Consider the following 72089-nt stretch of genomic DNA (forward strand, 5'->3'; position numbering starts at 1 on the left):
CAACTAAAAAGGAAAAATATCAAATTTAACTATATTGTCTAAACACTTAACAAATATGATCATATGATATGATAGTGGTCAAATTAAATTAAAATGATGATCATAAAAAATTATTTTCTTATTGCTTTTAAATTTTTAGGTTTCAATCTATATCAACTTAATAAAAACATAACAAATTTTATTAAACTGCTTAAACAAATTTCATATATTCCTCACACACTTTTTTATTGTAACATTTTCTGTAAATTATGTCAATAGCGATAGAATAATATTACCTAATCATATATTTCAAACAAACTTGAGTACGTAAATAAAATAATATTTCCAAAGAATATTTTTTCAAATTAAAATATTCAAAAATAATAATTTCTTTGTTAAAATAAATGTCGAAATTAATAATTAATTAATGGTTATGAAAATATTTGAATATGAATTAAACCATTAAATTCCCTAAAATATTATTTAATCATATGTTAATAAGCCTTACTTAAAAGAATGCTTTAAGAAGAAATTAGGAGTAGAACTATGATCCTTGAAATAAGATGCACACCCTTTTATCATTACATCTAAATGTTCATTTGAATATTTGATGCAAACATAGTATTAATATACGTTTTAAATTTTATTTTTTTTAATTTATTATACTTTTTATAAGCTTATATATTATCTTTTAAAATATAATATATCCGATTAAATTCTATTTTCACATGGATTAGAATATATATACTAATATAAGCTTTATTTTTATTTTATATATTATATTTTTATAATCTTATATATTTTTATCACATTATTCAAAATTTATTTTATAAAGCAAATATATAATATAAATTTTATCTTTAATGTATATTTTTTTATATAAATTATAATTTCATAAAATGATAGTATTTTATTATCTTTTTAATATTTATATATGTGATCTAATAATGGTATTTTTTTACCTATATTAAGATATTTTTTTATTTATTATAATAGTATTTTTTATTCATATTTAACTTTACTTAATCACGTACGAAATTTTTTTAAAAGAATTAAATTATAAAAAAAAATATTATCACTAAATCACAAGTATTATTTTAAAAGATAAATATAATATATAAGATAAAAATAAAACTTGTATAAATATACATATTCTAATTTATGTGAAAATAGAATTTAATCTTATATATTATATTTTAAAAGATAATATATAAGATTATAAAAATATAATAAATTAAAAAAGAATAAAATTTGAATTTTGAACTATTTCCGCATAAAACTTATATCAACACTAGATTTTACACTAAATATCCAAATGAGCACTTAGGTGTAGTGGTAAAAGAGTGTTCTTCTTACTTTAAGGATGATAGTTCTAGTTCCTCCTAAAGCATTTTTTAATATTAATCAATTTTCTTGTATAAACGTTCAAAATGCAATTAGGCCTAAGTATAAATTAAATGTTACAATTTAAATTAAGTGATACAAATAAAAAACAAATATTTTGTAAAAATATACCCTATTAAAAATCTTATTGTTAATTTAGTTATTATTGATGTTCTTGATCATTTATCTCCTATGATTAATAAAATTAATTAATACCATTAATTTATTATTAATTAGTAATTAAATAAATATTATATTATATATTTAAGTCTACGTAATTTTATGCTATAAATTACTGAATTCATATATTAATCAGTTATGTTAGTAAAAAAAATTTAAAATCATTGATTTAAATAATTAGTAAAATGTTGAGGCTAGGTATTATGACAGCCTCGATAAGGCAACGATTTATATTGAAAGGAAGGTGGAGCTCAAAGATTACGAGTTCCCTAAAGAGTAGGAAAATTTTGAAACTAGAGGGTGGAACCAATGGAAGAACCCCAAGTGTTTGCAATGGAACCAACTATGTTTTGTAATTATTTTCTTTATCCTTTATTGGATTTTGTGTTGCTTTGGGATAATCAGTTGTCTAAGTTTAGGGTATTTTGATTTTAATAATTGTTTTTCACACTTTATTTTGTGAGCAGTCTATCTTAGGTTTTTTTAGGATTTTTGTTCATAATTGTAGTTTTTGTTAATAAATTGTATAAAATGGTCTTGAGAACTTAAAAAGATTGTTTTTAGTATTTTTGTGCATATTTTCATATTATAGGGACAATCTGGTCATAAACAGAAGTTTTTGTAGTCTTAGTTCACTGTAGAGGAATCAACTTTTGCCACAACGAGAAAGTGTTACTTTAAGAACACAAACTCAAGGTCAAACAAATCAAATGAAGCAATGAAGGCTTGCTATAGCAAGTGTTGTCCTCAATTGAGCAACTATTCTGCAGAGATCAAAATGCATAAATAGGATTCTTGTGACAGTTTAGATAGCCTTTGGCTCATTAATTCAGTTTTTGAATCTTTGGTCCAATTTTCTATTTTCTTTATTTTTGGAGAAGCTCTGAGGGTGATTTTCTCTCCCTCATCTTCTCCATTATAGGTTAGAATCTTGTAACTTTCTTACTTTCACGTTGGATTCCTCCATGGATCTTTGTAAATATATTTTTGTTCTTGATCTAAATGAAGTGGATCTCCAATATTTGTGATTCATTTTCGGTTCAAATTTCAATTTATGAAATCCTTTCAACTCATCTTTTAGGGATTTGAATTGTGTGGAAACAAATTCAAATCTCATATCTGGAGTAGAATGTGTATGAATTTATTGCTAGGAATAGAGTAGGTTTATGCATTGTTGCAAATTTTGATTATATTCCAATTTCTAGAATGAGATATCCTAAGTAATTAGGGATTTATTCTAGAAATTAAGGATCTCTTACCTAAGGAATTAGGATTAGATTGCTTTAGTTAAATATCGATTATGTTGAAATTGGAAGTTTGATCGGGAATCAAGGTTGCATATGAAGGATATCATTGAATTAAGATAGCAACACCTTCTCCACCTTGTTTTCATTTTCAATTCGAAAGAAAACAAAACATATTATATCATTCACTGTAGCAAATTGACATCTCGCTATAGCAAATGTATGTTGGTATTGATTAGCTAATTTCGCCACAGTGAATTGACAACTTGATGTAGCGAAATTGGTCTCTGTTGTTGTATTTCTTTTTACTTAGATAACAAAAATATTTTTAATTTCTTTGGTGTTACACATAGTTTTTGTGAATATGATAACTCCATAATATTTTTTGTTTCTTGCTACAGTTTAGACTAAGTACACTTGCCCTATATGTGTTAAGATTTTGTAAAGTAAATAAAATTCAAATAAACACTAAACACAAAATTTCACAACATTTACAAGTTTTAATTTTGTTGTGGTTTATGTCCTTAGTTTTAATTTTTCCTTATTATTGTTAATAAATTATCCACAGCAAGGAACACTAGATTCAAAGAATGAATAAGTGTCATTTCACTATAACAAATTCACTAGATGAAAATTCATAAAAACATACAAAGTCTCGCCATAGCAAACCCCATTATCAGAAAAATATAAATTTTAACTTTAAGAATTAAAAGGAAATAAAATGGATGGTTGCTAGTGAAATAACACAAATCACACTAGAAGGAGGGTTGAATAGTGTGCTAGTCAAAATATAAAATCTTTCAGAAATGAAAGATGTTGAAATAACAGTTTGTAAAAACCCTCGTCTAGTGACAAAGGTGGATTGTTGTCTAGTGAGTTAAATGATTAATGGAAAACCTTATGTGTAAGTTGTGACAATGATGGACAATAAAATATTGTTAGTAAGCTAATGAAGGACACTAAAAATACTTCATTTTATATTGGTTCACTCAACCTAAGCTACATCCAGTTCTCTTTTACCAACCAGTAAAGAGTTTCACTAATCAATCTTGATTACAACTAATATTCTTTCCTTCCACTTCTATCTTATAAGTATTCTCGATGTCACTCCTAGCACATTCCTTAGACTCCCCATTAATTTAAGAACACTCAAGTATTACTTTGTCACTAAGTCACTTATGGCTTTCATAAACAAATGTTTGAGGTAGAATCAAAGATTCTTTTACGACACTCAAAGAGTGAATTTACAATAATGTACTTATCTCTCACTGATATTTTATATACACAAAGGCTAAACTTTCTTAAGCTCAGTGTGTCTTTCAACTATTGCTCTTCTCTTGTTTCTTAAATCGCAGTTTTTTTTCTTTCTTTGTGCATTCGTCAGCGTTCTTCAATCCTTGACGTTATATGTATAAGTAGAGAGACACTTGTAATTCTAAATAAGATCTTGGGAATTGAATGTTATGGCTATTGTGGTGATTGATCCTTGTTTCCTGAATCAAGCGGATGATGCACATTCCTGTTTGATACTATCATAACTTTCCATTTTTTTCATTCATAACTCAATATGAACATTAATCAAATAAAAGGAAATAAAGGACGATATCACAAATACGTTCCTTTTAAAAAAAAGATCATATGAGGTGGAATAAATATACTATTCAAATAAATGCTTGCTCCACTCGTTGTTTGGATGCATTGGACGAGTATTTCATGCTTCCATTTGGCAAGTTATCCATTTAAGGATAGGTCTCTTCTGATGTCATTTCCAATTATCAATCCCATTGGCTTTACACGCAACAAAGTAGTTAACATAAATTTATATCGTTGTTTTCATCAAAATCATAAGAGATGTCTGGATCATCTAGTGATGGATTGTCCAGTATCTAACAGTTAGTCCCTTTGATTGGTTTAAAGTGATTGAGGACATCACAATACATGGTGAGTTGATGATTGTGCTAATTCCATAGGGGCTTATGCATGTGCGAACTTGGATGAATTCAATTGATTAATGCATATGGATGACATTGGTTGTGTGACATGCTTTGGTGCATATGGATGACATATGAGGTGTGAGGTGTGAACCTACATAATGAGTGAATGTGTGTGTTGACGGTAAATTTTGCACTTGTTTTTGTCAACAAGCATAATCCCATAGAAATTCGAGAAAGGGAACAATTCTTCCTTTAGAGATCCTATATCCTCTTGATAAGGTCATTTACCATGGGCCAATGCGTTAAACTATTAATGTTCAGTTTGATTTAAAATATAGATTGCAAGTATAATTGAACAAACTAATAATATGCATTAAATAAAAGATGTTATAGGAAGAAGAATTTGCTCTATTAAAGAAAAAAGAAATAGTTAAGAACATTACACTAACTCGTTGATCCATGAGGGTGTTTACAAGTTTCAACCCTTATTACAAAATACAAGTTCAATATTTATAGAATACAAATCCTAACTACTTGTAACGACTACAAACTTCCCTAAATCTTTACCATCGATTGCTTTGGTCTTCAATCTCCACTATCGATTGCTTTGGTTTTTTATCTCTACCATTGATAACTTTGTTTTCAATATTTGTTGTTGATGTTAGATCTTCATCTTTTGATAATCATCAAAGGACTATTTTTCGATACAAACGAAAAATGGTGGTGTTAATAGTGTGTCACCATTGTTTTGTGTATCATTGATTTTTTTTATTCCTATGTAATTAGGATGTCACATGAAGCATGAAAATGGTCTAGACACTTTTTTTTTTAGTATTTTAGCCTCTTAGCCAAAAAAACCAACAAAAAGTATTTTAATTTTAACCCTTGAACCATTTTCGAGCCAAAAATACAAAAATATTGTCTTTTGAAACCTTTCAATAAAATCCCAATGCAAAATGTGACACCCTCTACCCCGACATATATATAAATAAACAAAATATATAAAAATATTGGTAACCAAATTCACACTGGTAAAAGGTTCACATTCACTTCACTATTATCAATTAAAATTTATTAAAACATATTTGGCTCAAAATAAGGCCATCAAAATTTACATAGATATTTTATTAAATCAGTGAAATAAAATAAAATAGACTAACATCATGCAACTAATATAAAAACTTATGTCTCACTGTCACATTCTATCAGAGCGTTGTGTCTCGACGTCCTTCAGCATAATGTTCCTTAAAGCAATTCACCTAGTCGTCTGCTCCCCCGAACACAAAGTTCAAGATCATCACAAGATCCAAACACAAACAACACACGGGGAGTGAGTTATCACATTCCTGACTAATAGAGAAACAAGACAACTAGATATGCATATCATATAAACTAAATAAAATTTACTTACACGTAATTCACGTAATTCCACCACTTTGTCATTCAAAGTTCACTTTTCATCCATCAATCACACTTTTCAATCATCAATCACATTACACAAAAATCACATTCTCTGATCAAGATATAATAACACATCAATTTCATAATAAACAATTAGCAAGCATATGCAATAGTTATGCTAAGACTCAATCCTATATGCAATGTGGTACCATGTCAGTGAAAAACCACCCTGGGGCGCTTAGGAGTACATAACAAGACACACCACACCATGGGTTTGTCAGGTCACTCTCACTAAGTAAGATCATAGGGAGACCAGTCAGGGTCACGATGTTTTGCGAGAATGCTCCAACCATATGAGATCAGCATAGGCTTAAAGGAGCACTCAAACCCGGTGACCCCCAAGACCTACACTCCAAAGAGTCCATCAGGGCCTCTCCCTCCTGATTCAGGTCCAACCCCTAAAATAATTTTTGCATGCAGACACTGCTCATGAATTATACAACACCCACGACCTTACACTCGTGTTTTAAACACGTTCAACACAATTGCGCTACGATTTAACACTGGTTCCTAAATAGGAAACCTACATTTTCTCTTTAACATTGCACATCAACGCTTTTCTCAAGATAACACTGGTCGGGTTATTGTACAATTCATAGCTTACAACACAAGTAATTTTACATCAAGTGTTAACTACACACTTATCCACAACTAGAACTCATTCACAATTTCACATCTCATAGTGTGACAATCCATCATCACATGTTTACACGTATCTCACAAATTAACACATGTTCAACTTTACACTTATACTCAACCTCAATAACAATATTATAATCTCAAAGCAACATGTTATTCTAGAATTCATCACATACTCACAATTTGAATCATCATTTCATATCCTCAATATAACAATTTATATAAAAGACCATCACAACATGAGGACTAAAACCCCTCAAATAATATTACACAATTATATCAAAATCATAGGTCGAAACATACAAATATCAAGAGCACAATTTATCAAGCAATCTTCATTAGGACATCAATATTTTATTTATAATCATAAAGGAAAAAATTGTAATTTAACAAACATCCCAAAATAAAACCCCAATTTAATCCTCTAAGGATCCCTACACATGTTCTCACTAATCCCCAATTGTGAATAACTCATCCCTTATCTCTGAGTGGACTCACGTTTCTTCAGCCAGCGATAGCAACATCTCTAGCGGTTCCCTGAAATTCTTTCAATTATTCCTCTGACTGCTCCGATAGAATTCCCAAACGTCAGAGAGACGGAGAAGAGATTGAAACCTCCATTTGTACTGTCTTCATGCGATTCCTTTTTCTTCCTCCAAGAATATTGTCTCACAAATCCCAACGGTGAAAGCGTGCGGAATTGAATTTCGAACAACATATCCAAATTTCATGAAAATCCAACGGCTAACGAAACCGGGATTGTAGTTTTACCGAGACAGTTTTGGGTTTCTGCGAGAAATTAAAATACTACAATGCAAAGGACTTTTCTCTAAGCTCACATATGATTTTGAAATTCCCAACGGTGAGAATGTTCGGAATTTGATTGCGAACATGATACTCAAATTTCACGACGATCCAACGGTGAACGAGTTTGCGATCGTCATTTTACTGAGACAGGTTTGGTGGGCTGTGGGAAGAAGAAAGAGTTTTGAGAGGAGAAGAGGAAAAACGAAAATGAGACCAAAAGGAGGCAGCTGACTTAACATAACTATTTATACCTAGGGTACTCAGCCTATTATTTGCTCTATATTTATTTATTTGTTTATTTTTACTAAAAAGCTTTTTAAATTTATTTACGAAAAATTGGGATGTTACACAAAAAACCATTACTTCCTTCATCCTAGTGATAAGAGAGCAATCTTTCAAGATTAAAGTTTTCACATAAGTTTGGGATGGTTTACCACATGGAAATGTTATGATAAAATCAAAAATGGCAAGGATACATAAAAATAGAGAGACCAAATTTCTCTAAAAAAAAAAGCAAAAACAAAAGACAAAGTCTCCAAAAAAAGAAAGCAAAAGACAAAAGTTAAAATAAAAGATCAAAAAGAGAAACTTGGTTGGAAAAAGGAATTGGAAATGGTAGGTGAGTGTTTGTATCAAAACTTGCACATTTATTGTTCTCCTTGATCCTTGGATGATTTTATTGTCTAGAAAAACAAAAAATTGTTGTAAGCCCAGCCAAGTTAGAAGCCTAAAAGAGCTTAGTGATTTGTGCTTTATGTGTTTTTTTTTTATGAAAATGGGATGAAAAACATAGTTGAGTTGAGGCATTTCAATGTGTGAATGAGTAGAAGTGATAATCTTAACAAATCATGCCTTAAGTAAAACACTTAACTTATGAGGGGTCATGCAAAGTAGTGAATTCTCAATCATAAGATGTTATTCTTCTCAATCTCAAAGATTTGCTTTCATGATTTTGATGAATCCTTGTAAACATTCTTGCACATGTAATTCCCTTGGTCATGCATGATTTGATATTACATTGTGATATGCATGTGCTTGATAATTTTGACCATTGTTGTGTTGTGTAAACAATTTTCTTCATCCTTTGTTGGATTTTATGTTGCGTGAGGACAAGCAACTGTCTAAATTTAGGGTATTTTGATAATTGTTTTTCACACATTATTTTGTGAGCAATTATCTTTGCTTTTCTTTAGAATTGTTGTGTTTTGTCAATAAATTGTATAACTGGTTTTAGAAACTAAAAAAAAAATATGTATACACTTGCAATGGCCTAGTTCATAAAGATAATGGGCAAAATAAAAAAATTAAAACAAAAAGAAAAGTAATCTGAAATGGAAAAGAAAAACAAGAGAAGAAAAGAAAATAAAATATAATTTTTTTTTATAGCATGGTCATGCTAAATCTAGCATGGTTGTACTTGAAAATGATGAGGATACTGCCAAAAAGAAAAAATTGAGCACAGACCATGTTGGATGAACATGGCCAATGTTGGATAACAAAAAGGCATAAAATTTAAGAAAAGAACAAACAACGAAAAGAAACAATAGAAGCTTAAAGTAAGGATACAAGTGGGTTTTTTAAATACCCACATAACCCACAGGTTGCCTTCTGGGAGTGCTTGTTTAACATCTCGAGTCTGACGTATGAAAAAGGGAAGAAAATCTACCATCCCAAAACAAGGTGATTTTCCCTTTTTGCATTGATCCTCTAGTACAATCATTCACTCCATAGCCAAGAGCTTGAATGGTGATGCCATCTCTGTTTTTCTTACTCTATCCAGGGTATTTTGGACTGACTTTGTTCCTCAAAAGGTCTTTCTTTCCCATACTTGGGTAAGGCCAAGCCACAATGACTTCCATCTTGTTAGTGACTTGCATAAAATGGCAGGAAGGGGGAAAAGAAAGAGCTTTTTGTAGTTCCAAACACCTTAAACACTTCCTCCTTATCACCTAGACGCTAAGTCAATTTCCCTTCCCTAACATCATCAAGGCCCCTCCTGTGTTGAGAAAGTTGTCCCAAAATAATTGATATTTCTTTATCCTCCTCTATATCCAAAATCACAAAGTCCGCAAAGAAAATGAACTTACCAATCTTAACCATTAAGTCTTTTGCTTTACGAGCTGAATAGAAATGTTAATAGGTTGAGGTTCTTGCAACCCCAACTTCTTATAAACAGAATAAGACATTAGAATAATGCTAGCACCTAAATCACACAATGCTCTATCAAAGGAAAATTTGCCAATGAAACAAGGGATTGAAAAACTTCTTGGGTCATTAAGCTTAGGAGACAATTTCTTTAAAACAATAACAGAGCATTCCTTGTTGAGGCCAATTAATGCAATGTCTTCCAATTTTAGTTTTTTGAAATAATTTCCTTTAAAAACTTGGCATACTTTGGCATTTCAATAATTTCTTCAACAAAAGGAATGTTTACTTGCAATTTCTTAAACATTTCAACAAACTTAGAAAACAACCTATTTTTTTACTCATCTCTCACTCTTTGAGGAAAAGGAACACTTACCTGAGGAGGCGCCAATACCTCTTTTCACCCACTTTTTGTTGTCTCATTACTCTCCTTATTGAGAGCCTTTTTCTGGTGTTAAAGTGACTTTCTCTTTCTTCTTCGGTTCTGCCATAGACTTTCCACTCTTGGTGCTCACAACATTCACCCCCCTCTTTCTTAGGATTAGCCTCAGTTTGAGAAGGAAGAGTGCAAAGAGCTCTTTGAGACATAAGAGTGATGAGGTTTGATACTATTGATTCTAAGGATTTAAACCTCTCATTACTCTTAGTCTTATGCTTCATTATCATCTCCTGCATGGTTGGTTTCTTCTCCTCTTTTATTATCCTCTAATCATGATACTAAGGGCCTTTATAAGTGTTCTAATTTTGATTTTGTAGGTGAGGAGGCCTATACACATTCTAGTTCTGACTTTGGCCTTGCCTTTGATCTCTCTGCTCTTTCCAAGAAATGTTTAGGGGGTCTTTCCACCCCTGTTTGTATGTGTTGGAATAAGGATCATAACCAATATTCTTTCCACCCATATAGTTTACCCCCTTCAAAGCTCGAGTAAATGGGAAGTCTACAACCATATGTCATGTCTCCTCACGCTCATAAAAAACAAGGGATGAAGTAGTGGGTGTCATCATTTGTATCTTAGCCTTCATCAAAATCTCCATTTGCTTGGTTAAAACATCCATCTTTTGTTCAAGAGAATAACCAAATGAATTAACCTCCATCTGTGAACTCCAGCAGGCCTCTTGAGAAACCTTCTATTGCCAGTACCATTGTAAGAATTTGAAGCCATGACCTCAATAATCTTTATTGCTGCATTGGTCAATTTGTGCATGAGGTTTCCCCATGCAACAACATCTAGGTAAGATCGGTTGTGCTGTGATAGTCCTCCATAGAAGATGTGAACTAATCTCTATGGTGCATAACCATGGTGTGGAAAAATTCTTTGCAATCCCTTAAATCGCTCTCAAACTTCAGATTGAGATTCTTGCTCAAACTAAGCAAAGTTCCCAATTTTTTTGATCAACTGCTCAGAGTTCACCACTGAAAGACTTTCTTTAGGAATCTCAATGAGCACTAATCCCAGGTGGTAATGCTCCTATTTGGCAAGTCACTAAGGCAGTCTTTCTCCTTTCTCGTAATGAGAATGGGAAGACAACTAATTTGATATAGTCGGGAGCATTGGTAGGACTCTTCAGTGTGTCTGAGTCTCACAAACTTCTTTAGATGGACTACAAGATCTTTTGATGGTAGGTCATCGAATTGTATCCTCTCAATCATATTGATCATCACTCAATCCCTCAGTTTGCAAGTTTGGTCTCTCAAATTAGGAAGTTGTATAACTGTAGTGATTCCCACACTAAGGGTGAGGTAATCCTACAAGGTGTGCTCTTGTTGTCCACCAGCATCTATCTTCCTTCTCCTTGTTTCAATGTTGTTCCTGTGAGAGGCTTTTTTTATCTCAGGGTTATACTTAGCAAGATCATGTGAACATAAACTATCAACACACAAAAAAGGATTAAAACACAATAGGCCATGGAGCAGAATTTCAGTGAGAGTGGAGAAAAAATAATTAATAAAATTTAAAGACAATAAATAAAAAAAATTATGAACAAAAATTATTTAATTAATGCAAATTAAAATTACTCAAGAACTCCACAACTAGTCTGTGGCAACAATGCTAGAATGATACGCAAAATATGTACTAACACGAAGACAAGTTATCATAAACTCAAAAGTTTGAATATCATACCCAAGAGACAAGTTATGTTCTAGAATAATTTAATTTGCATAAACCAAATTATTTTTTTAGGGGGGGGGGGGGTTATCTTGAGTTGGAGATTGTTTGTAATTACATTAAAGAAACAAAACTAAGGACAAAAAACAATTTCAAGAGAAAGATATGTATGAATAGAGATAACCTAGATTATGTATGAGTTCACATGTCCTGTTTCCCCCTGATTCCTATTATAATCTAGAACCCTCAATTATCAATTAATTATCTAATTCCTCCTAATTTAATTATCAAACTATAGTAAAGGTATAAGAATACTCTTCTCCCTAAATTAATCTTGCATTGGTTATTTGAGATTTAATTTACGGTTAATTATTACTGAGAGGTATGTAAAAAGGGGGGTGTTTATGCCACTAGTTTGGTAATGCGAGTTTTATGAACCCTATTATTCTACATGTCAATCAATTATGAGTAGCTAACATCCAACACTACTAAAAAAGCTACAATTTACGACGTTGATTCTAAATCGGTTCTAGAGAACCGTCTTAAAAAGGTTCGTGGTGGCATTTTTGTAATAAAATGAAACATAACAACGACGTTTGTGAAGAACCGGCTTTGATGAGGTATGCGAAATGGCGAAATGGTAATTTTGTATTCTGGTACAAAGACGGTTTTGTCCAAAAAACCGTCTTTGTTAGGTTAATATCTCGTTCATATATATTGGATAGTACTCAGTACTATTGCTAACCCGAGAAACCCTAGCTAGCTGCCGCGCGTGCTCCCGCTCTGCCTTTGGTTCCGTTTCCTCCGCGCAGGAAGGCCAGCTCTGTGGCGGTTCTCGTAAGTTGCTGCTTCAACTGCTTCCCGATGAAATCTTCCTTCGTCGACCTCTCCATGGAGAACAAATCGACGTCTCCCTCGGAACGAGAACGAACGAGAACTAAATGAAGAGAGGAGTACATGCCCTGTTTTTTTGTGTTCCGAAATAGAGGAATATGAAGGTGGAACAGTAACCGGCAAGGAAGTAGTTAAAAACAGGGATTGGGAGATGAATGAAAGTGCCCGTCGATTGAATTTTTCATTTTCGTTTTTGTTTGGTTTGATGCTGATTTTTTTTTATTTGTGGTTGCGTTTCTATTTGGGATTCGTTGATTATACTAAGTATTTTTATAGAATGGTTAGGTAGAGATTTTCCTTCGTTGATATTATTGTGATTAATTGTGCTTGGAAGGTTGTGCAGATCTAATTCCAAAGCTGGAAGGTTGTGCCATGTGCACTTGTGCAGTTTTGATTTGATCCTAGCATGTTATACATGGATAGGGACGATTCTGCAATACCCCTTAATACCTCAATTAGATACTCATATTTTCAGGTGATGTTGACATAAATATGATCAAATTAGTTACCAATTTACAGTTCTAAAGTATTGTAACAATTACATAACTGATCTAGCATTTGCTTTATATTTATCTCTCATAACATAAAGTTATCATGCACTTTGGTAATTAACAAAGGAAAATGGTAAACGTACAGTCTTGCATTTGCTTTATATTTATTTTCTTTTTGAGAAATCTTCCTACTTCAATTGTGTTGATGCTGAGATCTTTCAATTGATTGTAGTTTCTTTTACATTTACAATTTATTTTTTTTCTCTCTTATTTCTATGTTAAATTTATTAGGTTACATCCACGCACTATACCATAGAGGCCCAAAAGGAGCATTACAAATTCAAGAAACTGGAGAATTATATGGTAAATATATCATAAAAGTTTTAGCAGATTTTTTAGTTCATTATATTTCTCTTTTAGTATGTTGGTGAAAATTTGTTAGATGGTTGGAAGAAGCTTGAAATTTAGACTTGCTACCTATTTTGTAATAATGATAAATGTTGTTGCTTAGCTCTTGTTTCAAACTTTGTTTGCTCGCTCAGGTTTTGCCAAATATGGCTTCAATAAAAGATACCAATGCCATTTCATACAATCTTTGTGGTTTGGTTAGGATGGCTAGTGGTGATCTGAAAGTGAAGGTATGCATCTCTTCTTCATGTAATTATTTTAGTAACAATTTCATGTTAAAATTAAAGTTGGTCTTTTCTATCTTTTGGTCACAAGCTTTGAGAGTGAAGTTCTGAACCTGTGAACTAAAAAAATTTGTGATATATTTTTATGGTTGTCAACAATAGATTTTTTTATCAACTGAATTTGAGATCCCAAAATGCATTAACCATGTATTAGCAAAAATCGGATAATATAAATGGGATAGCCAGATAAAAAATTACTATTGATTTTGTAGGCAAATACTCATGAGCTTTAATGTAAATAGTATGTATATATATATATATATATATATATATATATATATATATATAGTAAAAGAATTTTAATTTGTTAAAAATAACTATGAATATATTTTTAGTTTACTTTTAAAAGTGTTTGTCCAACGATAATATATATGGGTGGGTTTGTTTAAATTTAGTTCTTGAAATGGACCCATTTTGGACTTATAATTCATTTTAAATGGACCCATCTTGGACTTATAAATGAACTTGGGTGTGTACGTACAGATATGGTGAGTATTGGAGTGGAGGATTGCACACTTGTTGGAAAATTGATGAAGATAAAATGTGCTTAGCTAAGAACATATTGTCAACCGAGTTAAAAAAATGCTCTTTTATTAAATAAAAATTATAAAAAAATTACAAAATTATAAATAAGATTTATTAAATAAAGAGTAAGACTTGTACACTTTTATAATTTTTAATAAATTTTAGTGAAGGAATAAGATCATGCGTGTAGGTTATGTTTTCTAAAATAAAAATTGTGTATGTTATTTTAAATTGAAACTATCATTAATTAAGTTGAACCTTTCAAGATTCAAATTAATAAAGTTCCTTGCTTCCCCCTAATTAACCTCACTTCTCAACCTTCAATTTCTCTCTCTAATTGCAGTGTGAACTTCGATTTGGTTCAATTTCACTTGCTAGCTTTTTAATTGCTTCGGTTTCACTTTCACTTTAGAACTTCGATTTTACTTACGGACTTTTGAATTGCTTTGGTTTAACTTGCGACCTTTTGAATTGCTTCGATTTGGCTTGCGAACTTTTGAACTGCGTGGATTTATTTCACTTGTGAACTTCTAATTGCTTCGATTTCAGAGTTTCTCCGCCGTGGTGGGACCTAACGGGAGCGGGAAGAGCAACGTCATCGATGCGATGCTGTTTGTGTTCGGGAAGCGAGCCAAGCAGGTGTGATTGTAGAATGTTCTAGAAACTAATGAGTGTTTTGGAATTGGAGTGTTCTTTTTAATTTTTTTAAATGTTTTTTTTTTAAAATTTGGAAACTGATGTGGTTGTTGCAGATGCGGCTGAACAAAGTTTCGGAGTTAATACACAATTCCACCAATCACCAGAATTTGGATAGTGCAGGGGTTTCAGTTCATTTTCAAGAGATTGTGGATTCGGTAGCTTTTCTTATTATTATTAATCTTATTTTTCAATATAGATGTATTGGCTATATGGTGAAATCAAGTTTACAAGTGCAATTTAAACTTGATTTAAAAAAGAATCATAACCTAAGTAGGTTGAAATAGAAGAAATGCGTCATTCCCTTCCAGTTCATAGTTGTTAATCATGAATGACTAAGCTAGCAAATACAGGGTGAAACACATGTACAAACTCACTTTTCCAAAACAGGGAACCAGGTAAACTTGGGAACCACACGAGATCAAATTATGTCCGAGAGAAAAAGGAGACAGCTAATGGCTGAGAGATTCATAGCGTTTTCATCTATTATACCTGGCTTGAAGGTCAGTGCTTAAATCTCTGCATCACTTTGTAGTATTATTTTATCGTTAAACACTTCAAAATACAATATTTCTATGGAAAATGTTTCCAATTTTTTGCCTGTGATCCAAGGTAGAAGGATGACAAATAGAGAGGTAAAAATAAAAGAATGAGGGGAAATTGTTGGTTGATGGATATGTAGTGAAAAAAAAATAAGGTTAGAAATAATTTGTAAGAGAAGTTGCTGGGTGAATAAAATAGTGTAGAGAGATTGAGAGACGGATAAAAAAAATAAAAGAGATCCAGAGTAATAGATACCGAAAGTATATGCTTAGTAATAATTGAGCTAGGTTAGGCTAAGTTTGACTAGTTTAACACCTAAGTGAAAGTTATTGGTTTTAACTTTCTATAGTTTCTCAATTGGCCTTAAGCATTATTTGTTAGCGGACATTTTTAACCAAATTAACAAATTAATATTTGATAATAAAAAGAAATAAAACTTGCATATCTTTAATTTACAATCACACACTGCATTCCTATGTATAAAATAATTTTTTAATGAAAAAATAGAATTTTTAATGCAATGATAACTTTTTAAGACAAAAATGGCTTAATAAGCAAAATTTGGACAAATTTTCTGTATTTTGCTCGTTTGTAATAATTTTTTTAGAGTTATCTTATGAGATATATAAGTATATTTGGCAGGTTTGTGAAAAAACTTATTAAAATAGGTAGTTTAACGTTTGTTTATAATTTATTTTCAATTTAATTAAGTTTAAATAAACTTTCTAATATAAGTGAAAAATAGTTCCTAACTTATAAGCTTAGTTACAATTTTTTGTCTCAAAATTTGAATCAATCAATTAAATATCAATACAAAATTAAATGGGGTTAGGTGGGGAATGATTTAAATATTCTTAATGGAACTCTTATTAAACAATAATGATGGTATTATATCCGATTAATGTTCTTATCTTTGCATTGCATATATATATAGTCGTAATTAATCATATTGCAACATTCAGGTACTGTCATCTAAATTTCAAGTCTGCATTGTATTAGATGTGTTGTTGTTGCTGGATGTATTGGTTACATATTAGTGTTATCTATAAATTGAATGATTTTATATGTCTACAAATTGTATGTTTATTATGTAATTAAATCATTTTATAATTGTTTAAATTTTGTTACACTATGTAATTAAAAGTAACAGCTTTTAAAGCTACCAGCCAACACAAAAAAAAAAGTTATCTAAGACGGTTCTAACAGAACCGTCGTAGTATATCTTAAAAACTAAGGCGGTCGTATGAATAGCCATCATAGAATTTCAACAGCAAAAATGCTATTCTACGACGGTTCTTTTAAAACCGTTTTAGAATGTTAAACTTTTTAAGACGATTGTTGAATAACCGTCTTAGAATCCGCATGTTAAATATGTCATTTTAAGACGGGTGTAGAACGTAAACCGTCTTTGTATCTATTATATTTTAAGACGGTTATTGAATAACCGTCTTAGAAAATGCTACTTTCTATGACGGTTTATAAACCGTCGTTGTAAATGCATTACGATATTACGACGCTGGCTTCTATGACGGTTCAAAACCGTCGTCAAAGGGCTTGAATAACCGACTTAAAATACCGTTATTATAGTAGTGCAATTAACTATGAATTAAAGTGATCAATTCCAATATAGAAGAGAAAGTGGTAGAACAACACAATCAATTGAATAAATTGGAGAACTTTAATAAAATAAGAAACTAGAGTACATGGGTACAACTACATCATAATCAGACCTTTAAGGGTTTAGCCAACCATGGTCACAATATATGCAAACAACATACAATTTTGCATTAAGAATGAAAGAGATCGAAAACATTTACAGATTAAGACCCCAATTGTCCCCAACGCAACTCTCTTGCTCAAAAACCCTTGTCGTGCGAAAATAGAATAAAAGCTAACCTAAAGAATGCCTTCCCTTTTCTATTTATACTACTGAAATAAAAACTGCAACATGGAGGGCAGCACAGGTTGTGCTAAGTCAACTCGGGTCGTGTTTGGTCAACATGGCCTTCTACGAGAACTTGTGACGTTGATTCCCAATATTGGCTCATGTGCAGCACGGGTCGTGTTAGGTTAGCATGGTTGTGCTTGGATGTGTCACGCTGATTGAGAAGATTCTTGAGAAATCAACATGGGTCATGCTGGAATAGCATGACCTGTAGGTCTAGCACATGCCATGCCCATTGAAAAAACTCATAATTCTCCTTTTCTCCTCTCTTTTGGCTCTTTTTATCACTTTATCCACTTTCTTGCTCAACTGTTCACTTAACACATACCCATAAGCTATACTAACAAAATGAAGTAAAAAAAAAGTCAAAAAGGAACAAAAATTGGGGTTCAAATACAATCAAATAATGAATTATCATTGTGTTGTGTAAATAATTGCCTTCACCCTTTGTTGGATTTTGTATTGTTTGAGTACAGACAACTGTCTAAATTTGGGGTATTTTGATAAATATTTTTTCACATATTATTTTATGAGCAATTATCTTAAATTTTCATTAAAAATTTTGTACATAATTATTGTTTTTGTCAATAAATTGTATAAACTGTTTAAGAAACTAAAAAAAAGATAGTTTTTAATGTTTTTTTTTTGTAAATTTTGATGTTGCAAGAACAAATTTTGATCATCAAAGAATGAAGACCTACAGACATGGATAAAATACTTGCATTTGTAGATATTGATTGATCTAGCTCTAAGTTTCTAGGTCTAAATCACCTAAGGAATTGATTTGACTTGAAACTCAAGCATTAATCACTAAGGAATTAAGATTAGTCATTGTAGTTTGGATCTTAGTTATATTGAACTAGGAGATTGATGAGGAATGAGTTTCAAATGAAAAATTTTGTTGTTGATCATTGATATTTTATTTTAGTCCTTGATAAATTAGCAAATTTTGTGTTTGTTTTCTAATAAAAAGGGGTGTTCACAAGTTGGGTTAGGTCGGATTTGGCTAAACCCATTGTCCAATCTAGTCAAAATTTTCCAGGTTGGGTTAGGTTAATCGGGTCTCAATATTTAAATTTTTCTTTTATTTTGTAAAAATTAAACTTTTTAAAAATAATAATTTATTTTTGCCTAAAGCTTTGAAAGTATATAATGACTAAATACACTCAAAAGGGACCAAATTGTGACAATATTTGACTAATAGCATTAATGGTTTCAATGCTAATACGATATTTTTATTTTATATAGAAATATAGTATTGTATTAGCATGAGAAAACATAAATAAAATTAAGACAAAGATTAAAACAACTTAAAAAAGAAAAAATACAGATAATTTAATTTAATAAATTATGTGAGCTAATAATTAATGTTTTTTTGTATTGAATAATTAGTTTATATATAATAATAAATTTAATTATATGATATAAGTTGGATCGGGTTGGGTTAAAAAAATATAACTTGTTATCCAACCCGTATATGATTAGGTCTTAATTGGGTTGGGTCGAATTCAACTCAATCCGAATACTTAAAAAATCCAACTCATTATAATTGAGTTGGGTTAGACCACATGTTCACTTAGACATGTGAACACCACTATTAATTAATTAGTGAATAAATGTCAATGACCCAAAATAAAATTGTTATTTTATTAGAGACTAATACAAAATAAAAATTTATTAGAAAACAAACACAAAAATTTAATTTTTATTATAGATAAAAAAATATATTTAAGCCAATAATAAATAACATTTTTATTCCAAAATATTTCAATCCATTCCATTTGTTTTTGTATGCCCACCAATACACACATAACGTGATGAAATCATAAAAATAAGGGTTAAAATATAATTTTTGTTCTCCTATTTTCCTAAATCTATGATTTTAGTATCCTATTTTTTAATTGAAACATTTTATCTTTTTTTTAAATAAAAATTTACAATTTTAGTCGTCCTATTTTTTAATTGAGACATTCCCTCTTCCACTTTTAAAAAATCTATAACTTTAATCTCTTTGGTCAATTTGAGACTTCTGAACTATTTACTTTTTTTTTAATTTTTCTTAATAAATTAAGTTTGTTAACAATTAATTAATTTTAAAAAAATTATCATGTGTACAATAAACAAACAATTGTCAGTTAACATTTACAGAGTACATATATTAATATTTGAAATTGACCCTAAAAAACTAAAATTATTGATTTTTAAAAAGTGGGAAATGAAATATCTTAATTAAAAAATGAAAAGATCAAAAATACAAATTTGAGAAAATAAGGGATAAAAATTATATTTTAATCTAAAAATAAGTCAAATAACCATGATTTTCAAAATTGGACTGGATTGACCGATTTGGTCGGGAAGGGCCTTCAAACCAATCAGTAATCAAATGGTTAAAAAAATTGGTGAACCGGTCTAAAATCGGACAAAACCGGTTGTTTATTTGTTTGATCGGTTTAAAAAAATGTTTCCATGAAGTATTGTACTTGTGAATGCACTTCTTTTGAAGTGGATGCACTCTTAACGAAAAAGCTAAACCATCAAAGATAACTTTTTAGAGCTAAATCACGTGACATAAACGAGCTATCAACAACTTCCAAACGCAATAATCTAAGTTTATATAGGTACTATTATAGTTTTTAGGCTTAAAATTTAAAAATAATCTTCATATTAATAATTTAATTCATTAATTGAGTCTTTCATTTTTTTTTTCAATCTAATTATTTAAGTACTCGATCTCAAAATTAGATATTGACTATTAATGAGTAATAATGACGGCCACATGTCATCCTATTATGACACACAAACAATAACAGTTAATAGATAATACTACATCTGTTATAATTCTTTTAGTTAACTGTCAACGTCCAATTTTAAAATTGAAGACTCAAATAATCAAATTGAAAAAGAAAAAAATAGAAAACTCAATTAGTGAATTAAATTATAGAAACCAATTTAGTGAGTTAGGATAAATAAATGGATTATTTTTACAATTAAGCCTATTTTTTACTTTTCTATTATTAGTTAGATATCTGTACCGTAACAATTGAAGTTTATATACATACTGTTATATTTTTTACTTTTATATTATTAAAGTTCAGTATTATATGATTTAGTGTACTATACAAATCTTTTGAATATAAAACAGTTAAATATTATATATTTATTATATGATATTATAAGATGCATTCCGTCTCAACTTTATTTTCTACTTTTGTATTATTTTATGTTATTAAAGCTTAATATTATAAGATATATGATTTGATTTTATGTGTAGTTTTGGATGTTACATGGTATAAATAATGATATTTTTAGAGAAAGTTTAATTTTATGGTTATAAAATTATAATTAGTATATTATTTTTATTTAAGACTATTGAATATATTATATTAAAAGTAAAAATATTAATTTATTATTACCTAATTAATCATAATTTAACTACAATTGAATCATTTAATTTTAAACCGGTATCTTTATCGTTTCAGTGACCAGTGCACTTTTAAAAACCCTGCAAATAACAAAAGCCAAACAAATGGGCACATTTAGTTAAGAAAATATTTTTTATTTTTATTTGATTATTTTATGTTTTCATTTTTCATTTATGAAATTCAGGAAATAGAAAGTTGAAAAAAAATGTTAAAACAAAAGATCCCTAAATTTTTAAAATTTTACGGGATCAAATTTCATATATAATTTTGAGAATTGATCATATCCAATTTAAAGTGATCATATCTAATTTTCCGAAAATACTTCGAACTCCATTTTTCTGTGAAAAAAATTCTTAAAACTAGAAACTAAAAAGATTAAATTTGTAGTATGCCCACAAAGGCCAAAATTTCAGCGACATTTGCACAAATGAAAATCATAGAAGGGCAAAGTTATGTTCTTCCTTCTTCTGTTTTATGCTAGCTCGGGACCAGAAGGTAGTGCCTCATAACCATCATGGTGCGTTGTAATACCTCCTCTTTCAACTGGAATGCACTTGAGTATGACAGATATAGGCATGCTAAATGCTCCTATTACAACGCTGAGCACCCAGAATTGCCAGCTTAGAGGCACTGTGCTGGCAAATGTTCCCAGGAACTCAACTATGAGTACTTGAAACACCACTGTGGAGAATATCACCGTGAAAAATATCCAGCTCTCAAACATGCCTTTGAATATGTTTATCTTTTCGATTTCTCGGCTGTTTATCTCATTGAAAACCTTGCAAAAGAAAGAGTGGCGAAGGTGAAACAGCACACAAAATAAGCACAACGCAATGGAACTCGATCATTTTATACATCATCTTGAATGGTTTACCATAGTATTAAAGCCAAATTGAGGAATCATAGGGGGAATAGCAAAGGTATTAACATGTTAAAACTGAGTTTTATAGTCAATTAAGCATGCACTGTCGCAATCACCGTTACTATGACTTTTGAGTTTGTGATATATCTTATTTTTCAGTTGTCAGTTCATGTATTATTTATTTTAGAACTTTTCAGTAAATCATCAATACACCCAAAAAGAGGGAGTTTCCGCTATTCACATTTTCATATATCTTATTTTCACATAAAGGTCAAGTATAACAGTAACAATAATATGTAATTCAAATTACAGAATTCATAACAAATGAAGATTATTATATGACACATTCTTCTGTCCAAGCTTTATTATATCTTTTAATCATGCTCAACTTTTCTTCCACTTTTTATCAACTATTTGGATTAAAACATCATGTGGTTTCTTTAAAAAGTCTAACCATCTATTTGCCAATTACAATCATCACGGTGTTAGAGAGGATGCATGTGATACTTTACCTGGCAAAATACAAAGGAGTTGAATATCAAAGTGTTGAGCACTATAGTCGCATCTGGACCATTAATTCTCAGTAGCCTCTTCCCATCAAAAGTGAGGACCGCAAGGACAATTAGTTGATATAAACTTTGACCAAAAATATTCCTCCACATGGGTTTGGTGATAAAATTTGTTGTCCTTCCAACTGGGGGTCTTAGCATAAGTCCATCATTGGGAGGTTCAGTGGCCAAAGCCAATGCACCCAGAGTGTCCATAATCAAGTTGACCCAAAGCAACTGAACAGCTGTGAGGGGAGCAGATCCTGAAAATAAGGAAGAAAACTTAATCGGCTGTTCATTGAAACAGATTCAACAACACTGCAGTGGAAACAAAATTTTTATGAATCAACAAACCTGTGATGCATGCAGAAACAAAGTTAATAATCAGAGCAACAATATTGACTGTTAACTGAAACTGCACAAATTTTTGAATGTTTATGTATATGGCCCGTCCCCATCTGGCCACATTGACAATAGTAGTGAAGTTATCATCCATTATAATGACATCAGCATTTTCTTTGGCAACCTGTAAAAGGTATAATTTTAAAAAAGGAAAAATAGTATTGGTGATAACGTCAACCAGACAATAATATAAAATAGACATCGAAACAAATATGACAAGAATTTTGAAAATAAAAAAGGCACAACACATAAAATAGGAGATTGTCCTTTGAAGGCATCAATGTTTATGGCTATGGTAATAAGGATTTCGAAAAACTGCAGTTTTCTTTTACTATACTGCTTCCTGAATATAGATAATAACAGACTTGTTTAATAGTCAGTCTCATCTATCAAGGATCTAGTCTGGCTCCACCACTCTAAACAGAAAGTGAAGTATGGACAAGAGGGAAATGGAAAATGTATAACATCAATTAAGAAATATATAATGTAACTAGAACAGAAGATAATAGTTTGTCTTAAACAAGATGCCAAGCAACTAAGCAAAAACAGTACAATGAACTGCTACACGTAATACCGTCAGATACACCATAGTAAATCAATCATGGGCACAAACCTCTGTTCCAGCTATGCCCATAGCAAGCCCAATGTCTGACTCATGCAGTGCAGGAGCATCATTGGTTCCATCACCAGTAACAGCTACAACCTCACCAAACATATTCCTCAAACGGGTTACCAAGGTATGCTTGTCAAGAGGTAAGGATCGCGCCATAACCTGAAACCATGTTAAGCACATAAGAAAGACAGGCATCGTGAATGAGTAATGAAAATCACAGAACTTACAATGAGATTACAACCTGAATTCTTGGTATAATACTCTTCATTTGCTCTGTAGACAAGTCCCGAAAGTGGGGTCCTTCTATGGCCACACCATCCTCTGTAAGAATGCCACATTCTCTAGCTATAGCCCTAGCCGTATTTATGTTATCACCAGTTACCATGCGGACAGTTATTCCAGCAGCTAAACAAGTTTTAACAGCTTCCCTAACCCCAGGGCGCACAGGATCCTTGATTCCCACAATGGCTATCAGAGTATAGCTATCTTCAGGGATGCTGCTTTCTCCTTGGGTTCCATTTACATCTTTGAGAGCTAAACAAAGAGTTCTCAAAGCTTCATTGGCAAATCCATTTATAATGTCAGAGACTTTCTTTGCCTGCTCATCAGAAAGATCAACAGCTGTTCCATTTGGATCAATAACTTTGTTACACAATTTTAATACTATTTCTGATGCACCTTTGCAGAAAGCTTGGACACCTCCATCAGGAAGACCTACTAGCACAGACATCTTCTTCCGGACTGAATTGAAAGGCACAACCTTAAGTATCTTATATGTTCCACGCTGCGCTTCAAAATCACCACCTGCAAGCAAGCCAAATTCCAATAATGCTGATTCTGTTGGTGTTCCTAGTATTGTCGTTTTTCCATCTTTGTCCTTAACAACTTCGGAAGAAGTATTTTGAAATATAGACCGCAAAAGGATGCTTAAAACTTCTTCAGATATCTCTGTCTTCAGTTTGTCAATACTCTCATTGCCTTTAATCTCATTGATCTTTCCACATATCCAAATTTTATTAACCACCATATGGTTAGTGGTCAATGTTCCTGTTTTATCTGTGCAGATGCAGGTCGCCGAGCCCATAGTCTCGCAGGCAGAAAGATGTCTCACAAGTGCTTTATCCTTCATTAACTTTTTCATCGCAAAAGCAAGACTTAGTGTCACAGCTAATGGCAATCCTTCAGGAATTGCAACAACTATTATGGTTACCGCAATAGCAAAGTAGTCCAGCAGCTTCAATGCATCATTTGAAGACCAACTAGCAAACTCCCCACGAACTGCTTTTTCAACAACAAACCTTATTGTCAACACCACAAATGTCAGCACAGAAAAAGTCAAACCAATTTTACCAATAACTGTAGCAACTCCATTCAATTTCACCTGCAGTGGAGTCTCATCCTCTCCTCCCTCACTTAGAGTTTCCATCAACTTTCCCCATTCGGTCCTCATGCCAACAGTTGTAACTATCATCTTCCCCTGACCATCTTGTACTTTGGTTCCTGAAAGAAGAAAAGGTCTTTCTTCATCTATATTTACGGGCTCGCTCTCACCTGTCAAACTTGACTCATCAATTACCAAAGAATACCCTGATATATAAATTCCATCAGCTGGAACTTGATCACCGGTTGACAAATGAACAATATCTCCCACAACCAAATCATAAATTGAGACCTTCTGTCTTTTTCTGTCTCTCGTGACCTGAACAAAGATCTTTTTCTTTTCTTTGTCTAAATCCCTGAACTGCAGGGATTGCTGGTAGTCACTGATGGCAGTAACAATGACCACCAAGAATATACTAAGTATGATTCCCAGACCATCATAAACACCTTTTGGCCACCCTTCAGTGGGAAGCCCTATAGCTATAGAAACTATAGCACAAACCATGAGAATCATTAGTGTTAAGTCATGCAGTGCTTCCCAAACAAACATCAGGAAGCTTTTAGAAGGTTTCTCAGTATAACGGTTGACTCCATAAATATCTTGCCTGGTATCTATACTGTCTTGACCAACACCGTCATCGGCTGAGGCACTGAGTTTCTCTATAATCCCTTCAACTTGACCAATTTTTTTATAGTAATTGTAGTCATGGCCTCGAACAACTGATGCAATATCATCTGGTTCAATACTAAAACCAGCTTCTCTCGTCTTTTCTGACACTTTGTATTCAGCTGGAGGAAGAACTGGAAAATCACATGAATCAAGATAGCCCACACATAAAGAAAAGTGATTAGTTCTAAAGCAATCATAACATCATGAGTTTTAATTTTAATTATAAAAATTGGAGCAGCTTACCGCTGATAAATTGATCTGCTGCCCTTCTAACAGTGAGAGCGGTCCGAATCGTGCTCTGATGGAGTAAATAAACATAATATTGTCAAACTAGATAACAAATTAACAATGTATAACAAAAAAAAAATTTAATAGGGGAATAACGGTAATTGCATCTGGTAGAGGTCATTGTCATGCATTTAGCACATACAATGACACATCCTTACTATAAAATATAAATCAAAATACATTATCCTGTATCATATCTTGCATACAGGTATTCTATAAAATACTTGCTAAAATTGAACTTTGTGAATATTTATTTGAACTCTTTCTAGCAAAATGGGTTGAATTTTAGGATCAAATAAAGTTTGTTGTGGTATCCACTTGTAGAATTCTGAACACGTAGCAAGCTAGCTAGCAACAAGAGAAAATGTTGTAGGATAGCCTCTAGCTTCATTTTTCATATGAATTTGTAATAGCAAAGATTGTTTGTGATGCAAGAGAATTGTGGTTCACACTACTATAGGAGCAATTTACCGTTATAATATACAGATCTAAAATAGAAACTGTAGCTGTTACAAAATATAATTAAAATAAATAAATAAATGTTTCCTGAGTAGTGTTGAGACCCTATACTTTATCTCCTTTTCTTTTTATCCAAATTATCAAGGGTGTGTTTGGTTTAAGGGGATGAATTTGAGATGCAATTGAATTGAGGTGTTTTAGGTACGAAAGTTGTGAAATGGATGTTTGTTAGGGGTGAATGTGGGCTGCAATTTTTAAAAAATTGTGGGTCCTATGGGATAAAGTAAAACTTTCACCCCAAAATGAGATGAAAGGGAGTGAATTTTGAGGAAAAAAAGACGCGTCCTTCCAAAATTATCTCGGAGAACCTCGTGATCCTTGTGGATGACTACATAATTGATTATCATGTTAGCATAATCGATTATGTATCCACTAAATTATTCAAAAATTGAATAGAGCTGGCGGTTTGCAACATAATCAATTATGCTTATAGCATAGCCGATCATGTGGTAAGATGAAATTGCATAATTGATTATACAATTTTCATAATCAACTAATAGTGTAGTTGTCAAAAAAATCCGTCACGGGTAGAAAACCTGCATGGATAATAGGATAAAATGGAAATTTGGTCCATATCTATTTTATAAAAAAAATTATTATTATTTATTTACTACTTTAATTCAAAATTTTTAATTCTTTTACACTCTCTTCCATCTCAATCAAACAACTTCACTTTCTACTCTATTTCATCTCTTTCCATTTCTTTTCATTCATCACACTTTCATCCCATTTCATCCTATGAAATATATGATTTGATATGTTTTAAGTATGAGATTATTTCACTTATTACTCATTATATAGTTTCCTTATTAACTAGTAATTGATTGATCAACACTAATTCCCTTTTCCATATTATAAATAGCATGAGGTGTGGTCTACATTGACACAACATCATATAGTAAAACACTATTACATGGTATCAGAACTTAGCTTATTCTTGACTGAGGAATAACAAAAGTCGTTCTCCGTCAAGTACCTAGTGTCCCGGGTAGACCTTTCTCTGCCTTTCTCTAAGGTTACATTTCTTCTCTTCACAAACGTGTGTGTAGTACTGCACACCTTTGCTAATGTTTGGCAGTCGTCTTGACATCCTTTTGCGGACGACCACCAACGACCATTGTTGCCTCTCCCTTCATGGATACCGAGATTTCTTTGGACTTCGCTTCTGCAAGGAAATTTACCAATGTCCCTCGCACAAATTCATTTTGTGCGCAACTTTCTTTGTGGGTGAACAGTACCACGCTCACTGTTGGGCCTGTTTGGCAGCCAGTGCGCCACCATCTTGTCGGTTTGCATCAACAACCTTTCAAGAATGTCATGCTGTCCACGTGCACAGCCAACTCAACACACCACCGCAACAACCCCACGCAAGGCCCTTTTTCCAGCAAGAGAAGTTCACGCACACAATGCGTGACACATCTCAAATGAGTGTCACACTGGAATCGTCTCCTTTTGTCTAAGGGCGCGCTTTGCTTTATTAATTGTAATCACTTGTTGCAACTACGAGCCTTCGTTGGTTGATGCCAAGGTTCTTTTGGCATAACCACATGACTGAAACTGTCTTTATTTTCATCATATTATGGCTATGTTGCAATCTTTTTTAGTAACTTCTCATTGACTTTTAGTATTTTTTGAAATATTATTTAAAGTATCGTTTTTTAAAACGCTAGTTTTTAGCTTTTTATAATTTCTTTCTTTTTTATTTTTAGTATATTTATCAAATTTCTTATTTACCCTTTTTAAATAAACCATAATTTTAACATTTTTCAATCATTTATACTTTCTAACTAATTCAGCTAATTTTACAAAGCAATTTTAATTTAACAAATTAGTTTTTCAGTTTTCAACTCTCAGCTGACATTCTCAAACATAACCTACAAATAGTATGAGGTGTCATCTAGATTAACACACAACATTACAAAGTAAAATACTGTTATACATCCCTCTTTACCAAACACTAACTAAGAAAATTAAAATTAATTTATTCTAGGGTTTGGGATTTGTTTCAAATCAGAATTAGAACATTTGCCTTACGTAACGATACTGACGGATAAGGATCAAAATTAAATCCTCAATTTTCTGCATTCAAAGTCCGTGATACGGTTAATATTTACTCCTCCCAGCTCGCCTCTATCGTTTTCATATATAGTTATGATGAACTTCAAGATTTGAGTCATTTGACTTCTCTTAGATGAGTCCTCAAACATTAGAGAGAGAAAAAAAAATCTAAATCATGGGATGATTAATGATTGATACTACATCTACTAGCATAACCAATCCTTAATTTATCAAAATTCCAAGTCTTTTAATTTTCTAATGAATGATTGAAATTTCTTTCTTTATTCTCTAAAGTGATCAGCATATTTTGGTCTTTAGGCCCTTCGTAACCGGTAGCCTTGTTAGCTAATCCAAGTTCAGCCAAATAGATTCATATCCACAAAATCTCAAACTAAAAACTTTATACAAGACAAATCAAGTTCACGTGTAGAAGCACTCAACAAAGCCAATGATCGTTTGGAATTTGGATGGGGAACCAAAGAAGACAGAGAAGAAAAAAACACATTTTATTTTATTAAAAAATAATATTTTTCTCTATTTTTAATTTAAAATTTAATTTTTTTCTCTTTTATTTTCTATCCATCCTGTCAAATATTGTGCTCAATTCACAACTAAACCCAAAACGACTCTTACAGAAACCAGTGGGGTTCAAAATTGAACCAAACTGTTTGATCGCAAAAACCAAAAATATAAGAAATCACATAATTTTTAGAATTTAATTCGATTTTTAAATCTTGTTAATAAAAATCATATCAAATCTAACAAATTGCATATTATAATTATATTAATTTTTATTATAATAATTATTATAAGAATTAAATAATTTATTGTGTTTCCTTTACTTCATTTTTACTTTCATGGGTCAAAAAATAATGGTACTAACAATATTGTTATAAAATAGTATTAAATATCAAGTGATACATAAAAAAAAATTATGTTAAAAAAGAATTGATAATATTATTTTATATTAATATTAAATAAAAGTGAAAATCATAATTTTCTATTAAAATATGTTAAATAAAGTAATAAAAAAGTAAATTTTATTTTAAAATAAAATAGTATAATAATTATGTAAATTTAATCAATAGATTTTAAATTATAATAATAAATTAACAAATAAAAAAACCATAAAATTGAATAAATCAAACCATATAAAATTAGTTTACTTTGATTCAAATTTAGCATCATATTTAAACTGAACCAATCCATGAGTAAACCGACAACAACTGCATCACCAAAGTAAATGGTTGCTAAATTTTATTCCCTCAAAGAATAGATGCTAATTTCTTTATTCTTGGTTTGCTCGTTATTTCTAGGAAGCTTCGTTTTCTCGAAGTTATCACTACGTTGAATTAAAAAAAAAAGTTAATTGGTCTAAACGCTTTATTTTCATTTTTCAATGCCACGCAAGCAACCCAACAAACAAAATTTCACATTCTTAAGTGTCCCTTGCTCAACCACAAAAGTCACGTTAGCTGCCGTCCTTCCAACTTACTCCAATTAAAATACTAACGTCAAACAATTTGTTTATTGGGATTTATGACACTATCGACATGTTGGGCACTATGCAATAAACCCAGTCAATGGATACATTGACTTCTTCAATTCTTATGTTTATAAGATTTAATTATTTAATTCTTTAAAATTTTAAAAAATAATTAATTTAATTAATAATAATAAATTTATTTTAAATTTATAATTTTTTAAAATTATTTTTATTATTAATATTTTTTTTAATTGTTTGTCAATATATTATTTTTTCTTTTAATAGAAGTATTTCTAGTTTAAAAATAATTAATATTATAAATATTATAAATTAAATTTTATAAAAAAATTAATATCATTTAAATTTAAATCTTATAAATAAAAAAGATAAATATTCTCTGCATAAAAGAAAAATACTATAAATATTCTTGCGTATTTAAAAAATAACTAGATAATTCCCCTCGATTAGTATATGGGTTATTTACGTCAGCTTGACGCTTTTTTTTTTTCGACTCCACTTTGGTAATTTCCCAATAAAAAAAAGAAAGAAACATCATGCTAAAGTTCGCGTCTTTTTCTTTTTGACTTTGTAGCTTTTACATTCGTAAGTTTTGCGACTTCGATTTATAGCTTTATAACTTTTTGTATGAAAATTCATAAATATGTACAAACTCTGCACTTCTCAAGTTTAATCATTTTCACAAAAAATGACTATGAATATCCGAAAGAAAGACAAGGGACGAGCCACACGCGGAAATTAACAACACAAACACGACCTATTTATTATGTATAATTCTTACATAAATATATTTCACGAATATAATGAGATGCTATTATCTCCACCTCTACTTGAAAGAAGAAACAGTGCATTAAATATATTTTTTAAAAATTACAAAAAATCCACTTTAAAAATTAAAAAAAAAACTTAATTTTCATTAGTTTTTTTAACTTAAATTTAAAAACTAATAACAAGGAAATCTAACTCAAATGGTAAGTAAGATGTAAGACCGTTGTAAATAATTTCTTTTAACCAATTCTAACAAATTGATAAATTAATTAAAAACTAATTCTAGCAAATTGTGATTGAGAAGTTTGATAAATTAATTAAAATCACATTTATATTTGAATTAAAAATTAGAAAAATTACATTAAATAAACTTTAATATTTTAAAGAACTTATACATTAAATAAACTAATTAAAAAACCTAAAAGGAAAAAAGAAAATCAACTCAATCCAAATGAATTTAGATCCAATTAAGTCAAACCGTATTCAGATTTTAAATCAACAAAACATCATATAACTAAGGAAATTGATTATTATAGATTCAATCAGCCATCATTTTTCTTTTTTCTACAAAACGAACGCAATGCATATATATTTAAGAGAGCCATTTATTGTCAAGTTTGAAAAGAGGTCAGGATCCGCAATTATCGTTGTAACGACCAAGATTTTTTACTTTAGGCAACCACATTGTGATTGTAGCCACAATAGTCGTATAATTTTCTGTCATATCAAAATTCGTCAACCAAACCTAACGATGACAATTGAAAACTTAAGGATGATTGGTTTCCCGTTTTTTTTTTTTTTTCATTGAAAATAAAAAATAATAATAAAAATGAATTTGATTGAATTTTTACATAAATCTCATTTTAAGTAAAATAAAAATGAAATGATAAGAAATATAATTTTCAATATTTTTATTTCTCAAAAACAATATAAAATAAAAAATCAAATCAAACATATTTTTAAAAAATAAAAACATAAACCAAACACGCTCTTAGATATTTAGATCAAATAAAGGCTTCAAGGCTTTAAATTGAAATCGTCCTTGCGATTTTATCATGATTCTTGATATTGAAAATAATTATGAACAAATACAGCTCTAATTCTAGCCGTGTTTGCGGCAGTGACTCCGAGAACCTTACCTTTGTAGTAAAAAATGGCGGTCACAAATTTTTTTTTTTAAATCTTAAAAAATTATCCCAGCGGTAGCAACAAATTAAGCTGCAACGCTGCTTTCAATTTTTTAACATTACTGTAAATTCCACCAGGCACGAGAGAAATTTTCCTGTGACTTTTTAACTAACACTAATTAGATTTCGATCCGTTTCATTTTCAACAAAATCGATTTAACTTTCTTTTCTTCTTTCCGAGTGTATCAACTACGATGTATTATGATTCATTACTAATCTTTTCGTACCTTACTTTTCCTATGAACCTTTCATTTCTTTTTTCTTTTTCAAAGCCAAAAAGAAACGAGAGAAAAAGAAAAAGAACAGAACAGAACCTGTATTTTGCGGCGTTTATCTTCGGCGTGTTTGCGTTTGACGAGATCCGCGGCCCAGCGGAACCGTCTTCTAGGGTTCTTGACCAACCACGCTGCGGATCTCCATTTCTCCAACGTTTCGATGGAACGATCCCTGTGACTCAGTTTGAACTCCTCCGGATTCAGGAAACTCTCCATGTCGCTGTTCTCCGAAAAAAATCACTCTGCAATTGCATTCATTGGTAACCAACCATCGCTCGCTTCAAGAATATATATATGTGTGTGCCCGCGAGATTGGGATAGATACTTTATTGTATCGAGTAGTGATTGGACTTGCAGTGGTGGAGCCAGCCACAGCGCGTAAATGAAACGACGAGATTTTGTGGGTGGGAGTGTCGTACACTATTAGATTGAGCTTTCAATAAAAACAGATTTTATTATATTGGAAAAGGTGTCAGGAATCACACAAATACAGTTGTAGCACTTCTTTGACTTTGCTTAACCTAGTTTTTTTCTATTTAAAAAATATTTGAAAGGTAAGTTTAAAATTAAATTTTCTTCTAAAATTATTTATACCCTAATTAGTACATAATAAGACGAAAATTAAAATTAGAAACTTTGGTAAAAAGAAGACCAAAATTAAAATTTGTTTATTTTATAAGACTAGAATGATGAATGTATTTTTATTTTGTTATTGATTTAACTTTATTTTATCCTTTTTCTCCCCAGATTTAGAAGAAAGAATATTTAAGTGAGTAACATCATGTTTTTTTCCTTGATTGTTTTCTTGTATATATCAAAGAAGAAAAGATTATTCAACAAGAAAAAAGTCATGTAAAATATGTTGAAAAAATGCACACCTTTTCATTATGCACAACGATGAAAAAGAACACACTAAAAAAAGGCAACATCATCAAGAAAATAAAAAAGATCATGACTTTATTTAATGTGATTTGATCCCTCATGTTCACATTCACAATTTTGTTTAATGTGGTTTTCTTTTCATTGCTACATCCACAACTTCATCACAAGTTTTCTAGACAAATTTGTAAACTCTCATTCACATGATTCTCTCTCACTTAAGGTGATGACCCCTCTTGAGGTTGGATTGTTTTCTTCATCTCATGAACATCTATTTATAAGCATAGCATTTCAATCTTAAAAGAGAAAACAAATTCCTAATTTACAAATAATATCTTTAAAAATCTAAATAATATCCTAGAGATTTGAAATTATAAATTTGAATTATTTTCCAATGATCTCTCTCTTAATTAAAATATTATAATTTCATATTTCGTCACGCTTTCACTCTACACAAAGTTTCGTATGTTTCTCGATATGGTCTCCATAAGTATTGGTTGGTCTCAACTTGCATCGCCATTAGCTATCACCATTGCAACATGCTGCTAAACTTTCACATTCGCGAAGAAAATTTTCGACACAAGGATCCACGTGGTCCACCATCAACTTCTTCAAGCTTTAATACTCTTTTCTTCTTTGGTCACCAAATCAAAGGATCAAGCAGTTTTGATACCACTTTTGAGGGAAAACACACACCTCTTCATTATGCACAACGATGAGAAAACAAATCCATCTCTACATCTACAATCATCATCACAAGTTTTTTTGACAAACTTGCCAATCCTCCTTCATGACCCCCCTCTCCTCTCTCACTTAGGGTGATGACCATCTCTATAGGTTGAATAGTTTTTCTTATCTCATGAATATTTATTTTTATAAACCTAAGATCTTAATCTCAAAAGAGAAAACAAATCGCTAATTTACAATTAATATCTTTAAAAATCTAAACAATATCCTAAAAATTTGAAATTACAAATTGGAATTGTTTTCCAACAAAATATTTACTCACTGATAAGAATATGATACTTATAATAAACGTATATTTTGATGTTGTATTCTTTGTCTTCTCGAATACATTGTGCTTTTTCATCGAAGGCCATGCCAACCTTGAGTGCACCAATTGGTGGTTGTACATTATGTTGTTGCTGAACAAAATGATGTCAATCAATGTAGTGTGGTAGGTGGTCAAGGTTCAAGTCTACTAGACACCTAGTTTGGTGATATTGCAACAGAGGTGATGGAGGTGTCGTTGGTCCGCCAACACCCTCGTCATCACTTTGGTCATCACTTTGGTAATTGATGTGATCAAAGAATTGTTGATCCATGTTTTCCTCATGAAATCGTATAATGGGATCTTCGTTAGCGATGAGATGTTCATTTCGGTTTGATGTTTGTGTTTGTGGTTGTTGCGAGGGTGACGTAAATGAGGATGAAGGATGGTTTTGTTGGTCAAAAGAGGTTTGTTGGGAATCAAAAAAAGAATCATTTTCGGATAATAGTTGTGTGTATAAAGTATAAATGTCAAAGGTGTCTTGTGTTTCAAGGTTGTTGTATGAAGACACTGGATCATTGAGGTCTAGGTTGTTGTACGATAATTGTTGTGGAGGCAGTAATTGTAGTTATGGACATGACGGTTGTGGAGACGGTGGTTGTGGTTGAGGAATAAGGTCAATAACAACATAGAATTTGACAGAATTCAATTGTGCATTCTGGAGAATTGTTTCTACCACGCCTCTGAGATCGTCATTGTCAAGTAGTTGTGTTGAAATATAACGTGTCTGACCCTGATGAAATGAAATTGGGACACTAAATAACAATTGAGCAACTTTTTTAGTTGCTCAAATAGGGAGACAATTGTTAATTTTTCGAATCAATTGTGTTAATGTAATAGAACGAATGACGCAAATAAATATTGGGTTCGCACATGTGTACACCGGTCCTTGAACTGGGTCGTCTGTAATGTGAACATTGTGGTAAATTACGGTTGCAATTTCTTTAGTGGAGCCATGGGTGGTGCTTGTGGGATATGAGTGGAAATACTGTGAGAGTTACAAATAAAGTTTTGTTTTGTGAGAATGTTATTGTGTGCGATATGCTGTCAAATGGTGATATTATATATAGAGTGAGAAAGTTTAATACAAGAGTTAGGTGGCAAAGTTAAGTAGGAGAGTTAGATGGGAAGGTTAGGTGGGAGGGTTAGGTGGCAAAGTTAATTACGAGGGTTAGGTGAGAGGGTTAAGTAAGAGGGTTAGGTGGGAAAGTTAGGTAGGAGTTAGGTGAGAGGCATAGGTAGGATATTCAGTGCATGTGAGTGAATACTGTGCAGCTGTGAAAATTTCCAAAGACAACAAAATGTTTTTTGCATCACGAGTGTTGACCACACTGTTCTGCATCGCATGCTGAGCCCACGCGGATTGTTGAGAACCATGTTAATGGGGTAAACGTACGCATGTGAGTGAAGAGTGTGCAACACCACACATTAATGTACATGACAGACTGTCCGTTGCATCATGAGTGTTGATCGCGGTGTTCCACATCGCGCACTGAGCCCACACGGGTTGTTGAGAACCACGCTAATGGGGTAAACATACGCATGTGAGTGAACAGTGTGTAACACCACACATTAATGTACATGACATACTGTCCATTGTAACATGAGTGTTGACTACAGTGTTTCTCATCATGCAACGAGCCCACACGAATTGTTGAGAACCACGTTAATGGGGGTAAATGTACGAATGTGAGCGAATAGTGTGCAACACCACAATTAATGTACATGACAGACTGTTTGTTGCATCATGAGTATTGACTATAGTGTTCTGCATTGCGTGCTGAGCCCACGCGGATTGTTGAGAACCACGCTACACTTGCCATATTCACAAATGTATGAAACATGTACAAAACACCTTATTCATCAATAATTTGAATTGCTCTATATTGAACTTGACCATTGAATTCATATACAAGACAACGATACCAAAGTGCAATAATTATATGCATAACATCATTATCTGTAATTGATGACTGTATTGCGGTGATTATGTTTGGCAGTGTCATTGTAGGATTCAATAGTAACAATTTTTGTCTTATCACCTCTGAAAACTACATTTGCACTTGAACTTTGAATAATTTCACCATTGATATAAACGTACACACAAATTGGCTCTAACCTCATTTTGGTTGCTCTCTCTGTTTGCTCTCACAATTTGATTTGATGCAACTATGCAAAGTCTTTGGTGATATGGTGCATTTATATATACAATCAATGAGGGGTCCATGATTTACATGAATTAGAATCTCGATGCGCAACATTAGCGCATTCGAGTTAACGTGCTTTCGAATCTCGAGGCATTAGAATGAGACAAATTAAAAATGTGCTTTGGAATCTTGACGCCTTACAATGAGATAAAGTGTAATGTGCTTTGAAATCTCAACACAGTTTATATGATAAATAGATGGGAGGTGCATGTCAATACCATATTTTCATCACCGAACTTCATATTTTATATCATTTGTACTCGGTTTACCATTTGACATCATTGTCATGGCTCATGAACCTTTATTGTGTCATCAATACGTTCACCGTTCATGTACCACGATTAACGACTTAATTACTTCCTATTACCATACAATACCTAAACTAGAATCACAAATTATACCATTATTTTCTTCTACCGGGTTCCAACATATTGCCTTAATCAAACAGTATAGAATTAATCCTGCATTGATCACTGCATTGGTTGAACGATGGAGGCCTAAAACACACACCTTTCACTTGCCATGGGGTGAGTGCAACATCACACTCAAAGATGTTGCACTGCATCTAGGCATTAGAGTCGATGGTCGTGTTGTGGCTGGACCTAGCTTCTTACATTGGGATGAGTTATATGACAAGTTATTAGGGGAAGTCCCTCCTAAAAATGCACGTAAGGGAGCTGCACTGAAGCTGACATGGTTGTTGAGCATCTTGCGCACACCATTGCCTGAAGAACCAACAACACACCAACTACAATATAGGCGTAGAGCTTACATTATGTACATGATTGGCGGTGCTTTAATTCCTGATAAATTTGGAAATAAAGTTTATCTTATATATTTGAACCTATTGCATGATTTGAACAACATAAAAAATAGTTGGGGTTTGACTTGTTTAGCAAACCTGTATAGAGAACTATGTCGGGCATCATTGGAGATTGGTAGAGTTATGGGTGATTGTGCCATACTATTGCAATCATAGGCCTTGTACCGCATGCCTTTTATTGCACCGAGAGTCCCCGACCCGAAACAACTTATCCACTGGCTAAAAGGTTATTTACATATAGTGAAATCTAAATTTTTAATTTCAATGACACATATTATAACATTACAATGAATACTGGTTTTCTATCTTTTACATTTCAGATGGAGTAGTAGTAGATTAGAATATAGGGTCACAACTCATGGTGACTTGGTCAGATATAGATCTCGTATAGATCATATGGAGAGCCATGAGGTATAATACTATCATGAACTGCACCATCAATATGTACATATTAACATTTACTGATGTTGCATTATTAGCATATATTTCAGTTTTCTTGGGTCCCATATAGAGGATTTGAAGAACACCTACCGAGATATGCATACAGAGACATGGAAATTTGGTCTGCATGTACTACAATTATTTGTTTTTCGATTGTGGAATGACATCAAACAAACCAGGTCAAGCTACAATTTGGACTACAACAAGATATCCCTGTTGATCCCATGAATCTTGATCGACTTCACCAAATTGACATGTGAGGCAATCGTTATAGTGACTGGATGGAATATCATGCAAAGTGGATTAATATCTGGAAAAACAAACGCAATGATGTTTTAATTGGGCAATGGGTTGAAGGAATAGTGACACATACACCAACATACATGGAATGGTATAGGAAAAACACTATTCTATTCTTGTCTATTGTACAACAACTAAATGATCCACGCACAACAATTACCCATAATGTTGCAGGGACAAGTGTTGAACAAACACATTTCAAAATTCCACATCCTTAGTCAATGTATTGTACTCCTTCACCTGTTCATCAAACTTTTGGCCAGACTGGTGAGTCAATCAGCGCAACCAGCCATGCATGGATGACCAATTTATTTGGTGTCGATTTGAATACGCCAAATTCTACGGCATCATATTTATCTTCTTTACAATAGTTCGATGCACCACATTCGTTTGGAGAACAAGGACAAAGTTCTTCAGCTGCAGTAACCCACACTGAATATATTGACATAGAACAACAACATCATCATGACGTGGGAGAACCAGTCATACAAGAAAGAAGAAATTCGTGACGTAATCGACATCCACCGCCCTGTGGGATTGATCATCATCTTGGTCATTGAAGTATAAAATGTTGTGATAATGAGATCAAATATGTTTAAGTACCCCTGTAACGGTTTCATCAAGCAAAACCTCAAATTGAGAGTAAAAAATAAAAAAAGTATGTTTCTCACCCTTAAAATATTGTTTAAGTGGTCATCTTAAGAAATTTTTTAACGTCAAAGAATTAAAAAAAATATATCGTGCACCAGTTCCATGGACAACCACCTCAAAATAGGAGCACAAAATTGAAAAAACTATGATTTTGACACTCGAAAAATTATAATGGACATCTGCTGCATCAGTTACCATGGAAAAATCACAGTCTAAATTGACAATACTCTACAATTTGCACATGTCTCTAAAAAAATTAAATGTTTCACCAGCAAAACTGACATGAAATGGACAACTCATAATTTCTTTTTTCACTCTAAAAATTATAATGGACGTCTGCTGCATTAATTATCAGGGATAAATCACAGTCCAAATTGATAAACACTCTGCAATTTACACATGTCTCTAAAAAATTAAATGCCTCACTAGCAACACTCTCCAATTTGCACATTGTGGACCCTTACAAATATGCTTAAGTGCTCATTTACCCGTTCATCTAAATGCACAGTTAACTAGTGACTCACCCAACTATAAACAAATTCTATAAATACCACTACAGCTAAAGACATTCGTAGCACTTTCAAATATTCATCTCAATCCCTATCACAATGTGTCACCCAATTGCATGTGTTTGTGTTTACTACAACGACCAAATCTGCAACACTAATGAGGGTACCACTTTCGTTAGTAACAACATAAAAACTTTCACGGTTAAGAAGGCATAACCTTTACACAATTGCTTGAACTTGTTCACCAAAAATTAAACATTGAGCCACAACAATGTATGTAACATCTCCACTTTTGGTGTCCTATATTTGAGTCAGGACAACGTTATATGTCGCATCTTTTATTCTGCGAGATGATACCGATGTTCGACAAATATTCAACATTTTTTACAACAACCCATCACTACCATTTGTGGAGTTATTTGCCATAATCTGTGACAATAATAACCCACCAAGCAACCAAGATGGCTCAACCTCCAATCTTGAGGACTTATCAGATGAATACGAGAGTTGTTGGGTCAAAACCCATGATAGTGATATAGACACCTCTTCCGGGCCCGAAGGAAGTAACATGTCTCCATCCCACAAAACAATATTCAAACGAGATTGGTAATTTAGGAATGATTCATGTCTTAGTTGTTTTTGCTCTGAGGTTTTCATGTAGTGTCTTGTGTCCGTGTTCAGTGATCACTTTACGCAATGAAATAAATTTTTTGTTTAAATTGAAGTTAGCAATTCTCAGTTTACCTACTTCTACTGCAGTAGGTGGCATGATAACATAACTGTCGAAATTGACAACACTTTGTAATTTACACTAGACTGTTTCAAAAAATTAAACGTCTCACCAGCAAAACTGACATAAAATGGACAACTCATAATCTCTTTTTTCACTCTGAAAATTATAATGGACGTCTACTGCATCAGTTACCAAGGAAAAATCACACTCCAAATTGACAACACTCTGCAATTTGCACACGTTTCTAAAAATCAAATGTCTCTCTAACAAAACTGACATGAAATGGACAACTCAGAATCTCTTTTTTCACTCTGAAAATTATAATGGACTTCTACTGCATTAGTTACCAGGGAAAAATCACACTCCAAATTGACAACACTCTGCAATTTGCACACGTTTCTAAAAATTAAATGCCTCACCAGCAAAACTAACATGAAATGGATAACTCAGAATCTCTTTTTTTCACTCTAAAAATTACAATGGACGTCTGCTGCATTAGTTATCAGGGAAAAATCACACTCCAAATTGACAACACTCTACAATTTGCACACGTCTCTAAAAATTAAATGTCTCACCAACAAAACTAACATGAAATGGACAACTTAAATTCTCTTTTTTCACTTTGAAAATTATAATGGATGTCTGTTGCATTAGTTACAAGGGAAAAATCATAGTCCAAATTGACAACACTCGGCAATTTGCACATGTCTCTAAAAAATAAAATGCCTCACCAGCAAAACTGACATGAAATGGACAACTCAAAATCTCTTTTTTCATTCTGAATATTACAATGGACGTCTGCTACATTAGTTACAAGGGAAAAATCACAGTCTAAATTGACAACACTCTGCTATTTGCACACGTCTCTAAAAAATTAAATGTCTTACCAGCAAAACTGACATGAAATGGATAACTCAAAATCTCTTTTTTCACTCAGAAAATTACAATGGACGTCTGCTGCATCAGTTACCAGGGAAAAATCACAATCCAAATTGACAATATTCTGCAATTTGCACACGTCTCTAAAAAATTAAATGTCTCACTAGAAAAATTGACATGAAATGGATAACTCAAAATCTCTTTTTTTCACTCTGAAAATTATAATGGACGTTTGCTGCATCAGTTACTAGGGAAAAAGAAACTTTGGATTCTAGAGAAGCCTTTAACAGGAACACAATTCTAACCTTATGAGATTCCAATACACATCAACGGGACAAAATGCTCATACAACTATAAATAACACCAAACACCTTTAATACAAACGCACAATTTCACACAACATACCTTCACAAATCAAATTTAATCTTAATACTATATCATTCTTGGGAGAAACAAGCAGTCAAACCATTGCTAACTTGAGATTAGCCTTCATTTTTTCAAATGGATCAATCACTCACAACCAAACTGGTGTTTATTTTCAAAGTCCCACTCCAACACCAATGCGAGTTCCTAATGACTGTTCTTTTGATACACTCAAGAGTAGAATACACAACATCATTCAGCTAACCAATGATCAATTAGTGGATGAAATCTACTACCGACAATCATTCATAGATGCAGGTCAGTAATATTTTTTTCAATCTCTACAATTGAAAAATGATGATGATGTTTACACAGTGTTAATGTGCAATGAGAAATACTCGTGTGTTGGCCCTATAGTATTATATACCATCAATAAAACACTGGATGATATACTCAACCTGCTTCAATCCACTATCACTCCTACTCTTTATGCAATTCTGTATTACTACGGGAAGTGGAACATACCACGCCAATGTGGGTTTTTGGGTTACTCCTTCACTAGAACAAATCCAATAAGATTTGACATTCCTTCGAGATGCAGCATGGACAAACTCAAGGATTTAATCAAGCAAGTTGCACCTATGGGGGTTCCCCCTTTGAAATTCACGAATCACTGTTGGTTAGATGATTGTTCTTTCAACAACCAGGTCATGCTTAGTATTTAGAAAATTTAATCGAATATGAAATAACAGAATTGAAAAACGATGAAGACGTGCTAAAGGTGTTAGTACAATCCAACTATTGAAAACGATTTTACCCAATAGAAAATTTAGCTATTTTTAACAAACTAGTAACCAAAATAGAAGAAGACATATCCCCTGCACAACATTTTTCAGATTATCATTAGTTTTATCATATTTGTGTTGCAATTGCATTTTTTAATATGTTTTGTTATTCTCGGTTATCATCTCAGTTACCACACTTCTTAATTTTATGTCTATTGCATAAGAAAAATGTATCAAGTATTTATTGACTGTGTTTCTTAATTTGTTTTAATATTATTAACTAATTTTCTCATTTTTTAATTGATGTACATAACAAAACAAAACTATCAAAAACACATAAATTTAGCTAAAAATACATACATCCTAACTAAAAAATTATACTATAATTTTATTCAACTTTTACATTTTCCTTTATCTATATATATCTCTTAAAAAAATTTATAAAAAATTTAAAAAATTATTTTAATAAAAAAGTATTTTTAAAATCAATTAAAAATATATTTATATAATACAATATTTATATTATTTTAATTATTTAAATTAAAATAAATATTAGAAAAAAAATCATCACACGGAAGTGGGAGTGACTAGACCTGACTTCCCAAAGATGCTCCAAATTAATGTAATTAGATATTTTTTTCTAAATAGGTGCATTTTGAGGAGAGAAAATGTGTATTTCTAGAGAAAAAAAAAAACCTCTTTCTCCTCTTTGATAAAAGCTCCTTCTTTAATGTTTCTATCGGCTACATATTAATGTCGTATCAAAAGAAATAAAATAAGTGCTCTGTATCCGTATAGCTAGAGAAACAAAAGTTCAGAACGAGGAAAGAGTGAACTTTAGCGAATAACTTTCATAGAAGTTCTACTACTGGAGTTATAAAAGAGGAAGAAAACAATTTGTGAGTGAAAAGGGAGGATACGAGAATATTTAAAGGCAAGTAAAAAGTGATTTCTTCAAAATTAACTGATAAGGCTAAAATAGTAGTACTGGAGTCTGGAGAAGCTTGATGTTTGACGTGAAGAAGTTATCGCTGTAGAAGAAGTCATCAAACGTGGCCATCTACACTTTCTTTGACTCTTCTATTTTGTCCTACATAAGTCTATAATATATTACTATTATTAGGTAAAAATATATTTATAATTTCTTTTATATATATATATATATTTAATTTTTATTTTTAATTCTTATTATTAAATTTTATCGTTAATTAATTGATAATGTGACTGATAATTTTTAAAAAATATAATCGGTAACCATTTTAAAATTACTAATATTCATTTTAATTTTTTAATTATAATTTCCAACAATTTTAACCACCAAAATCAATTAAAGGACAAGAAAATACATTGCCTAGATACATCAAAATGGTTAAAAAAAAAACGCAGATCCATCACAAGCACCCAAAAGTTCATGTTTTGACATCAACCCATATTCAGTAACATCCATGGCGATGGCAGCGGGTGAAGTTTGTGGAGGGCAGACAGAAGAAGTTTGCCGGAAGATCCACATACATGGCTGTTTGTTACTGTACTTTTCCCCTTCTCTGATTCTCTCTCACGTTCCTCTCTCTCGCACTCGCTCACCGACAAGAGCGTCAAGTTTTCGGCAGTGGAGAACGTCGTGAACCTCGTAAGGTTTCGCACCTCATGCGGTTGATTCTGAAGTTGGTTTCGTACAACGAAAACTTGATGGCAGTGATGATGATGACCATACGGAGGAGAGTGGCGCACAAGAGTGGTTGAGCGAGGTCGATCTTAGTAGAACTTAACGGAAATTCTGAACCTTAGGAAGGATAGGGACATGTTAGGAAAGACAGAAATAAAGAAGAAAAGAAAAAAGAAAAAGGGAAAAAAAATTTGAACCTTCATTTAAATATTAGTAAATCTTAACGGTGAGAAGATACTTAATTTCTCACGGTGGAAACCTACTACCTTTTTCACCGTAGAACTCGTGGAATGTCTTAATGTATATTGTGTTTTAATTAATTTTGGTAGTTTTTAGCCGTCACAAATTATAATTTTAATTTTGAAAGGAATTAGGGGTATTTGTTGGCTGTTTCGGATTGATATTGATCAAATTTAAGATCTAACTCAATCATATTTGATCGATTCAATTTGGTTCGGTTTTTACAATTTTTTTAAACCCAACCCATTCCATTCATGAACCGTTTGATTCGATTCAAGCCAACAGATTATCCATTTAAATATGATCTTTTTTTTCTTCTTAGAACTATTATTTTATATCATGATTCTTTCAAATATCCAATACAATTAATACAATATTATCAAATGTCTGAAAATACTAAAATTGTTTCACTTAGCACCATCAACATAATATTCTAAAATAGACTAATACAACTTAAAATAAAATATTCTTCAATGAAACTTACTATAATAGTCTGAAACACAATTATTTCTTACAAACTAATTTATTGCAATCAGATTTGCTACAACCACATTTGTTATAACTAAATTTGCTGAAACAAATGAATAAAATATGATTCATTAATATTATAAACATGGTAGAAAAAATAATTATGAAAAAGGTAAAACAAATAACAATGTATCTGAACACAATATTTTAAAAAGTTCCAACATTAATAGTCCCAATACTTACAGTATTTAAAACCAAACCAAACAGCTCTAAAAATTTAAGCACAACCTTGTTAACACAAAAATTAATTGATATTTTATACAAATATAAAAAATGAAATAAGAGATTACACATCTGATTCAATCTTTTTCGCTTCATTTATTTCAACTTGCAAGTCATTAACATTTTACTTAGTAGATCTAAGCCAATTTTGGTCACCAATGAGAGCTTCAACAGTAGTAGGACTCAAAGAACTACGAAATGAATTTAGAATTCTATTCCCTGTACTAAATGCAGACTCAGATGATACAGTAGATATATGAATAGCTAATATATCTCTAGCCATACAGGAAAGAATATAATATTTGGATGCTTTCAATTTCCACTAATTCAAAATGTCAAACTCTGCGTGGTCATCTTTAGCATCATCCTCCAAATACTTATCTAACTCATTTTTTTGCCCCTCACCCTATTTTTTCTTCATTTTCATTCTAAATTCATCATCCTAATCATCACCTTTATCACCTTTGTCATCATTATGTTGTGAGGCCATGTTTGAAACCAATGTACTAGAATTGGCTGAATTGCTACAAGAATGAGAAATGTGATGTTCTAGTACATATTGTTGAATCCGTTTGTGAATGAAGGTTTTTCTATTTTTTCATCATGTCCATGCTCTTCTCAACACCATGCATACGATTAAAACAAAATTAAATGCACTCACATTTATAACGACGATCAAGAAAAACAGCAACAAGCAAAAGGTAGTTAATTCCACCACTTTCCCAATATTTGTTAAACTTTAACTGCATATTTTTTGTCATCCTTTGTATCACTAAGTCATCACTATGCCTCCACTTATTTAGTCATTTTTGAATACTAACCAGCTTCTTAAAAGAAGTGTTAGTAGTAACATACAATGACTCATAAAAAGAAAGAATTACATCATAGAAAGTCTTCAAAAAGCTAATAAAAACACGAGCATGTTGCCAATCAATCTCTTTGGGACATCCTTCCCCCTTCGCTAGATATGAGATTTAACGCATATGCAGTCTCAACATACTCATAACGATAAAATGCATGCTCATATTTTTCAGCAACATCTAACATCAAATAATTAGAATTCCACCTATTTGGTAAATCAAGTATTAACATGACCTTAGTGAATACACTTACTTCTTCAACACACCTCTTAAAACTTGTAAATCTACTTGGAGAAGACTTCACAAACTTACATACAACTCTCATTTTTCTAATGGATAGGTCAATTTCTTTCAATCCATCACTAACAATTAAATTCAAAATATAAGCAAAACATCGCATATGCGTGAACTCTCCATTCAACAAAGTATTCCCATTCCAAACACTCAATGCTCTAGCTAAATATGAAATGGCCAAGTTATTAGTACTTGCATTATCCATTGTTACATAAAAAACTTTTGAAATCCCCCATTCTTTTAAACAATTCTATAGGGTTATCCCTATGGTTTCACCTTTGTGGTCAGAAATCTAATAAAATTTTAATATTTTTTTATTCAACTCTCATCCTTCATCATTTTAATGAGTTGTCACACACATGTAATTTATATTTTGAACTAACGTCCAAGTATCTGTAGTAAGTGAAAACATTTGTTTATTTGTAGACAACATATACTTCAACTCCTCCTTTTTATCATTAAATACATGCATGCAATATCTAGCAATAGTGACACGAGAAGGAATTTTAAATTTAGGTTGAGAATCTTCCATGAACTTCCTAAACCCTTCATTTTCAACAAACTTAGAGGTAAGTTCATCAATAGTTATCATCTTTGTAAGTGCTATTAGAGTCACTCTCACTGCCACTTCCAAAAACAATTGTCTTTTGCTTTTTATCAACCTTCATGTGTGGGTTTTTCTTACCTTGTTGGAACACATGTCTTCTCAAGTTAGAGGTTCCATAGTTAGAACTAGTTGTTGCATATGATGCATTACAATAATTACAATAAGCCCTACCATCTTCCTTCTTAATAAAATGTTCCTAAACATTAGAAGGAGATCTAGCAATTTTTTTCCTTACCTCTATTTGTGCAAATTCAAGTTGTTGTCCTTGCCCTTGTTGTGGAGGAGTTTATGTCCTTGTGGTTGTGAAAGAGCTTCCGTCCCTTGATGGACTTTGAGTATGACATGGAGAGGGAGTGCTAATTGGTGGAATTGGAGATGAATCATTGACACTCCTTGTACCACTTTTCTTTTCCAATTGTCTCATTTGCAAATTCTAAATAACCTATCCATAATAAAACATTACACAATCTACACCTTTATTGGAGAATTTCAAATTAATTTCCACTTTTTTTATTTAATTCACAAAACCTATTGCTAACCACTAATGCCTGGATCCTCGAGGAAATCATTCTAAGAATCAAACTAAAAGTAAATAAAACAATACATGATCCAAATAAATCAATTCTAGAAAATAAAAAAATATGCTACTGATTTGGAATCTAAAATCAAGAGGCTGACACTTAAAATAAAATAATCACATCTTGATTAAAAAAATCTTGATCTGGATAAATATCCATATCAACGCAATATATTTTTCCAAAAACTAAATTAGGGTTCGTGTAAATTAGGAAAAATAACCAAATTTTATCTGTGCATCAAACAGATCAACAAATATGAATCCCAATAATCTAACCGTAATAATTAATTTGATATCACATAGAGTTTTAATAATATTTATAAAAATAAGTGACGAGCACAACACAATAAAAAAATAAATGGTATATAAAAAGAGTTGTTAATTATGTTGATTGGTGAAGAAAATTGGAGAGTTGGAAGTGAATGTAGAGAAGCATGAAACATGGTTTGTTGTGAAGTGAAGGGATTGTTACCTTCTGACCGAGAACAAAGCGGCGGTGGCATGACACAACACAACAGAGCGCGGGTTCTCCTTTCAGTCCTGGTTTGGAGAAATTAGGTTAAATTCAAATTTAGCCCTATATAAAAAAAGAGTTTTTTGATTTTATCATGAGAAAATATTTTAAAATTAATTCTTGTTGTATATAAAGAAAAAATAGGATAATAATTAGACCAATTTTATGAGTTATCTTTTAACGAAAGTATTTTTATTTAAAAAAAAAATCTTAAACTAACGTTTTTTATGGATTTTTCTTATCTCTTTCTATTCTTTCCATTTTTTAAAGTTTAATTTCAATATTTTTTTAAAAAAATTATCAATTGTTAAAATTAATCTTATATCACAATATAATTTATTTATCATAAATTTTAATTATATAAAAAAAATATTTATCACAATGTGTTATTGGCTTTTTCCGGTGACGAGGTGGATTTATCCCCAAATTTATTGAATTGTTACTATTTTATTAAAAACACTAAAAAGGAAATAATGCATTATCACACTTTTCTTGATTGTCAAATTATTTTTTTAGTTTTTAATATATATACACACACACACACACATATATATATATATATATATATATATATATATATATATATATATATATATATAAAATAAAATTTATATTTTAATTACGGGTTCATGTATTGGTTCAACGGATCTATAAATCTAAACCCGTGACCCAATCCATATATGAACGATTTTAATTGATTCGGTTCGGTTTTGACTCAAATACATAAATGACCTAACCTTGATCGGTTTGGATAAGTTCGGGTTCGTGGGTGACCCATACCCGTGAACACCCATAAAAGGAATCTTGGCCGTTTTTGAGCCGCTACAAATTATATTATCAAAAACATTTAATCGACATGTCATCAAATAACCGACGACAAAAATCTAAAATAAATTTTTTTAAATATTAGAGAGTAAATGCAAAGAAATTTTTTTATCAAGGATAAAAATATAAGACAAATATATATTAAATATCATAAACATATTTTAGTCTTATTATTATTTTCCATAATCTCATTTTTAGTTTGAAATTAAAAATTTATTCTCTCTCACACACATATAAAATTAATATTCTAAAATTCTGAATATACTTTTATTTTGTTATAATTCTCTACGTAGCTATACATTAAATCATTTATATAAAATATTTTCTACTAATAAACTAATTTCATATTAGTGTTCTTTTATTAATTTAATGTCTAATCACTACTAAAAAATATGGGTTTGACGTCACCATTTTAACATTGATTTTATAAAAATCGATGTTAAAAAAAGTACAGTAACATAATTATAAATAATTTGAATCCATTAACCTCGATTTTAAAAAATCAATGTAGTGTGTTGATAATTACATCGGTTTTTATAAAAATCGATGTCATTTTATGAGTTCTTAACATTGGTCTTTAAAAACTAATATTGTGTGTATATGTTGACATCAATTTTTATTAAAATCAATGTTGTTTGATCAATTCTTTAAATCGATTTTTACAAAAGCGGATGTTATATTTTAATCCAAATTAAAACCCCAATCATTGGTTTCATTCTCTTTCCGCGTTCACTCTCTTCACCTATACTTTACAAACCGCTTTTGCTCTCACCATGCTCACTCGCGACGTCCTCACCCTCACAACTCTCACTTGCAATGGTGCTCAGTCTCATCGCCGTCACTCGCGCTGTTGTTTTAGTCTCAAGCTACTACATCGTTTGGACGTTGCTGCTGCAACGGTGTGGAAGTCTATGTCTTCCGTCAGCCATCCACAACGTGTTCTTCATTTCCTTAGCTCATAACTCATGCTCAACAAAATGTAGTTGAAGTATTCAGTGTTTTCTGTTTTCGGTTGAAAGGGTCTTTACGGAGCTTTTGTTTGGGGATAGTTCCATACCTCACATTAATGAAAATGAGAGTTTAGGGGTTTAGGGATCAGGTTTAGTTGAATGGGATTGAAGTGGATTGGGTTTGGAGAGTGAGTGAGTTTGTAATGAAGAGAAAGGTTAAGAAAAATGCAAATGCCCTGAATGTAGTGAGTGAGTGAATAATATTATATTAAGTCTAATTACAATGAAAATATTTTATCAAGTCAGAGATTAGTAGGATTTTTAAAATATTTAACTCATAATTTCGATAATGAACAGGAAGATGTACTCATTGTTGTTAAGATGTGACTATTGAAACTGTCTAACAAATTATAGTAGATAAGATTCTTTTGCTATTTTTTAGGAAAAATAAAAGTCATGTTGACTGATAGGATAAAGCAGTTTTGATCCTAATCTCTAGGCATGATCTGTTAGTGGTGTTATCTTTTTGTTAGTAGTTACTATCTTTTCCATGTTTTTAAATATGTTGCTTCATATCAGAATAAAATAAGCCTTTGTAGTCTCAATTTCTTTTTTTATGCTCCCTTCCATTCTTTAATTTTTCTGCCTGCTGTTATTAACAAAAAACAACAAATTGGTATCAGAGCTCTTATCTTTAAGGGATCTATGAGTTGAGAGAAATCACAATGGAGGGAGAAACATCATACACAGCAGGTTCACCACCAATTTTTGATGGTGAGGAGTACGAATTATGGGCTGCAAGGATGACTACTCATCTTGAAGATTTGGATCTTTGGGAGGCAGTAGAAGAAAACTATGATGTTCCTGAACTACCTTTAGATCCAATGGTGGCTCAGATGAAGAATCACAGAGAAAGGAAGACCAAAAAGGCTAAGGCTAAAAATTTCCTTTTCTTTGCTGTGTCAAAAATTATTTTTACAAGAATTATGAACTTCAAGTCTGCCAAACAAATTTGGGATTATCTCAGATCAAAATATCAAGGCTGTGAAAGAACCAAAGGCATGCAAGTACTCAACTTGGGCAGAGAATTCGAGATGCAGAGCATGAAAGAGACTGAAACAATTAAAGGCTATGCTGACCGGCTATTAGGCATAGCAAATAGAGTGAGACTTCTTAGGAAGGACTTTCCCGATGAAAGAATAGTGCAAAAAATTCTGGTCACTATACCCGAGAAGTATGAATCGAAGATATCAGCATTGGAGGAGTCTAAAGACCTGTCAACCATCACCTTGGGAGAACTCATAAATGCTCTACAAGCCCAGGAGAAGAGAAGAATGATGAGACAAGAGGAGGTGGTACAAGGTGCATTTCATACGAAAGCACAAAATTCAAGAGGTGGCAAAGACAAGAAGAACAACAAATGGAGGAACAAAAAACCAGAAGGCTCCAACAAGCAGCAAGGTGAGACCTTTCCTCCTTGTCCGCATTGCAAAAAGACAAATCATCCTGAAAGAAAATGTTGGTGGAGGCCAGATGTCAAGTGCAGAAAGTGTGGCAATATGGGACATGTAGAGCGAATATGCAAGTCCAAATCAGAGGAAGAAAAGGTGGTTGCGGAGGAACAAGAAGATGAGCAACTATTTGTCGCAACATGCTTTGCCACAAGCAATAGTTCCAGTGATTTATGGTTAATAGACAGCGGCTGCACAAATTATATGACCAATGACCTGAACCTCTTTAAAGAACTTGACAAAACCATTGTTTTCAAAGTAAAAATTGGAAATGGTGATTTCATCTCAGTCAAGGGAAAAGGGACTGTTGCTATTGAAAGCTTGACAGGTTTGAAATATATCTCTGATGTCTTATATGTGCCTGACATTGATCAAAATCTACTTAGTGTTGCTCAGCTTGTAAAGAAAGGCTTCAAAGTTATATTTGAAGAAAATTGGTGCTTGATCAAAGATGCAAAAGGAAAAGACGTATTTAGGGTGAAAATGAGGGCTAAAAGCTATGCTCTAAATCTAATGGAGGAGAAGCAAATAGCTTTTTCAAGCATGACCACCAATGTTGAACAATGGCACAAAAGGCTCGGACACTTCCATCTTGCTGGACTTTTATACATGCAAAAACATGCCTTGGTGAAAGGTGTGTCAATGCTTGAAGACAAGTTAGCTTGAAGACAAGTTAGCCGATTGTGTGGCTTGCCAATATGGTAAGCTAGTCAGAAAACCATTTCCTCAATCAACTTGGAGAGCAACTCAAAAGCTGCAATTAGTTCACACAGATGTTGGGGGACCTCAGAGAGTATCATCTTTAAATGGTAATAAATACTATATTACATTTATTGATGATTATACTAGATTTTTTTGGATTTATTTCTTTAAATCCAAGACTGAGGTTGCTAATATTTTCTGGAAATTTAAAGCATTGGTGGAGAATCAAAGTGATTGTAGGTTGCAAACAATAAGGTCTGACAACAAGAAGGAATACAAAAATGATGTTTTTGATAAATTTTTTGAAGAAGCTGGCATTGAGCACCAATTCACCGTACCTTACACCCCACAACAAAATGGTGTGAGTGAGAGAAAAAATAGAAGTATCATGGAGATGACAAGGTGTATGCTGCATGAAAAGGAGTTGCCAAAGGAGCTATGGGCGGAGGCTACAAACACTGCAGTATTTTTGCTGAATAGACTACCTACAAGAGTTCTGCACAAAAAAACTCCATTTGAAGGCTGGTTTGGTTACAAACCAGATTTACAAAATCTAAAAATCTTTGGTTGTGTTTGTTTCTCTTATGTTCCACAGGTTAAAAGGGACAAACTTGATAAAAAGGCAGAACCCAGAGTTTTCATTGGATACAACAACACCTCCAAAGCTTACAGAATTTTCCAACCTCAAAATGGGAAAATTCTAGTGAGTAGAGATGTCAAATTTATGAAAGATCAACAATGGAGTTGGGATGAGCCAATAAGGAAGCAGCTGCCAGAAATCCCACAGTTCCTTGATGATGATGTAGATGACATTCCTGTCAGAGGTACAAGATCTTTATCTGAGATTTATCAAAAGAGTAATGTAGCTGTCCTAGAACCTGCAGAATTTGAAGAAGTTGAAAAGGATGACAAGTGGATAAATGCTATGAAGGAAGAGTTGAAAATGATCGAAAAAAATGACACGTGGGAGCTAGTGGACAGACTTCAACACAAACAACCTATAGGGGTAAAATGGGTTTATAGAACCAAACTTAGTCCAGATGGTTCTGTAAATAAATACAAGGCCAGGTTGGTGGTGAAAGGCTATGCTCAGGTGTTTGGAGTGGATTTTTCAGAAACCTTTGCTCCAGTTGCACGTCTTGATACAATTAGAATGCTACTTGCCTTGACTGCACATAAAAGGTGGAAAGTTTATCATTTAGATGTAAAGTCTGCCTTTCTAAATGATTACTTGCAGGAGGAGATTTATGTAGAGCAACCTGAGGGGTTTCAAATCAAAGGAGAGGAGCAAAAAGTTTACAAGTTGAAAAAGACATTATATGGTCTTAAATAGGCTCCTAGGGCCTAGTACAGCAGGATAGATGATCATCTTCAAGATCTTGGATTTGTCAAAAGTCCAAGTGAAGTGAGGCTGCATTATATGTGAAATTGGTAGATGCAAATTTAATCATTATTGCTATTTATGTTGATGATTTACTTGTGACAGGAAGTGATGAGAAACTCATAAAGGAGTTTAAAGCTGAAATGCTTAAAGCATTTGAAATGAGAGATCTTGGCTTGATGAGTTTCTTTTTGGGAATGGAGGTGAAACAAGATCATGATGGAATCCTCATTCACCAAAAGAAATACGCAAGGGAAATACTCAAGAAGTTTCCTATGGAGGATTGCAAAAGCACTACATCTCCAATGAACCAAAAGGAGAAATTTAGCAAGGATGATGGAGCTGATAAAGTTGATGAAATGCATTACAGAAGCTTGATTGGTTGCTTAATATATCTTACTGCAACCAGACCTGACATTTTGTTTGTAGTAAGTATACTTTCAAGGTACATGCATTGTGCTAGTGAAGTTCATCTTCAAGCTGCCAAACGAGTTATTAGATATGTTAAAGGCACTTCGATTATGGTATAATGTACTTTCATTCTCATAATTTTAAGCTCCATGGATATTCTGATAGTGACTGGGCAGGTTGTATTGATGACATGAGAAGCACCTCTGGTTATTGTTTTTCCTTTGGTTCTGGAGTCTTTTCTTGGTGTTCTAAAAAGCAAGAAGTTGTAGCTCAATCAACTGTAGAAGCAGAGTATGTAGCTGTTGTTGCTGCAATGAATCAAGCTCTTTGGATCAGGAAAATTATGACAGATTTGCATATGAAACAAGAAGAAAGCACACAAATTTTTGTGGACAACCAGGCTGCAATCTCAATTGCTAATGATCCAGTGTTTCATGGCAAAACTAAGCACTTCAAGATAAAGCTTTTTCTTCTAAGAGAAGTTCAAAGGGAAGGAGAAGTGAAGTTACTGTACTGCAAAACAGAGAATCAAAATGCTGACATTCTGACCAAGGCACTTTCAAAAGCCAAATTTGAATACTTGAGACAAAAGCTTGGAGTTTGCAGTTCCAAAGTCAAGGAGGAGTGTTAAGATGTGACTGTTGAAACTGTCTAACAAACTATAGTAGATAAGATTCTTTTGCTATTTTTTAGGAAAAATAAAAGTCATGTTGACTGATAGGATAAAACAGTTTTGATCCTATTCTCTAGGCATGATCTGTTAGTGGTGTTATCTTTTTGTTAGCAGTTACTATCTTTTCCATGTTTTTAAATACGTTGCTTCATATCAGAATAAAATAAGCCTTTGCAGTCTCAATTTCTTTTTTTATGCTCCCTTCCATTCTTTAATATTTCTGCCTGCTGTTATTAACAAAAAACAACAATTGTCAATGCTTGATATAATCAAATTCACTGTTTATAAATGTGTTCATGATTAACAGACAAGATGAGAGGTTCATATGAAGATGTTCCATCATCTTAGTACCCTCACTTGAGTTACAAGCTAGTATTATCCACTATTACAAACTAAAAATTGTTAGTGTAGTATTCTTTAAAGATGATGCTGCTTGGCATGTTTGGCTCTCATACTATCTTATTCCTTTATCCATTTCACTTGTGTAGTATTCAAATTCTTATGCAATATTTAGCAGGATTTAACTTTGTTACTACAAATGAATAGAATGATGTGATAAAGTAATGAAATTCTTTTGAATGTATAAAAATGCTTCACACCATAATATATAGAATAAACTCTTAAAAATTTACAACTTTGATTGGATAAACTCGTTAGTTGATCCACACTTCAAGAAACAATTTATATAAAACGTGTACTTTCAATCAAAACCAAATAAACACAGATTTCCTTTTTAGTAACTAAATTCTATATGGATCATATTAAAATTAGCCTCAAAGGGCCTAAGCAAGAAAAGAGAATGGTAAATGCCATTGGTGTGTATATGGAGGTCGATAGAATTATAGAAATTAAGAAATAATAACAAGATAAAGAGAATTAACAATTTTCCCTTTTCCACTTGTGTAGCAATCAATAGGTGATGTTCCCAACCCAGTCATCTGGAACCAGTTAACCAACCCATTGGTTATGTCTCCCCTCTAAGGTGAGACGGTCCAAGCACTGCACAAATCCGAAATGTTGTACCTGCATCAAGATTGTATATTAATGCATTAGACTGGAATTTGCATATACTGACGCATCTATTTGGCTTCGCATTCAGTTGAAAATGAAAATGTTGTGCATTATGTCCTTCACAATATGGCTAGCAGTGGCTAAATATCACATCATTCTATTCATCATACTATCTTATTTAAAGTTATTGTATATTATTGTGTAGTATTCACTTGAGTAACAAAAAGTTAATTCAGTGGTGGGTCTGAGTTTGGCATGTTTGGCTCTCATACTATCTTATTCCTTTATCCATTTCTTTTGTCCGACACCAAAAGGGTAGGGAGAAAATTAAATAGAATTATTGTTGATGTTTTTACTGCAACAATTTTATTATTGTGGCTCTCACCCATTTGGATTCTTTTATAAATTCATGCTAATAGCCAGGGTTTGTGGTTGTTTGCCCAAATTTTGTAAGAAACCTTGTTATCATTAATTGAAAGGCATTAGATCTCAGTGATTTCTGCTGCTAGGGACTGCATGTGAACTCTACTCCAACTGTTTTTGGGTTCGTACCAAAATACTCTTCAAATCATCATGCATGTGAACTTCCAAATAATTGAGTTGTGTACTTGTGAATTATGATGTGTTTGAAAACTGGTAGATACCGTGGGAACTGTGACTGATGTTATCTTATCATTTGGAATTCCATGAGGATCTAAAAGTGACCCCCGTGTGGCTTTGGAGTTGTAGGGTAGGGTGGCCCTATGATACCGTGGGAGTTGTGTATTCTACAGGCCACAATTGAAGGTCAAGGAACATAGTTATCCTATTATATGTGCACCTATGTGTATGATGGAAATCAATGTTCTGAGTTCCCTAATTTGCCTAGTACATACCCGACTTGTGATGTTACTCATGTTTTAATTGCTTTTAATTTAAGTTGAAAATGACTAAATTGAAGATAGGCATGTCAACAAAATGAAAATGTGCTTATATGCCATGTTTGAGTTCATAACTATACTTGTAGTTCTGTGATTTCTGAATCTAATTTGATGAGCCTTCGAAGAGATGGTTACTATGCTTATTTCACCATTTTCAATCTTTTCTAGTAAGTTAAGAAAATGTATTTAAGTTAATTGCTCTTGGCTACAAAATTATAACATTAGAGAACAATATGCGAAGCATATATTATATATGAAAATTAGTCATATTCCAAATCTGTCTTCATAATGGCTATCCAATCGAGCCACATAGATTCAATCTAATTCCCCTTAATATTCTATAGATTTCTGTCCTATCTTTCAAATTCTTTTGGTCTCACTTAATTTAGGCAATCTGATAATTTATAGTAATTTTTCCTCTAAGACCCATTTAAGTTGGTTTCTATGTAAAACTCATAGGAGTAAATTGTGCCGTATAGCCCCGAGACTTATGTAACTCTAGCAACATCGTCTATACTTGTTCCTATATGTTAGTAAGGCCTTAGAATGTCTACAGTCTACCCATCCCAAGTTCTATGCCATAGGTATAACTGTGTTGAGTAAAGCAAATGAAATAGAACTCAAATTTATGTCTTAGCTTTTGAATAAAGTTGGTCTCAAATTTTTTAGACATCCCTAGATTATTTGGTGAATAGTGTGGTAAGACCTGTCGGAGTTGTCTGTGTGCTAGACTGATCTGAGTCTGGGTACTGGTTTCAGCTATTTGAGATGGTCAATGCTTGAGGCTCTGAATGGGGACTCTTTCCCTGTATTTATTCATCTTTGAGACAATTAAAATCAACATTTACCAAATCCTTACTAACGTTAGAGTCTAGGAAAGACTAGCAATCAAAATCGTACCAGTGACTGCCATTTAGAAAAAAACATTGACTTATAATTTTATTTAGAAAAAACAGCTGATAATAGTTGAATGTTTGCAATTCTCTTTCTCTAATAAAAATTAATTACTATTTACTAACTTTTTAAATATGCATATTTATATTTAAATTGCAATAAAAAGTAGAATGTTTGCAATTCTCCCTCTATAATAAAAATTTTATCCTCATGTACGTACCTCATTAAAAATGGATACCGCTCCTATATCTTATCTTCTAATGCCCATGTAGCATTCTCTTTGACATCATTTCATGCCACTTTTACTAATGGAATTTGCTTACCTCTAAGTTGCTTTATCGTTCTTTCTGTAATCTTAATAGGTAATGCAACATAGGTTAAGTTTTCTTTATATTGTGTTGTATCAGGCTCAATTACATGTGAATGATCATAAATATATTTTCTCAATTAAGAAACATGAAAAATATTGTGAAGATTAGAAAGAAAAGAGGGTAAAGCTATTTGGTAAGCCACATGACCGACTCGTTGAAGAATCTAGTAAGGTCCAATGAATTTTGGTGTAAGTTACTTGGATTTCATTATTCTACCAACACCAATTGTTGGTCTAATTTTCAAAGAATACACGATCACCTTCTTGGAATTCAAGAGGTCTTCTCTTTTGATCTACGAAACTTTTTTGTATGCTTTGTGTTGCTCTCATTTTCTCCTGATCCATTTTTATTTTCTCTGTAGTTTGTTGTACCAACTTAGGTCCTAGAATAAATTTTTCTCTTGTTTTGTACCAGCATAGTGGAGTTCGACATTTTCAACCATATAATACTTCATATGGTGCCATACCTGTACTGGAGCGAAAACTATTGTTGCAAGTAAATTCAATTAAAGGAAGGAATTCATACCAATTTCCAGAATCTTCCAGATTGCTTGCTCTCAATAGATCCTCCAATGACTAAATCGTTCATTCTGATTGTCTGTCTGTTTGTGGATGCTTGGCAGAACTTAGTTGAAGTCTTGTGCCAAGGGCTTGCCTGTAATCTTGAAGTGAATCGTGGATCTCTTTCTGAGATTATATTAGATGGTACTTTGGGAAGTCGAACAATCTCTTTGAAGTACAATTGAGTTAATCTTTCTAAAGATTACTTTATATTAATAGGCAAAAAGTGAACTGGTTTTGTTAGCCTATCAATAATAACCCAAACAGAATCATGACATTTAGGAGTTCTTGGTAATCTTACAACAAAGTCCATCACAATACTATCCCTTTTCCATTTAGGAATATTTAGAGGTTGCAACATACCTGCAAGTTTTTGGTGGTCAATCTTGGCTTTTTGGCAAATTAAACATGCTGCTACATATTGATCCACCTCCTTCTTCATTCCTACCCACCAATACATTCTTTTAAGGCCTTGATACATTTTTGTTATTCCAGAATGTATACTCAACTTGCTTTTATGAGATTTTTCTAAAATCAAGTTTTTGAGTATTTGATCGCTTGGTACACAAATTTTGCCGTGAATCTTATCATCCTTTTAAAATCTTCTTCAAATTCAATTGTTTCTTGTTTCTTTATCAACTCTTTTTTCTTGAAGACAATGATAAACTCTTTGTTGAGTTCGAATTTGCTATAATAATCCATTAGTGATCTTGACCATATTCAACTAAAGTCAACCTTGATCTACATTCAATGATATATTCAAATCTCTGAATTTTTCAAGTAAATCCATCTCTTGTAACATAATGGTAGAAACATGTAACATTTTTCTGCTCAAAGCATCAACCACAACATTAGCTTTTCTTAGGTGGTATTGTAACTTAAATTCATAATCTTTAAAAAATTCAATCCACCTCCTTTGTCTCATATTCACTCCTTTTGATCAAACAGGTATTTCAAACTTTTATGATCACTAAAGACATCAAAATATGACCCATACAAATAATGCCTCCAAAATTTTAAAGCGAAGACAATTGCAACCAACTCCAAATCATGTGTTGGATAATTCCTTTCATGTGGCCTTAATTGTCTTGAAGCATAAGCTACCATTTTTCCATCTTGCATAAGCACACATCCTAGCAGAAGCCTTATCAGAAACTAGCTCACTAGCACGCCTATTCCTGGGTGGCATCTTGACCTAAGATAAGAGTAAGGATCAAAGATTTAATTATGAGGAAGAACTAGAAAAAAAAACTTAGAATCAAATACACTAAGACAAAAACTTTAGTCTAATAACGAATTTTCATAGCCTTTTGCATGTAAGTTGTGCCCGAATACACAAGTTACAAATAAGATTTCATAACAAACCAAATAATGCAGCTATATGACCTATCAACCTAGCTTTGATACTAACTTTGTCACGACCCACTTTTGGACCATGATTGGTGCACAAACTATAATTTCCTTAGTTTGGCTAACCTAAGAATCCTCACTCAAAATCACAATTAAAAGATCAACCAAAAGGGGTTACCGAAAATTCAGCAAAGTTTCACCTAAAAATAGGTCAAACCCCATATTGAATAACCTGTAAAAACATATCACATATCACATATCCAAACAAATATATATATATATATATATATATATATATATATATATATATATATATAGATCCAACAATTAGATATCAAGACCACAAATCACAACATAGACCCTTGACATACTATCCAAAATATCAACTAATAGTGATATAGGTCATAAATACTAATCATCAAAGTGTCTCAAAACATCACAATTACACAATCAACATATCTGTAAGATAGGATAATCTAAATTTCAAAAATAAAGGGATTTTCTTTATATCTATTACTACCTTAATCCCTATAGCTCCATTATACTGGAGTCACAAAAAAATACTCCCTGTCAAACACAATGATGACCTACCAAAAGATAGACAAATTCCTGGGTAAGTCGGCAAATCTCAGGAAGTCATCTACTCAACTACTTGTGTATCTGAGAAAATAAAATGAAAGAAGGGGTAAGTTATAAAGATTTAGTGAGAGCATAAAACACAAAGCGAACAGGAAGAAGAGCACAACATAGCACGAGTCTTTACATCCAAAAAGAATTTAAATGACATTAAATAAAAGCAAAACAAATACAACTTACTTTTAGAAACTATTGTATACTCCCTTGAAAAGTTTTAGAACTACATATAAACTTGTATTCAAGAATAATAACCTTATAAAAAAACTTTCATTGCACTATGTGCACGTAGACCACATTATCTCTTCGTTGTGGCGAACGGTAATTATAAAACTACGACATTTAGTTCGTAGGCTGCATTATCTATTCGTTGCAGCAGACAAAACTTTAGGAACTATTGGTATTTAACCCATAGGCTGCATTCTCTCTTTGTTGCAACAAATGGAGACAATACACACACACACACACACACACACAATGAATGTTTGACTCATAGGCTACATTATCCTTTCGTTGTAGCGAACAATAGTCAACATGAAATCAAAATAAATAAAATAAAATATAATTCAATATTCATTCTTAAATACCTTATAAAAAATCTCAGAATAAATTCCAATCAAGCAAAAATAAACATTTTACTTTATTCTCGAGTACTCCTAAAATTTTAAAGATCACAAAAGAATATATTTTGAAGTTTACTTGCTTCTCCTAAAAGATTTTTTTTAAAATGTCGCTAAGTAGATTAGCTACTCACTCAAAATGAACGCAATCAATACATTCGAATGCCGTTGGGAGGATCAACCGCCATATTTTCCATAGGATCTAAGTATTTAAAATAAAAGGAACAAGAGACTAGGCAAAATTCCTAAATTTAGCATACCTAGGGTTTTGAGGAAACCACAATAATCCCTAATACTTAGTTTTCTAACCCTTCTCACACAACCCATAACTAAACTATGCTATAAAATACTCATCTAACACAATGGGTTATAAATTTACCTCAGAAAGATCAAATAGAAATTTTAAGGAAATGAGTGGTGTTCCCTTTTACTCTAATCACCTCCCCATACTTGAGAGTAACACAAGGATGCAATAAACTTGATTAATTTTGGAACAATGGAAGAAGATGAGTAAAAGGTTGAGAGATGAAAAATTGGGAAGAAGAGGGAAAGGGTTTATGGGGGAAAATTATTGAAAAGAAAAGGGAATTAGGAGAAGGGGAGGGGGTTGTTTTATTTTATATATATATATATGTGTGTGTGTGTGTGTGTGTGTGTGTGTGTGTGTGTGTGACATAAATGAAATGGTGCGTTTCATATTTCTTCTCAATGGCTAAAGGGTTGAATGGTCCCAATGCCCAAAGCTTCTTGCCACTAGTGAAATGCTCTATCCAATCAATGAAAGCACCTTCAATTGCCTTGCTTGTGTTGTAGAGGTTTCCATCATTGAATTTAATGAAATCTCTTTGTGCAATTATGAAATCAATGAATTGGGTTGGGAAGCATCCTTGTTTAAAAAGGAATTTCAAGGGCATGTAAGCCATCAACTAATGGCCTTCGTATTTCCTCTTAAGAAAAAGTAAAAAGGGTAAAGGCACTTGTGCCATGAAAAGTGTAATCCTCAACATTTTGCATGTTTGTGGCATCTTATGCCACTAATGCCATGAGAGAGTCATGGATGACACTGACCCTTTTGGCTTGAGAAAAAAGGGATTAAAGAAGATTCTGAACGGGCTTGCGAAGATGTGAAGATGCCTGAAAGGAAGGAATTAGTTGAGATGGGAAATCAATTTCTTCATTGTTGTTAGGATTGGGAGGAAGGGAAACAAAGGGAGGAACTGTTAGAGATAGGGGAAGCAACATGATGACTTAAGCTTGAAGATTAAAGAAGAGCTTGAAGAAGTTTTGTCTTTTACATGCCCAACTCTCTTGAGTGGCATTTGTATTGGTTGTTATATTGAATGTTGCATCTTAGTCCATATCATATTTTTTGTGCATCATGCATCATCATGAGTGAGTAAAAAGAAAATTTATGAAGTTAGAAAATTTCTTCAAAAGGTGAAACTCTTTGTTTCAATCGATTACAACCTTATCTAAATCGATTACACAAGTTGTCTTAAGCTTGTAGAGTTATGTCTCGTATCAATTTAATCGATTACAACCTTATCATAATCGATTACACAATTGTTTTTCAGACAATGACTATTTAGGAGTCTATGCTTAAATCGATTACCATGTGTTATAATCGATTACTTCTCTATCTATAAGTGTTTCAGAAGTATCTAATTGATTACATTGTTCTTGAGCTATTTCCAGTTTTTGGAAGAACACTTTAATCAATTACTTTGAGTATCTAATCGATTACATTGTTCTTGAGTTGTTTCCAATTTTTGGAAGAACACTTTAATCGATTACTTTGAGTATCTAATCGATTACATTGTTCTTAAGCTGTTTCCAGTTTTTGGAAGAACACTTTAATCGATTAAAAAGATAATCTAATCGATTACTTCATTGAGTTAATCGATTACCTTGTAGATTCAATCGATTATAGATGGTTATAATTGCTTTCTCTATAAATAACCACCTTGTGTTCTCTCTAATAACACAACATTTGTGAGCTTTTGAAGAGCTAGGATCACATGCTGATCATTACTTAAAGAAAAAAGAGGAGAAAAATGCTTAGAAACAGTGACTCACAACTTCAAATCTTTTGATTATGAAGATCTTTTGTGATAAGTGAGTTGTGTCACTTTCTTGAGTTCAAGAAGCCACCTTATTCAGTCAAGCAAGGTTTTGAGGAAAGGATTGATCAAGTTGTGTCTATCTTTGACTCTAGTTTTTTTGTGTATGGTTTTACACATCTCTTGTTTGTGCATGAATTTCTAAAGGCATGCTAGAATAGGTGTTTCTAGTTTGGGCTAAGGATATGTTTCTCTTAGGCTTTTTTTCACAGAGGACCCTAGTGTTGAGTGCCTAAGTCTTTTTTTTTTTTTTTTTTCTGGGGTAGGAACTGAGATTGCTTGTAAGAATTCTATATGCATAGTGAAAATCCAATTCGGGTTTGAATTAGATAACAAGATTAGCTTCTTTGGTGGTAGAGAGTGAATCAGTATAAAAAGTTTGTGTACTTCTTCTCTTAATCTTATATTTCTTTCTCATTCTAGTCTTAATCAGTTTATTAAAGGTTCATGAAAATATCTTTGTGAAAGAAAGAACTTTAACAAGGATCTTATGTAAAGGGTGAATTAATTCAGTATTGACTAAGTTCGGTTTATCAAAGTTTTTGCAATTGTGGCTCTAAACGTTCGTTTTGTTTTGAAAACCAATTCCCCCCCTCTTGGTTTGTGAGTACCATCATCTTTTTCAATTGGTATCAGAGCCAAGTCTTGAAAGTTACTCAAGATCATAGTTTTTCTAAAGTTGGGCTCAAAATAAATCACTTTCAAAGATGGTGCATCTTTAAATCGACCTCCTTTGTTTGAGGGTGAACATTTTTCTTTTTGGCAGAAGAGAATGGAAATATTTATTCAATCAATTGATCCCAGTGCATGGAATGCCACTGTTAAAGGTCCTTTTATACCAACTAATGAGCTGAATGGTGAATTGGTACCTAAAGAATGGGATGAAATGAAAGATGATGAGAAAAAAAAGTGCAAGATGATCAAAAGGCTATAAACATTTTAACTTTTAGTTTATCTTCTGATGAATTCTTTCATACTGCAAGGTGCAAAAGTGTAAAGGAAATTTGGAATATGCTTGAAGTCACTCATGAAGGCACAACAGATGTGAGAAGAGCAAGAAAGCACACTCTTGTATCCGAATATGAAGCGTTCCGAATGAAGAATAGAGAAACCATTTTAGAACTTCAAACAAGATTCACCCATATTGTGAATCATCTCCTTGGTCAGGGAAAAATGTTTGAAGATGATGAGTTGAACATCAAAATCCTCAATTGTCTTACAAGAACTTGGGAACCAAAGATTACAACAATCACAGAGTCCAAGGACTTAGCTACAATGACAATGGAAGCTCTCTTTGGTAAATTGCTTGCATATGAACATGAGCTGATTCAACAATCTCATGTAGAAAAAATAGAAAGGAAAAGAAAAGGAATTGCACTCAAAGTCAACTCCTCAAAGGAATATTACAAGGATAGTTCTAGCAGTGAGGAAGAGGCAGAGAATTTCAAGTTGATGGTAAAGAAGTTTGGAAAATTTCTTAAGAAGTCCAAAGACAGAAAATTCTATAAAACTTCACATGCTCTAAATGTGGTAAGCAAGGTCATAGAAAATTTGAATGTCCTATTTATCTTAGAAAACAAGTTGGTGAAAATAAAGGAAAGAAGGATAGAAAATAGAAAAAGGCTTGCATAGCGTGGGAAGACAATGCGTCTACATCCTTTGACTCTTCTAGTGATGAATAAGTTGCAAATGTATGCTTAATGGAAAAGTCAATAAATGATTCATCGACCATTGAAGAAACTGAGGTAAATCCTGAACTTGAAGAAGTTTTGGAAGCATTTAATGAAATGCATGAAGAAGCTCAAAGGCTTGCTGTTTTGAACAAAAAGCTGAAAAGCGATCTAAAATTGCATATCACTAAATTGGCTTCAACATAAAGTGAGTTGGATAAATTGAAGCAAGTAAATGAGAAACTTGTTTCAAGCTATAAAGCCATTGGTTGTGATTGTACCTCTACTTCTTTTAATATGGATGATTACATTGAACGTATGAAGTTGCACATTGAGCTTTCCTATCTTAAAGATCTTTTTAGAAAATTAAACAAAGGAAAGAGTGATATCAATCACATGCCAAGCGTGCAAAATCATACTACCAATAAGACTGGTTTGGGGTATAACAAGAAAGCTACCTTTTCCAAGAAAACTAAGTTTGTATCTTCAAAAAGGGTGAACCCAAACAAGGTCTCCAAAGAGAAGAACTTAGTGCATTCTAAAAGAAATGTAAAGACTTATTATTATTGCATGTAAAGACGTGTCATTATTACATGAAAAGAGGAAATACATCATATAAATGTTATGTTAGGAGATTTGATGTTCCTATAGGCAAATGTATCTAGATTCCGAAATAGGACATACATATCAATTGATTTTGTCTTGTAGGTGTGCCTAAAAGCAAGGGACTCACTATGGTACTTGGATAGTGGCTGCTCTAGGCACATGACGGGTGACAAGTTCAAACTTACTAACTTTGTGTCAAAAAAAGAGGATATGTCACTTTTGAAGGTGAATTTCAAAATGAGTCTTTTGAAAACTTTTGTGAAGAAAATGAAATTCACTACAATTTTTCTGCCCCAAGAACACCCCAACAAAATGGTGTTGAGCCCCAAGAACACCCCTTGAAGAAGGTGCAAGAACCCTTATAAATGAAACAAAGTTACCTAAGTACTTTTAGGCTGATACAATACATACTATTTGCTACACCTTGAATAGAGTACTAATTAGACCTATTTTAAAGAGAACTCCTTATGAACTGTATAAAGGAAGAAAACCAAATATATCTCACCTGAGAGTTTTTGGTTGCAAATGTTTTGTTTTAAATAACGATAAAGAATCTCTTGGTAAATTTGATGCAAAGGCCGATGAGGCTATTTTTCTAAGTTACTCATTGCATAGTAAAGCATATAGAGTATTCAATAGGAGAACTCTAAGTCTGGAAGAACATGTTCATGTAGTATGTGATGAAACTAACTCTATTGTTCAAGATAATTCTTTAGAAGAAGAAGATACAGGTTTTCAGGAAAATGATTATACTCTTGAAGATGATATCAAATATGAAGAACTTGAACAAAACAAAGAGATCTCAACTACAATGCCTAAAGAATTTCCTAGAGAATGGAGAACTCAAAAAGACCTCTCCTTGGATAACATAATTGGAGAAATATCAAAAGGTGTCTCTACTTTTTCTAGACTCAGGGTTTTGTGTAACAATATGGCTTTTGTTTCTCAAGTTGAACCAGGAAACATTGATGAAGTTTTGTGTGATGAACACTGGTTGATGGCAATGCATGAAGAGCAAAATCAGTTTAATAGAAATGAAGTGTGGGTGTTACGAAATAAACTTTACGAATTTGGCATTATAGTAAGGAATAAAGCAAGACTGGTTGCAAAAGGTTACAACCAAGAAGAAGGAATCGACTATGATGAAACCTACGCTCCAGTTGCAAGGTTAGAAGCCATATGACTGCTGCTTGCATTTGCATGCATCATGAATTTCAGACTATTCCAAATGGATATGAAAAGTGCCTTCCTCAATGGTCTCATTGAAGAAGAATTGTATTTAGATCAAACACCAGGTTTCGTGGACTACAAACATCCTAACCATGTCTATAGACTGAAAAGGCTCTGTATGGTTTGGAACAAGCACCAAGGTCTTGGTATGATAGATTGAGTAGTTTTCTAATTGAGCAATCTTTCACTAGAGGCCAAGTTGACAAAACATTGTTTATTAAGAAACTAAACAGTGACTTATTAATTGTTCAAATATATGTTGATGATATTATATTTGGTGCTACTAATGAAATTTTGTGTAAGGAATTTTCCAGTTGTATGTAGAAGGAATTTGACATGTCTATGATGGAAGAGTTGAACTTCTTCCTTGGACTCCAAGTCAAGCAGATGAAACATGGAACCTTCCTATGTGACATAGCTCCATGTGGAGCTTGTAGGCCTTGGATCTTCTTCATCAATAAAATCCTTTGCTTCTTGAAGATCAATGATAGTGGAATGGAGAAGGGGGAAAGGTGATTGGAGATGTCACTTCAAGGAGAAGATGAGTCAGGAATAAGCTCCACATAAACACTTAGATTTTTGTGTTTTCTTTTCTAATCAATATTTTGCAAGAAAATTGAGATCTAAAGGTTTAGCACAAGAAGATTATGACTGAAAAATGATAGAACCTAAAATAAACACAAAAACATGATTCAAGAGTAGATCTATAAAATTTGAACCATAAAAAATGCAAGAACAAGTGTAGATCTAAGATTTAATCGGTTTATTTTTTTGGATCTACTATAAAAAGCACCAAACCACAAGAAAATGGAGGAGATACATGAAGGAAGCAAAAGAACATCACCTGGATGAAGATGCTCTGATATCACATGATATAGCTCCTTGTGGAGCTTGTAGGCCTTGGATCTTTTTCATCAATGGAGTCCTTTGCTTCTTGATGATCAATGGCAGTGGAATGGAGATGGAAGAATGATGAATGGAGATGCCACTTCAAGGAGAAGATGAGTCAAGAAGAAGCTCACCACCATAGGAAGCCATGGATAAGAGCTTGAAGGTAGGAGAAGATGAGTGGAGGGTGAGGGAGAGAAGGAGCACGAAATTTTGTGTCTCAAATGAGGTCTGAACTTTGAAGTGTAATTCTCAAATGATCAAAGTTTAAAAAATACAAACACATGACCTCTATTTATAGCCTAAGTGTCATACAAAATTGGAGTGAAATTTGAATTTATATTCAAATTTCATTTGAATTTGTGGAGCCAAATTTTGGAGCAAAAAATTTCACTAATTATGATTAATGAATTTTACTTATGGTTCAGCCCACTAATCCAAGATCAAGTCCAAGATTCTCCATTAAGCGTGCTTAGGTGTCATGAGACATGTAAAGCGTGAAGAACATGCACAAAGTGTGACTATATGATGTGACAATGGGGTGTAGCAAGTAAATGCTCACCTCCCCCTCTAAAATTTAATTGGATTGGAGTTCTCTCAATTCAATTAAATTTATTTCCCAACACATGAAATATTCACCTAATGCATGCGAAATTACAAAATTGCCCTTAATATAAAAACTAGTCTAGGTGCCCTAAAATAGAAGGACTGAAAAATCCTACATTTCTAGGGTACCCTACGTACATTATGGAGCCCTAAATACAAGACCCAAAAATAATTAAACCTTAATCTAATATGTACAAAGATAAGTGGGCTCATATTTAGCCTATGGGCCCGAAATCTACCCTAAGGCTCATGAGAATCCTAAGACCTTTTCTAACATCTCTGGCCCAATGTTCTTGGAGTCTTCTATCCAATGCCCTTGGGGGGTAAGATTGCATCAGTTGTGATATTAGTATGAGAGACCAGGGAAAAAATCGTCGACATGAAAAATTGAGATGATTGAAGATATTTCACGTCCAAGGTGGTGTTCACCTATAGAGACTCCAATGATCAAGTCAGAAAATGTTTGGGATAAATCAATGAATGAGAATGAAACTCACTTGTGAGAGAAAACCTCTATAAATAGACATTCTTGGTGGGAAAATAAGTTAGAGTTCATTTCCTTTAGTATGTGCATGATCCTGTGTTTAGGTGCTCCTTGAGTTTGTTATTTAGTCTACTATGATTATTAAACAGGTTTACTACTTATCTCGTATGAAGTAATGTAACCGGGATATTTCCCATAACAATTACCACAAAGCTAGTGTTAGTTGGATACATGTAATATTGACTTAAGGTTTTAAAGTCAGACACATTCTCCATATAATAGTTTGCCTCTAAGTTAGCATTACTTGGATACTAGTAATATAGAGTTAAGGTTTTAAGTCAGACGCACCCTCCATAACTTATTATCCTTTGATATTGTTTTTCCCCGTTTGACTCGTGTCACTAGTGATTGTTAACTTTTGGTATGTTCACATTAATGCTAATAATACAACTGAGAATCTAAAAGGGAGGGGGGGGGGGTTGAATAGGTTCTTAAAGATTTTACCAATTCTTATTTTAATAAATTAAAATACATGTAAACCCCTTTGTGTGAATCAAGTTTTTCTTAAAATAACTTCTTGCACAGAGTTTATGAACAAGGAAAACCAATTAATAAAAACCTTTAAAATTAGAGTTTTCATCAAAGACTTATTGAATTCCAATGATCATGATTGTTTCCAAAACTAAGAATAGAGAGAAAGAGAATCCAAGACAAGATTTATATTAGTTCAGTCCTAAAGAGAACCTTATTCAGTTTGTTAAGTCAAAAGTCATTCTATGACTTAAAGACCAATCAAGACTCCTAATTATTTTAATTACATGCAAATAAATACAAATGATGAAAGCAGTGTCTAATGCATAATCAAACTATGATCTTCTATTTTACATCTGATCTTTCAGATGATAACAAGCATAATTCATGATCTAATAACACATTTAAGAGAAGAATTTAAGAAGATCATTTAATGTTGTTTGAGATTCACTTTGCAAAAACATTTTCCTAGGATCTAACAAAGTCCTATGACAAATAAATAAAGTTCAAGATCTAGAAGTGTTGATCTCCATCAAAAGATGTGTTCCGCCATGCGGACTTGCTCTGATGGATGGGAAATGACTTTTTGTTGAAGTGCTCAACACAAGATAACTTATAAGAGTGGACTCTTTGCATGAAGAAGGGACATGCATTTAATGCAAGGTCCCAATGACCATTATCATCAAATGAAGACAAGTGAAGAATCCAATCATTGTGAGACAACAAATACTTGAAGATGAAGATTGATCGAGGCCGTACCCGAATCAAATAAACATGAAAATGCAGTAACTAGGAAGTGATCCTAGGTCGTTTCCCAACGAGCAGTGACAAATCAAATGTTCATAATATACTTGCAGTAACAGTAACGATTGGGGGGGGGGGGTTTGTTTGTTTTGTGATTAAAGAGCAAAACAAGTAAACTGGAATACGAAATTACTAATATTAAAAACGGGTTGTTTCCTTTGATTCAGAAGCCATTCTCTTATCCTGGGTTATGGAGAATTCGTCCCTAACAGTCAACCACTTAATCCAACCCTATTTCAATTTACTAAGAGAAAATCAACTTAGGGTTGTCAATACGTGATTAGGCACCACATACACCAGTTAGCCCTTCGTCCATTAAGCATGAACGCAAGTTAGGCTCAGAGGCAATTAATCGAACATGAAGCGTGCACTGATTAATATTCACGAATTTGGGATAACTGGTGAAGGGAAAACTGCCAGGGAACCACATTTCAAGCGAAACCTCAAAGAGAGTTGGGCTTCGTCCTCAAAAGGAAACAACACCAGAAAATCTAGCCTTCCATGGATTCAAACAGAAAACGCAAATGAAACATGAAGCAGAAACGTAAATGAACAAAAACGTAAATGAACAGAAACGTAGATGAAACAGAAACGTAAAATGAGAGTAGAAGAAGAAGCAAGAACGAAATTGTAATTAGAAACAGAAAACGTAAAATTGCATTACGTGAACAGTAGCATTAAGCAGAAAAACGAAAACCCTAAAACAAAAGCTCTGAATAATGAATAGCATAACAGAATGCCTTGCACGAATCCCAAGGCTGCTATTTAAAAAGAGTCACTCAAAGTCACTGGGCCCTATTACAATACTCTGGCCCAAAACGAAATAAACACTGAACAACATAAAATAAAATTGCGAAATTTCCTAATTAGAAATTAACTAAGGTAAGCGCTGCTTAATTTGCCCTCTTCAAGTCCATAACCAAAATCCGGATTAAGCCCAATGTTTCATTAATTCCTGAAATTAGATTAAAAACATCAAATTAGCTAAATGAGCCCAAATAATAAAAATGCCTGATTAATTGACAATTAAGACCAATCAGTAATTAAAATGGTGCAAAAAGGGTTTAGAAAATAGAAGAAAATGATGGCACATCAAAGACTATAAATACTAGAAGCTTTGAAGAAGAGACACAAATCTTACGCATATACATTCATTTTATTCTTTCTATAAAAAGATTTATGTATATTCTTGTAAAGTTCAAAAGCTCTCAAAACACTTTGAACATATTGAGAGAAAAGACTAAAGAGCTAATTGTATATCCATCTGTAAGCCATTCATAGCTTTAGTCAGTGAGAAATTACAAACAACAAATCCTTTTTGATTTGTTTAGAGCTAGTAGTGGATTGGTAGAACAAAGAATACTGGGTTGTTGTCAAGCTTGGGAAAAGCTTGATTTCATAAGAGGTAGAAGTGACATTGAACAATACTTATAACTTGTGAGAAGTTAGTAGAACTTGGTGGTTTGCCAAGAATTAAACGTAATCTCAGTGGTAGAGGCGAACCAATATAAAAATTATTGTGTTTTATCTTTCTTGCTTTCCTTTATGCTTTATCTAACAAAGGGTGTGAATTTGTTTTTAGATTTTAATTGATATCTTGTGTTTTCTAAAAATGTTTTTATAGCGTTTGATAGGATTTTTTGAAAAAAAACCTGTTATTTGTTCTTTACAAAGTTTTATCAGATAAAAAGTTTTTTTTTAGGTGCAAAAGGTTTTAAAATTTCTAAAATCACAATTTAATCCCCTTTCTTATGATATTTGCCTTTATAGTTTGGTATCGGAGCACAACCTCTAAGGGTTGAGCACCTAACAATGTCTAAAGGAAATGATCCAGATGGCAGATAACAACAGTCAGTTCATTGTTGAGGGAACATTTCTTACAAGGCCACTAGGCTTCACTGAAGAAGACTGCCCCTATTAGAAGGAAAAAATGAAGATGTACACCAAGCCCTCCCAATATAAAATCTAACTTATTATCATGAATGGGGATATTCCTATTTTCTAGACCAGAACCTGAATGGACAGATGTTGATCTAGCCATTATGGATCTGAACACAAAAGCAAGATACACTCTGACATGTACTTTATCTAAAAATGAGTACAAAAAGATTTGAAAATTAAAAACTGCCAAAGAAATATAGGACTCATTAAGCATAAACTATAAAGGTATTGAGAATGTCAGATTGAGAAAAGCTACGACTTTGACCAGACACTATGAAAGCTTTGCTATAAAGGATGGAGAGTCTGTGGACAACATGTTTGGAAGACTTTTACTCCTTCTAAACATTATGGAAACTCTTGGACAAAAATATCCCGAGGCTTAGATAAACTTGAAAATGTTGGACGACTTTCCAAAGGTGTAGGAACCAAAGACCACAATCATTCATGAAGCAAGAGACCAAAAGAATCTTGCATGGGATGAGTTTTTTGGTATTATTAGATTTCATGAAATCACCTTCAAAACATAGATCATTTGCAAAAGAGGAATTTTGTTGCTCTCAAGTATGAAGAAATAAACTTCAAAAGAGAAGAAAAGAAAAGCCTATCCGAAGCTCTTAAAGTGAAAATGGCTAAATATGATGTATTAGACAACTCTAATGGATCCACAAATAATGAAGTAGCTCTAATGTCTAGAAAATTCAAACTGGTGATGAAGAAGAAAATAAATTTTCAACACTCCTCTAGAAGAAAGGATACAAGATTCAAGAAGAAACACAAAGGGGAGAGTAAAGAGATCATTTGCTCTGAGTGTAGAAAACTTGGACACATGAAGACTAAATGTCCTGAGTTGAAGAAAATAAGATATTCTATGGACAAGAAAAAGAAAAGTCTAATGGTCACCTGGGACAACTCAAACAGCGAGAAAAGTAGCAACTCAAATGATGAACAAGCTAACGTTTGTCTCATGGAAGATACAAACGATAAGATTGAGGTAAAAACATGCTCTGAATTTGATAATTCTTATAGTGCTTCATTAGATGATGAAAAGTATATGCTTTGTGATGTTCTTCTTCATAAATATTATATGATTTCTCTTCAGTGCAAAA

At 32.5% G+C, this 72089-nt stretch overlaps 2 protein-coding genes across 3 annotated transcripts; one reads left to right on the forward strand and one right to left on the reverse strand.

Annotated features, from left to right (window-relative positions):
* The first annotated feature begins 12396 nt into the window (after positions 1–12396).
* Positions 12397–16813, forward strand: LOC114371035 (structural maintenance of chromosomes protein 1-like). Of its 2 annotated transcripts, XR_003657989.1 has the most exons (7): positions 12397–13249; positions 13557–13628; positions 13808–13903; positions 15032–15121; positions 15235–15336; positions 15569–15681; positions 16684–16813. XR_003657989.1 is itself a non-coding variant. In XM_028328436.1 (6 exons), the coding sequence occupies exons 1-6, from the start codon at positions 13181–13183 to the stop codon at positions 15578–15580; spliced, it is 441 nt and encodes a 146-aa protein (XP_028184237.1). In that variant the 5' UTR covers positions 12397–13180; the 3' UTR covers positions 15581–16356. The 2 variants fall into 2 exon arrangements, 1 of the variants encoding a protein (XP_028184237.1); XM_028328436.1 differs by lacking the exon at positions 16684–16813 and having other exon boundaries at positions 15569–16356.
* A 4556-nt stretch (positions 16814–21369) lies between these two features.
* LOC114372036 (calcium-transporting ATPase 4, plasma membrane-type-like) lies at positions 21370–32567 on the reverse strand. Its single transcript, XM_028329421.1, has 7 exons — positions 32202–32567; positions 25807–25861; positions 23755–25694; positions 23514–23672; positions 22853–23024; positions 22463–22761; positions 21370–21866 (listed from the first exon to the last, which is right to left on the reverse strand). Exons 1-7 carry the CDS (start codon positions 32376–32378, stop codon positions 21561–21563), a joined length of 3108 nt encoding a protein of 1035 aa, XP_028185222.1. The 5' UTR covers positions 32379–32567; the 3' UTR covers positions 21370–21560.
* Between the last annotated feature and the right edge of the window lie 39522 nt (positions 32568–72089).

The sequence above is a fragment of the Glycine soja genome, chromosome 10, assembly GCF_004193775.1.
Source record: "Glycine soja cultivar W05 chromosome 10, ASM419377v2, whole genome shotgun sequence".
Classification (NCBI taxonomy): domain Eukaryota; kingdom Viridiplantae; phylum Streptophyta; class Magnoliopsida; order Fabales; family Fabaceae; genus Glycine; species Glycine soja.

Excerpts from the sequence above, each read along its gene's own strand:
- LOC114372036 (XM_028329421.1), bottom strand. The coding sequence starts at position 32,378 with ATGGAGAGTTTCCTGAATCCGGAGGAGTTCAAACTGAGTCACAGGGAT. Across the intron at positions 25,862-32,201 it reads ATAAACGCCGCAAAATACAG|AGCACGATTCGGACCGCTCT; the intron begins GTTCTGTTCTGT and ends TTACTCCATCAG. Across the intron at positions 23,025-23,513 it reads TGGGCATAGCTGGAACAGAG|GTTGCCAAAGAAAATGCTGA; the intron begins GTTTGTGCCCAT and ends TACCTTTTACAG.
- LOC114371035 (XM_028328436.1), top strand. The coding sequence starts at position 13,181 with ATGTTATACATGGATAGGGACGATTCTGCAATACCCCTTAATACCTCA. Across the intron at positions 13,250-13,556 it reads TTAGATACTCATATTTTCAG|GTTACATCCACGCACTATAC; the intron begins GTGATGTTGACA and ends TAAATTTATTAG. Across the intron at positions 15,122-15,234 it reads TCGGGAAGCGAGCCAAGCAG|ATGCGGCTGAACAAAGTTTC; the intron begins GTGTGATTGTAG and ends TGGTTGTTGCAG.